The sequence below is a fragment of the Panthera onca genome, chromosome D1, assembly GCF_046562875.1.
Source record: "Panthera onca isolate mPanOnc1 chromosome D1, mPanOnc1 haplotype 2, whole genome shotgun sequence".
Classification (NCBI taxonomy): domain Eukaryota; kingdom Metazoa; phylum Chordata; class Mammalia; order Carnivora; family Felidae; genus Panthera; species Panthera onca.
The window spans coordinates 76,625,310-76,696,981 of record NC_138348.1 but is presented as its reverse complement, the minus strand read 5'-3'; the positions used below and the strand labels follow the sequence as shown (position 1 = coordinate 76,696,981).

At 39.5% G+C, this 71,672-nt stretch overlaps 4 protein-coding genes across 10 annotated transcripts; 1 reads left to right on the top strand and 3 right to left on the bottom strand.

Moving 5' to 3' along the window:
* Positions 1 to 66: 66 nt before the first annotated feature.
* LOC144612850 (lysine-specific demethylase 4D-like) lies at positions 67 to 1,098 on the bottom strand. Its single transcript, XM_078432598.2, has one exon. The coding sequence runs from the start codon at positions 1,021 to 1,023 to the stop codon at positions 262 to 264; it is 762 nt and encodes a 253-aa protein (XP_078288724.2). The 5' UTR covers positions 1,024 to 1,098; the 3' UTR covers positions 67 to 261.
* An 8,560-nt stretch (positions 1,099 to 9,658) lies between these two features.
* LOC132676189 (lysine-specific demethylase 4D-like) lies at positions 9,659 to 12,531 on the bottom strand. Its single transcript, XM_060628337.3, has one exon. The coding sequence runs from the start codon at positions 12,514 to 12,516 to the stop codon at positions 10,600 to 10,602; it is 1,917 nt and encodes a 638-aa protein (XP_060484320.3). The 5' UTR covers positions 12,517 to 12,531; the 3' UTR covers positions 9,659 to 10,599.
* A 13,119-nt stretch (positions 12,532 to 25,650) lies between these two features.
* Positions 25,651 to 60,315, bottom strand: KDM4D (lysine demethylase 4D). Of its 3 annotated transcripts, XM_078432978.2 has the most exons (4): positions 60,235 to 60,315; positions 59,827 to 60,072; positions 58,109 to 58,202; positions 25,651 to 28,146 (listed from the first exon to the last, which is right to left on the bottom strand). In XM_078432978.2, exon 4 carries the CDS (start codon positions 27,800 to 27,802, stop codon positions 26,225 to 26,227), a length of 1,578 nt encoding a protein of 525 aa, XP_078289104.2. In that variant the 5' UTR covers positions 27,803 to 28,146; positions 58,109 to 58,202; positions 59,827 to 60,072; positions 60,235 to 60,315; the 3' UTR covers positions 25,651 to 26,224. The 3 variants fall into 3 exon arrangements, with proteins under 3 accessions (XP_078289104.2, XP_078289105.2, XP_078289103.2); XM_078432979.2 differs by lacking the exon at positions 60,235 to 60,315 and having other exon boundaries at positions 59,788 to 60,228; XM_078432977.2 differs by lacking the exon at positions 60,235 to 60,315 and having other exon boundaries at positions 59,827 to 60,228.
* Positions 60,256 to 70,606, top strand: CWC15 (CWC15 spliceosome associated protein). 5 transcript variants are annotated; one of them, XM_060605315.1, is made up of 7 exons: positions 60,256 to 60,344; positions 61,618 to 61,756; positions 62,241 to 62,353; positions 63,219 to 63,307; positions 64,967 to 65,080; positions 69,100 to 69,218; positions 70,431 to 70,606. In XM_060605315.1, exons 2-7 carry the CDS (start codon positions 61,626 to 61,628, stop codon positions 70,558 to 70,560), a joined length of 696 nt encoding a protein of 231 aa, XP_060461298.1. In that variant the 5' UTR covers positions 60,256 to 60,344; positions 61,618 to 61,625; the 3' UTR covers positions 70,561 to 70,606. The 5 variants fall into 5 exon arrangements, with proteins under 5 accessions (XP_060461298.1, XP_060461297.1, XP_060461296.1 ...); XM_060605314.2 differs by having other exon boundaries at positions 60,304 to 60,405; XM_060605313.1 differs by having other exon boundaries at positions 60,310 to 60,420.
* The last annotated feature ends 1,066 nt before the right edge of the window (positions 70,607 to 71,672 follow it).

Genomic DNA, 71,672 nt, shown 5'->3' with positions numbered 1-71,672 from the left:
GGATTTGAATCTGGTTGATGCCAAACCTAATCTTCTTAACCACAACAAGCTCGAGACGCAAATGAAACCAAGGAACTGATGCTATTTACTGCCGGAGATCCAGAGTTCAGCAGCATTTCGGGAGGGCTCTACCAGAAACATAACAGCGTTTTGCAACCTCCACCTTGGCCCAGAGCTCCAACGATTGTTAACAGTGTCAAGTGGTGGCATATCTGAGGCAACCAGGAAGGACTGGGAGGGACCGGAGGAAGCAAGGTCCGTTCAAGGACTCTGAGCTGCGGAAGCCATAGCACGAAGGCAGGTTGCAGGGGTCTGATAGCCAGCATTGTCCCGGGGCAGGACTAGCCTCGGGTCCGGAGTGTGCAGCGCGTCTTGGCCCAGGCATGGGCAGTCGACTCCTGAGCCTCCTGTTCCTGAGGACGATGATGACAACTCATGTCTGCCAACTGGGTGGAGATTCTGGGCAGACCTCCCCCCCCCCCCACCCCCCCAGGCGCTGAGCTCCCCCTTGTCTGGCGAGGTGGGCTCCGTGTGGTCCACAACAGCCCGGTCCTGCCCGCGCTTCCACAGCTCATAGCGCTCAGGCTGCAGGATGCACACGAAGGCGTCCATGGAGAAGGTGACCCTGGCCTCCCCGCAGCTGCACTGAGACGCCACTTTGCCATAATCGATCCATCGCGGGGTGGCGAAGTTGATGGCTTCTGCGCAGTTGAAGCCGTGGTTGAAGCCAGAGTGGTAGCCATAGGGAAACGTCACCATGAACTCGCCAGCCTCCTGAGTGATCCGATTGAAGGGGATCCCGTTGTCCTTGAGGACCGTGGGCGAGATGAGAGCCACCTTGTGCCGCAGGAAGGCGTCACAGGCGCGGGCACTGCCCGGGAACAGCTCGGTGGCCAGGCGCTCCAGGCGCCGGCCGTGCTCCGGGGGCACCGCGTACCAGGTTTTGGGCTCCCCGAAGTGCAGGTAGTTGATGCTGTAAAGGTCCATGTCCTCCGTGTGCCAGGCGAAGGTGGTCTTCCACATGCCAAAGTACAGGTAGGGCGTGTTGACGCCCTCGATGACCACGCCGCACTCCTGCTCCAGCAGGTCCTGGATGGTCCCCAGGTGTCAGCGTTTTGATCATGTAAAGAAGCATTGATTTCTAATGCCACAATTTGGTCATATGTATAAGGGTGTCTTCAAATATTTTCGCTCCGAATTTTATGCTTGGATCTGACACTTGAACTTTTCCTGCCAGCTGGCGGTACTCCCCCCGCAGCCTGGCCTGTTCATTTGGCAAATTTAGTAAACACGCTCCCCTCCCCGTCGCCCCCTGCTGGAAAGGAGTGGCTATTGCAGCGGTATCCGACACCCTGGTCTTCCATTTCTTTAGCCAGGCCTGTTCTGTGCCTGTCTTTGGATTCCATGGAGGCAACATTATTTCCGTAATGTTAATTTTTTTTTTTTCACTACAGGATGAAATGTCATTATTGTAAAAAACTTAGAGTGGCGCCTGGGTGGCTCAGTTGGTTAATCGTCCGACTTCAGCTCGGGTCATGATCTCACGGTCCATGAGTTCGAGCCCCGTGTCAGGCTCTGTGCTGCCAGCTCGGAGCCTGGAGCCTGCTTCGGATTCTGGGTCTCCCTCTCTCTCTGCCCCTCCCCTCCTCATGCTCTGTCTCTCTCTGTCTCAAAGATCAATAAAAACATTAAAAAAAAATTTTAAAAAAAACCTTAGATTCTATATGCCATGTCCTGAGACACTATGGTTTTAAATTAATAAGCATCGAAGTCCCAAATCCCAAGGTCTGTCTGGATATATATAGCTGAAGGGTCCACACGAAACCACAATCATATAAACATAGGTATTAATTACTACAATGATAAAACCTCTCATATATGTCACACATCACCACCAGTTCTCACTTGAATTTAAGCAACTAAAATTGTAAGAATACCTCCCAGCTTGCCAATTCATTCAGGAATGGAAACCCTACTTTCAGTAGGTTCTTGCACAAAGGAAATGGGATATTTTTTGACCGGCATTTCAATCAAAACCAATTGTTGAAGGTAGACGCAATTGAAAAGATCATTTTTATCCAATCAGCTCCAATATAATTCCATTGTCAGCAGATCAATCGGACTCTAAAATGTTCTTTTCCACTGCTAGTAACCTCAGTTTGTTATCATCCCACTAAAATAAAACCTATTTGGGGTCAAGATATGTGTTTGAAACCTGAACGTGGAAAGATGCAAAAACCCACATGCTTCAATAGTCTGAAGATTTGATAAAATTTTTTAAAATGTTTTTTAAATTGTTTTTTAATGTTTATTTATTCTGAGATAGTGGGAGAGACAGAGCGCAAACAGAGGAAGGGCAGAGAAAGAGAGACACAGAATCCGAAGCAGGCTCCAGGCTCCCAGATCTTAGCACAGAGCCCGACCCAAGGCTCGAACTCATGAAAGGTGAGATCATGATCTGAGCTGAAGTCGGACTCTTAACTGACTGAGCCACCCAGATGCCCCCAAAATGTTTTTAATCGCTAAAATAAAAAGTAAAGGTTTAAGAATTTGAAACTCTATTTCAAATGTAAATAGTTCTTGCCTTAATCTCTTTTACATTTATTTGTTTGTTTCTAAGAACAAGGGTGGGGAAGTAAACAGGCAACTGTCCAATAATATGCAATCCTGATTTCACATGAGCATTTTCTAAGATCCAGAAATATGTTTTCCCCTTGAATGCAACTTCACAATGAAGCAGCATAGATTGATGGCTCTACGTGTGCCATCAAAAATTGAATCCTCTCAGCACTGTTCTTATCTACTCCCTCAGTATCCTCTAAAATCATTCATGTCCAACTCTGGTCTATTCCTTTAGTTTCCCATAAAATGAAGACTTTACCTGATAAAAATCTGTCTTTAAAACTTTGAACATGACAGGGGCGCCTGGGTGGCTCAGTCGGTTAAGCGGCCGACTTCGGTTCAGGTCACAATCTCGCGGTCCGTGAGTTCGAGCCCCGCGTCGGGCTCTGTGCTGACAGCTCAGAGCCTGGAGCCTGTTTCAGATTCTGTGTCTCCCTCTCTCTCTCTGCCCCTCCCCTGTTCATGCTCTGTCTCTCTCTGTCTCAAAAATAAATAAACGTTAAAAAAAAAATTTAAAAACAAAACAAAACAAAAAACTTTGAACATGACAACATAGCAAAGCTAGTTACCACCCATGAGACAATAACTAAATATGTGTGTGTGTGTGTGTGTGTATACATATATATATATATATATATATATATATATATATATATATTTTTTTTTTTTTTTTTTTTTTTTTTTTTTGAGAAAGAGCATGCATGGGGTAGGAGCAGAGAGAGGAGGAGAGAGAGAATCCCAAGCAGCCTGCACGTTCTGCACTGAGCCCATAGTTGGGCTTGATCCCATGACCGCGAGATCATGACCTGAGCCGATATCAAGAGTCAGATACTTAACTGACTGAGCCACCCAGTCGCCCCTATATATATTCATTTTTAATCAAGGAGAGATGGAAACTCTATCAGATTTCCAATGTAAAAATAAAGCTGGTCCCACAACTGAAAAACAGAAGCTTTAAACTTGTAACAGAGAAAGTTCTTCCTTTCTACCAACTTCACACATTTAACAAGAAAAAAAGAACAGAATAATATATAACCTATCTTACACTGATCCGAAATCCTGATTTCAAATGAGACAATCCCAGCCGCATAAAGTGCTTTTTTTTTTTTTTTTTTTTTTAATCTTTTATTTTTGAGACAGGGAGAGACAAAGCATGAACAGGGGAGGGGCAGAGAGAGAGGGAGACCCAGAATCCGAAGGAGGCTCCAGGCTCTGAGCTGTCAGCACAGAGCCCGACGCGGGGCTCGAACTCACAGACCGAGAGATCATGACCTGAGCAGAAGTCGGACGCTTAACCGACTGAGCCACCCAGGCGCCCCATAAAGTGCTTTCTTAATGGACCCATCCTCAAAATGAAAAGGAATGGGCTGATAAGCCAATAACATTTTACTTATTTTATTTTTGTTTTTTAAGTGAGCTCTACACCCAAAGAAGGGCTTGAACTCAAGACCCTGAGATCAAGAGTCACATGCTCTGCTGACTCAGCCAGCCAGGTGCCCTCCAATAATAGCATTTTAATTAATCAGCTATATCCTAATCCAATCCCATGGCTCCTCACTGTAATTCAAGATAGAATTAAAATCGAAAGCCACAAAAAAGGTAGAAACAAGGATGTAGAGAAACTTTTAGTCAGGAAAGAGGGAAAACTAGCTAGATGATTTCACCAAATCCTTGACCCAAATCAACATGAATTGAGTGACTACAATGCTGAAGTTATCGAGATAGGATTAATGGAGAACACAAAAATGAGTCAAGTCTTAGGCCTTCCTGAAAAGACGTTTATTCCCATGGGGAAGGTAAGACAAGTGCAGAATTAGCACTAACTGACAAGCTGGATTTGAATACTGACCCTAATATTTACTAAATGGTGACCTCAAGCATTGTATCCAACTTTTCCATAATTTTATTTCTTCATCTATATGATGAGAATGACAATACGGTGATTTTGTACATTAAATGAACCGCTCACCTTGACGCTTGGTGCGTACAGCTCCTGGCATATTGTCTGTGCTCAATAAAGTGTTACTGAGTGTTACAGGAGTTCAGAGGAGAGAGGTCTGGGATCATTTCGGAACCTTCATCAGGAAGTAGGGATTAAGGTCATCTGCCAAAAATGAGAGGAATGATAAAATGGAAGTTCTGGGAACAGTTGCAAGTTTAAAATACAGTCGACCTTTGAACAATTTGGGTGTTAGAGGTGATAATGCCCCCACACAGCTGAAATCTGTGTGTAACTTTTGACTCCCTCAGAACTCAACTACTAATAGCCTACTGTTGACCAGAAGCCTTACTGATAACATAAACAGCCAATTAGCCCGTATTTTGTGTTGTTTGTTTTATGTACCGAATTCTTACAATAAAGTAAACTAGGGTAAAGAAAATATTATTAAGAGAGTTAAAAGGAAGAGCAAATTCATTTCCAGTACTGTACTGTATTTTTCGGAACGAATCCACGTACTAGTGGACTCTCGAAGGTCAAACCCGTGTTGTTCAGGAGCAATTGTACTGGCTGCGTGTGGGCGACCACTGAAGTAAACAAGAAAAGCATCAAAGGTCGCAAGAGTTTTCTTTTCTTTTCTTCTTAAGTGTATTTATTTTGAAAGAGAGAGAGAAAATCCCAAGCTGACAGCGCAGAGCCTGACTCGAGGCTCGATCTCACAGAACTATGAGATCATGCATGACAGGAGCCAAAATCGAGTTAGACGTTTGGGGCGCCTGGGTGGCTCAGTTGGTTTAGTGTCCGCCCTTGGCTCGGGCAATGATCTCGCAGTTCATGAGTTCAAGTCCCGTGTCTGGCTCTGTGCTGACAGCTCAGAGCCTGGAGCCTGCTTCAGATTCTGTGTCTCCCTCTCTCTATGCTCCTCTCCTGCTCAGTTCAGTCTCTCTCTGTCTCTCAAAAATAAATAAAACAGTAAAAAAATAAAAATAAACATAAAAAAGGGTCAGAAGCTTAACACACTGAGCCACCCAGGTGCCCTGGTCACAAGAGTTTCCTTAACATCATTCAGCAAACTGATCACTCAGTTCCTTCACCTCCTCCCTTTTATTAAATGATCTTTATCCTCACCCCAAGTTAGTCACCCTGAGATCTCACCTTTTCTAAAATCTTGACTTTAAGAATTCTTTTTTTTTTAACTTTTTTTTAACTTTTTTTTTTTTTTTTTTTTTTGAGACAGAGACAGAGCATGAACGGGGGGAGGGGCAGAGAGAGAGGGAGACACAGAATCGGAAGCAGGCTCCAGGCTCTGAGCCATCAGCCCAGAGCCTGACGCGGGGCTCGAACTCACGGACCGCGAGATTGTGACCTGAGCCGAAGTCGGACGCCCAACCGACTGAGCCACCCAGGCACCCCTTGACTTTAAGAATTCTTAACCAATGCTGACTGTCCTTTCAGTTTGCATAATATATACCCAACACAATTTTTTTTACCTAATTGAAAATCCCCAAATGTTGGGCTCTCTAAGTTCTCTCCTTTTTGCTACTCATTGTAGATGAACAACAAAATTTTGATTGACTTCTTCTTGCAAGAATTAAAATCTGGGCTGCACAGAGCCCTGCTAGGGTAGAGTAAGAGGAAAAAAAAAGAAAACTTTAACTAGCTTCCTCCTTGGGTTTTCCAGGTATTTAATCATACCTACTTAAAAAAAAAAAAGTAATTTTATCACTTATTTTCCATCACTTACAGTTCTAATATTTTGCATTGGTTAATACCTCTAACTCTATTTTAATTACTGGTAGAAATGTCTCAAATATTTCTACCTTAAGTAAAATGTTGGCTTTGGGGCTAAAATAGCTAACTAGCTAGAGACAATGTTTTCTTTTTAAGGAATTGTTATTCACTGATTCTTACATGGGGGTGTGCTTAGAACAAGACTGAGGGGCAGCTGGGTGGCTCAGTCGGTTGAACATCTAATTCTTGATTTCAGCTCAGGTCATGATCCCAGGGTTGTGGGATCAAGACCCATGCTGAGCATGGAGCCTGCTTAAGATTCTCTCTCTCTCCCTTTGTCCCATTCTCCCTGCTCACACACATGCGTACTGTCTCTTAAATTAAAAAAAAAAATAAATAAATAAATAAATAAATAAATAAAATAGGACTGAGTGTTGAATTTTGTCAAATGCATATCAACATTTATGAAAATTGTCATTCAACTTTTCTTCTTGGATCTATTAATTAGGTAAGTTATATTACCAGATTTTCTTAGTTTAAACTGTCATTACCTTCCTGCAGTAAATCCCATTTAGTCATTGGGTTATTTTTATAATATAGTTACACTGTCTTAGCTAATTTTTAATTCAAAACTTTTGTGTAAGTGTTCATAAATAACATCTGATTATTATTTTCTCTCATTATGCAAAGTTCGAATTTTCAAACTTTGAATTTTTTCTTCTTTTTGAATGCCTGAAGAGATTTGGAAATACCTGCTTTTTAAATGTTTCATGGTTACAGTGGAAAATTATCTGGTACTGGTGATTTTTGAGGAGGCAGATTTTTTGACATGTTTCTATATTTCCTACCTAGAAATTTATGTCTTAGATTTTCTTTCTTTTCTGAAATCCGTTTCAATTAATTTTTCCTAGAAAATTATCCATATTATCTGATCTTCTTGTTGATTTATTAGTTATATTATTTTATATATTTTTTCTAACTCTTCAGTTAATACCTTTATAAATTCCTTCCTGGTACTTTCTTTGTTTTTTCCCTAACTTTAGGAGACAGAAGCTTAAACCAGTTAATTTATTCTTCCAATTTTATTGATAAAAACTCTTAAGGCTCTAAATTTTCCTTAATATTATTTTAACTGAATGTCATATATTCCCATGTGTATTTAATTCCTTTTTATTTTTTAATTTAATTTTTTTAATGTTTATGTTTGAAGGAGAGAGAGACAGAGCGTGAATGGGGGAGGGGCAGAGAGAGAGGGAGACATGGAATCCGAAGCAGGCTCCAGGCTCTGAGCCATCAGCACAGAGCCTGATGCAGGGCTCAAGCTCATGAACGGTGAGATTGTGACCTGAGCTGAAGTTGGAAGCTTAACCAACTGAGCCACCCAGGTGGCCCTTTAATTCATTTTAAATCTAAAAGCCCTCCAATAATGCTTCTTGGACTCCAGGCATCCACTTAGTACTTTATAAGTATCAAGTCATAGAACCATCATACCAATCATATGAGGTAGGTGCTATGACTCTCCCTATTCTAAAGTTGAGGAAATTGAGTCACCACCATTAGGTAATTTGCCCAGGTCACACAAAGTGGTAAGAGTCAAGCTAGGATTCAAAGTCAGGCAGTCCAGCTCCAGAGGTCATGTAATTACAAATATTTATGTTGTTTCCTTGTTTCCTGGAAATCTGGCTAAAATTTGGCTCAAATCAAGTCATTCAACTGAGAGTTTTTAGTTCTCAGGGAAAAAAGACCTTGATAGTTTCTGTCTTAAAAAATTAATTTCCAGGGGTGCCTGGGTGGCGTCCGGCTTCAGCTCAGGTCATGATCTCACGGTTTGTGAGTTCGAGCCCCACGTCAGGCTCTGGGCTGATGGCTCAGAGCCTGGAGCCTGTTTCCAATTCTGTGTCTCCCTCTCTCTCTGCTCCTACCCCACTCATGCTCTGTCTCTCTCTCTTTCAAAAATAAATAAACATTAAAAAATTTTTTTTAATTAATTTCTAGTTTTATTGCATGATAATTGCTGTTTGATTTTTTCCTTTGTTTAGGGAATTTATTGATTTTTTTTCACACTAATATATGTCAGTTTTTGCGATTGATCCATTGGCACTTCACAAAAGCAAGTATTGTCTATTACCAGGTTCATAAGTCTGCCTTTATTGTTAATGTTAAGTTTTCAACATCATTAAGTTTGTCCATTTTTTCTGTCTTGCACTAAGTAAGGGGTCCTGAACATCCAATTACAATATGTGTTCCAGTTTCTCCACACCACCACCACCACCAATGCTCAGAACACTACCATGTCTGAGAATTCAGCTCATTTCTGAAACTATATACCTGGAGATAGTGTCAGACCCTACAGGTTAAAGGGTCAAGACTGTCACGCTCCCCCACCCCCAACCCCTGCACCCCACCCCGTACTTGCCTATACTTCTGACCAACTGGCTATAAATCAGAGCTGCCTCAACCCCTTTCTTCAGTTTGACTAATTCACTAGAATGGCTAACAGAACTCAGAAAACATTTTACTTACTAGATCTCCATTTTTTATGAAAGGATAGGACTCAGAAAGAGCCGGATGGAAAAGATGCACAGGGCAAGGTAGAGGGAACGTGTGCAGAGTTTCCGGGCCCTCTCCAGGTGCACGGCTCTCCCAGCACCCCAAGGTGTTCACGGACTTAGGAGCTCTCCAAACCCACTCTGCTCAGGCTTTTAGGGAGGCTTCATTACATGAGCCTGAATGGTTAAATCATTGGCCATTGGAGATTGACTCAACCTCCAGTCTCTCTTCCCCTCCCTTGGAGGTCAAGGGGGTGGGAGTGAAAGTTCCAACCATCCATTCACAAGGTTGATTCCTCTGGTCAGTCACATTAAGATGACTTGGGACTTTCCAAAAATTGCATCTTTAACACAACAAAAAACACCTTATCACTCGTATTTCTTAGGAGATTCCAAGGGTTTTAGGAGCTCTACACCAGAGGCAGGGATGAAGACCAAATGTCTATTATTATAAATTATTATTATTATTATAAATTATAAATATGGTGACTTAAATTCTCGTATTTTAATGAGATTCTCTGAACTTTTTTTTAAGCTATGTTTTTAAATTTACCTTTCATCTAGAAAGTAATTTATACTTTGTCAAAGTTGCATGGATATTCATGACTGCTGTATTTTCTGGGTGAAATTTAGCCATAGGCCTCATAAAAAGCCTTTCTGTGTACCTTTTGCCCTTGAGTCTAATCTGTGTGATACAAAGATCCATGACCCCTACTTTCTGTTTGTATTTTACTTGGTATTGTTTTGCTTGTTCTTTCACTATTAACTATTCTAGACACTCTTGTTTCAGACTGTTCAAAGAAAACTGGAGGCATAGTAAAAATTGTAAAAGTTTATTTGAGAAAAAATCAATTCGAATCAGGCAGCATCCGATCTAGCCAATAGAAAGGAGCTCCAAAATGAAAGACTTTTATAGGCAGAAAGGAAGAGGAAGAAGGAAATTATACTAGGCAAAAAAAAATTGAGTTGATTATGGGGGTTACATTCCTTTAGAGGATGGAAGGAGTCTATCAGCAGATAACCTAACTGGTACTGATCAGACGATTCCTGATTAACTGGATTAAACCTCCATTTCTCCATTTAAACACAAATTAAGTCTCTGTTTAGTGACATGGCGTTTAGCATAAGACACTCCATTTAGGACCTGGTCTTGTTTTTAAGAAGGTATCTCATAAATAATCTTGATACTAAAAATATATGTTAAGGATTTTAGACTTTCCTTGTTTTGCAGATGCAACTTTAAGAAAATAAAGTTACAAAGATCCCTGAGGCAGAATTGGCTGACAGACTCAATTAGGTCTAGTTTCAACATGAGCAGTGGCATGTAGCATGTCCAGTGGAAGCCAGCATCATGATTCAGTGGCCCAGATACAATATGGGGATGAAAGGGCTCCAATTCTCAGCATCACCCAATGTTGCCTCAAATTACTGTGGGCGAAATATCCTCAGGGCGATATCACAAACAAGCAGCACCATGACATCTAGGCCAACGCACAGACCAAAGACCTTTCCATGCTCAGGAGTGAGCTGAGATTCCCTGAGAAGTACTACAACGTACTACAACAGCTGTTGGGAGGCCCTGGGCGTCCTGGTTGTCATAGCAGGAGACAGTATCTGGCATCTTTGGGGATGTGTCTTTTCTAGAAAATAAAGCACCTCTGGGACAGGCCCAGCACAGAATTGTTGTGGGCCTGAGAGCTTCTGTGGTTCCTGGGGTTGAGGGTCAGATATAGCCATACTGGGCAAAATCTTCAATAGTCATGAGCTCAAAGGCTGGAGATCTTCCATGGGTGGTGAACACATCCCAGGGCTCAAAGAGGGCAACTGCCTCAGACTTGAACCCAGAGGATCACAGTCAGGGGTGCAGGAAGGTCTGGCAACTGGAGCTGGGGTCAGATTCATAAAGGCATAAGTGTGGTCTATCATTACAACCTCAGAGAGGTTCACAGGGGCCTTGCAATCCCCATCAGAGTCCTTGGGGAATCTTCTCTGAGTCCCAGTGACATTGGGGCAAGTCAGTGGGACATTGTCAGAGAAGTTGATTGTGATGTTGTCCAAGGATAGCAGGCAAGGGCCAGGGTGCATTGCATTCTCAGGATCCAATGGAGGCCCTAAGGGTTGAAGATCAGGGCCACAACAGCACCCAGAAGCTTCAGCATAAAACTGGTGTCCGGGGCTCAGTGGTTCAGGATTGACCATGAAGAGTCCATTCATAGGGAGGGGCAGAGCCTCAGGGTACTGGGCTGTGTGCGTTGTTCCCACCGAGAGACGCCTCTTGGCCCGGGCCTGGATGCTGGGCCCCGGGGCCCCTTGTTCCCGAGGACGACGACCAGGACCACATCTGCCCATTGAGGGATGAACATCTCGGGCAGAGGGAATCGGGGTCGGTGGTCGGGTGGGGCCGGCCTCCTGGGAAGTGCAGGCGGGGACAAGCCCAGACTGGGCATCAGAGGAAGAAGTCTGGGCCGGCGAGGAGCGTGGGGAGGCCAGGCACATCGGGGTGCGACGGCCAGTCCCACCACTAGCGGCCACAGGCCGAGGGGTGCGCGTGGCCCGGCGGGGTGGGAGGTGCCTCAGGCCCAGCAGGGCTCTCCGGGGAGCTTGGGCCTCCCTCCAGGCGCTGAGCTCCCCCTTGTCTGGCGAGGTGGGCTCCGTGTGGTCCACAACAGCCCGGTCCTGCCCGCGCTTCCACAGCTCATAGCGCTCAGGCTGCAGGATGCGCACGAAGGCGTCCATGGAGAAGGTGACCCTGGCCTCCCCGCAGCTGCACTGAGACGCCACTTTGCCATAATCGATCCATCGCGGGGTGGCGAAGTTGATGGCTTCTGCGCAGTTGAAGCCGTGGTTGAAGCCAGAGTGGTAGCCATAGGGAAACGTCACCATGAACTCGCCAGCCTCCTGGGTGATCCGATTGAAGGGGATCCCGTTGTCCTTGAGGACCGTGGGCGAGATGAGAGCCACCTTGTGCCGCAGGAAGGCGTCACAGGCGCGGGCACTGCCCGGGAACAGCTCGGTGGCCAGGCGCTCCAGGCGCCGGCCGTGCTCCGGGGGCACCGCGTACCAGGTTTTGGGCTCCCCGAAGTGCAGGTAGTTGATGCTGTAAAGGTCCATGTCCTCCGTGTGCCAGGCGAAGGTGGTCTTCCACATGCCAAAGTACAGGTAGGGCGTGTTGACGCCCTCGATGACCACGCCGCACTCCTGCTCCAGCAGGTCCTGGATGGTTCCCAGGTGGCCAAGGTTCCACTGTTGAGTGTTTTCCGCAAACAAGGAGCCGCTGATGTCAGCGCCATAAATCGGAGAATCGTACAGGCGGGTTTTCCAATACTTTCGCTCCAAATCCTCAAAATCCGAGTGTGGCGGAGTCCGATACTTTCCGCTGTTTGCCAGTTGGCGATACTCCGCCACTGTCATGGCTTTCTTCTTTTTATGGTATTGAGTAAACACACCTGCCCGCCCGGAGACCACCTGCTGGAGGGGAGTTGCTATTAAGACGTCACTGATATCGTCATAGGCCTGCCTGGCTTTCCATTCCTTGGGGGGAATCACCTTGGCCAGGCCTGCGCGGTGTGCCCCTTTGGATTCCATGTACGCAATATATCTGGGGAAATCTTTAAATTCTTCCGTGGTTGGGTGAAAGGTCATGATTGTATAACTTGGGTTCTTAGGCTGCTTCATGGCTGCAATGTAATAAGTAACTGACTCCTGGGGTCTCAGGTATGTTTTAGATACCCGAGGAAGTAGGGGGGTAATATAATACCTTCTCTAGTCTTTCTTTATTTAAAAAAAAAAAAAAAAAAAAAAGCTGTGTCATGTGAGTGAGGCAGTAGTTGGGACTTGAAATTTTAAACAAATGAAGTGATATCTCTTCCAGGCTTGCCTGTTCACGGGGTGGGGGATGCCACTCTGGGCAGCATCTCGTGCTGGAAGGAAGTAGAGTGTTTCCCAGTGGCGCACGCCCTCTGCACCAAGTCCTGGCTCAGCCTGCGGTTCTGAGGCTTCCTCAGTTGGAGCCGCGCATCTCTGAGGCTTCTCCTGATGCACCTGCCTCAGTGCATGCGTGGCGCCTCACCTCACTGGAGCAGAGAGCCTCTTCGAGAAAGTTTGAAGGCTAAATCTAAAGGAAAGAGCACAAAATATTTGAAAATAAAGGAATGACAAAAGAAATACTAACGTAGCATCAAAATAAACAAAATCGGTCTAGTGACGTTAACTTCAAATTGGAATTTCAGTGCAAAAACTGCACTGTTGGTAGGAATGTAAACTGATGTAGCCATTATGGAAAATAGTATGGAGGATCCTCAAAAAATTCAATAGAGCTACCATATGATATCTAGCAATCCACTTCCTGGTATATACCTGAAGGAACCTGAAAACAGTATCGAAGATATGTCTGTACCCCATGCTTCCCGCAGCGTTATTCACAATAGCAAGACATGGATGCACCCCAGTCCATATCCATTAATGAATGGATAAGGAAGAAGTGGTATATATACAACGGAATATTACTCAGCCGTAAGAAAGAAGGAGATCCTGCCATTTCCAACAATGTGTTTGGACCTAGTGAGTGAACTGTGGTAAAATGAAATAAGTCAAAGACAGATACCATATGATGTCACTCACATGTGGAATTTAAGAAACAAAACACATAAACAAGCAAAGGAAAAAGAGATATACAAAAAACCAGACTCCTAAATACAGAGAACAAACTGGTGGCCTCCAGAAGGGAGGTGAGTAGGGAGATGGGTGAAATAGGTGATGGGGATTAAAGAGCACACTTACCATGATGAGCACTAAGTAATGCATAGAATTGTTGAGTCATTGGCTAAAATAAGCAAATCAGGAGACTCTAGATGCTGATGAGGATGTGGAAAAACAGGAACCCTCTTGCACTCTTGGTGGGAAAGCGAACTGGTGCAGCCACTCTGGAAAACAGTGTGGAGGTTCCTCAAAAAATTAAAAATAGAACTATCCTATGACCCAGCAACAGCACTGCTAGGAATTTACCCGAGGGATACAGGAGTGCTGATGCAGAGGGGCACTTGTACCCCAATGTTTATAGCAGCACTTTCAACAATAGCCAAATTATGGAAAGAGCCTAAATGTCCATCAGCTGACGAATGGATAAAGAAATTGTGGTTTATATACACAATGGAATACTACTTGGCAATGAGAAAGAATAAAATCATGCCATTTGCAGCAATGTGAATGGAACTGGAGGGTATTATGCTAAATTAAATAAGTCAGTCAGAGAAACACAGATATCATATGTTTTCACTCATATGTGGATCTTGAGAAACATAACGTATGGGGGAAGGGTAGGGGGGAAAGAAGTTACAGAGAGGGAAGGAGGCAAACCGTAAGAGATTCTTAAATACAGAGAACAAACTGAGGGTTGATGGGGGGTGGGGGAGAGGGGCAAGTGGTGATGGGCATTGAGGAGGGCACTTGTTGGGATGAGGACTGGGTGCTGTATGTAAGCCAATTTGACAATAAACTTATTTTAAAAAAGGATTGTTCAGTCATTATAATGTACATCTGAAACCAGTATAATACTATATGTTCATTAATCTTTAATAAAAAATAACTCTCTACCTCCCTATTAAAAAAAAGAAGATGTGATGTGATACACACACACACACACAAACACACACACACAAGGGTATACCATTCAGTCCTGAGAAAGATGCAAATCTGGCTTTGGGGACAACATAGACCTCAAGGCATTATGCTAAGTGAAATAAACCAGATAGAGAAAGACAAATACTGCATGGTATCACTTATGTGTGGAATCAACAAATTAAAAAAAAAAAAAAAAGAGTGAAACTTACAGAAACAGAATGTAATAGCGGTTCCCGGGGGGTTGGGGGTGAGAAAAATAGGGGGAGGCTGGTAAAAAGCTACAAAATTTCAGGTATAAGATGACTAAGTTCTGAGGATCTAATGTAAACCATGGTGACTCTAGTTCATAAAACTGTGCTGTAGAATTGAAATTTTATGAGAATAGAACTTAAACGTTCTCACCAAAAAATACATTAAAAAAAAGTAAATATGTGATCTGATTGTTGTATTAATCATCTCGACGGGCAAATCCTCTTACAATGTGTGTACATACATCAAATCACCACAATGTTCACTTTCAGTATTTCACAACTCTTAATGTCAATTATACCTCAGTAAAGTTAAGATTAAAAAAAAAGGAATTGAGGGCAAAGCATGAGACAGAAAAAAGAGAAACATCTAACTGAACCAAGAATAATGGAGCAAGTTTGTAAATAAATGAGTGAAGCCCTGGGTGAATTAACCTCAAAGGTAAATTAAAGAAAGGAAAACAAAGATATGAGCTCAAACAATTTTGAATGAAACATTTTACCCAATAGAAATGATCACCAAGGGCTTGGTGGGTTAGGCATCCTATGCTGTTTCTGCTCAGGTTATGATTCCGTGATTCATGAGACCGAGCTCTGCATTGGGCTCCACACCGACAGCTTGGAGCCTACCTGGGATTCTCTCTGTCTCTCTGCCTCTCAAAATAAACAAATAAACTTAAGTAGAAGTGGTCACCAAAACCAAAACCTGATTCTAATAAAGACAATTAGAAGTGAAAAGACGTGAGCATGAAAAATACAAATAGCCCACATTTTGATAAGAGGACATACAGCAGAACATCTAGTAGAGAATTTTTTAAATTATAATTGAATTTTATAAATAACTTGGCACTACTAACTTTGAAAACTAAAAATGGACAATTTTCTCAAAAGTGCAAATATCCTAGATGGGTGCAAGAAAAAACTAGAATACTTATATATACTAATAAACTTAATAAAAATAAAACAAGTTGTTTAAGTATGACCCATAAAAACCTAATACGCCATCTTACAAGTGGATTCTAACTCTTGCCTCGTACAAATTTTCTAGACTATGATATTCAGTTTGTTTGTGAGGCTACCAGCATAACCTGGGAGCTAAACCTAGAGGGACTGACAATGGATAAGTGCTCTTTAGGGCCAACATTATTGAGGGTAAAAGTTGCAAAAGTCTCCAATAAAATTTTATCCCATTTTTACCAGAAATGGCATTAAAAAAAAAAAACAAAACACTCACATCATGATAAAGTATTGCAAGGATGGTTTAAAAACTCTACCAGCATTACTGAATACCTTCACAAATCAAATGGAACAATTATCATCTGATGGCATGCAGAAAAATATTTGAAATAACTCAACACCTATTTTATTATTTTAATGCATATTTTTTTTTAAAAAGGGAAAGAAGTGCCATGATAGAAGCAAAGATTTATGTAAACAACAAAATACAGAACATAAATGCTCATGTTAAGTTTACACCGGATGTTCTCAACCTTAATGGGTAAACACTTGAAGCAGTCTAATTAAAACCTAATCATGTTGCATTAAAAGACGAATTATTAAAACTGATGGGTTCAACAAAGTTTCCAGACACAGGTTAGCATAGAGAAATATCTATAGCATTCTGCAACTAGTTAATGCAGGGGTAGTAGTCCAATTCTAGAAACCAGTAGCCAGTTCTAGAAGCCGTCTTAATTCTACTGGATACCAGCCTGCTGAATGCAGGGCTTTTTCCTGAAAATCTATGATTTTTACCAAGAAGTTATTAAGAAGAATATTAACTCCACAAGTCTGAAAACACAGTTTAAAAGTAAAACTGTTTTTTTTTTTTTAAGTTTATTTATTCATTTTGAGAGAAAGAGAAAGAAAGAGAATCCCAAGCCATCAGTGCAGAGCCCGACGCAGGTCTGAATCTCATGAACCTTGAGGTTGTGACTTGAGCTGAAACCAAGAGTCAGACGCTTAACCCACTAAGCTACCCAAGAACCCCTAAAAATAAAATTGTTTTTACTGCCTTCTTTTAACCCAAGGAAATGAGGTCCCAGTGTGTATTTCTCAAATGTAAACACATATAAAACTACAGTCAGCAACTTAAACTTGTAACAGAAAAATAACTCTTGCTCACAAGAGCAAATAGCACAAATAAAGCGACCTACCTTCCACCAACAAAATCCTGATTCCAGCTGAAGGTACTCCAGGGCCTGGAGAGACCTCGTACTCTTAGCAGCTCACGTCCAAATGCAGCTCACGTCCTGATGGCTCTGGCTTTATACCCGGCCAGTAGCTGATTTTAATTGTATCAGTGCCCATCTAACGGAATCCTGGGGCTGGGGTCGTAAGTAATCATCCGACTTTGTGTAATCTCTTGTTTGGTTGGTTTTTTTTAAACCAATCTTTAAACAAAGCAAACTAAGAGGCTGAAAATGGAGAGTGGGAAAGTCAAACTATGCAAACATTAAACAAAAGATACCTGTAATTAACATCAAATATATTTATAGGATACAAGAAAGTTTAGAGTTATCAAAGAGAAACACTCACTAGGAAAATGTAACAGTGATGTACTTTATGTGCCTAACCACACAGCACTGGGAAGTAAAGCACACATACAAAGAATAACAATGGAAAATGCTTTTGAATACATATAAAATACTTATAAAAATTTACTGATATAAGGGTTACCTGGGCGGCTTAGTCAGTTAAGCACCCACTCTTGATTTTGGCTCAGGTCATGATCTGACGGTTTTGTGAATGTGAGCCCCACTGGTGGGCTTTGTGTTGACAGCAAGGAGCCTGTTTGGGATTCTCTCTCTCTCTCTCTCTCTCTCTGCCTCTCTCTCTTTGCCTCAAAAATAATGAAACTTTTAAAATATTACTGATATAAGACCACAAAATAAATAGCAATAACATTTCCATGGAACCAACATATTGAGCATAATCTTGACCACAGTGAAAGAAAATTGAAAGTCAGCAATAAAAAACTGAACACAACTATATTTATTTGAAAATTAGAAGCCACATAACGCCTACAATAATATCCATATAAAATGCTATTGATTTGTATGTTCAACTCGGTGAAAAACAAAGCGGTATTATGCAAGAGAAAAGGGGAAAAAAATCAGAATAATGATACCATGATAAATAAACGAAGGTGAAAACGAACACCTGCAAAAATAGAGATGATTAATAAAACAGAAAACTGATACTTTTAAGATGTTTATTTATTTATTTTGAGAAAGAGAAGAGAAAGGAAGTGTGAGTGGAGAGGGGCAGAGAGAGAATTCCAAGCAGGCTCATGTTGTCAGCACAGAGCCTCAAAAGGGGCTGGATTTCGGGAATAATGAGATCACGACCTGAGCCAAAATCAAGGGTAGGACACAGCTCACTGAGCCACCCAGGTGTCCCAGAAAACAGATACTTTTAGGGAAAAATTAAAAAAAAAAAGTGGCAAATCTGATGAAGGAAAAGAAGTTACTAGGACTGGGACAGGAAACGGATGACCTGAGCCTGGAGCTTCTTCAAATCTTGAAATTAAGGACCCATTACACCAATAAAGACATTGAGAGTCACCGCAAAGGGGCACAGGAACCACAGGAAAGAGCTCCTAATGGCCAGAACTCAAACAATCTGGCCAACAAAATAATGAAAGTGCTATTCAATGACAACTCAAAGTATAAGATGAATATCTGTGAGTCCACACTGATATAAATGATTAACAAATTGAGAAGGACCAATAAATCTGTCCTGCAGAAGATTCCAGATACATTGCATATACTCCACTCTAAAGGAGGTGAGGATAACACTCTGCTGCCTGAGTGCAGGCTGTGAATACTGACTGCCTTCAGGAGTACAGAGTGGCAAGTGGGGTGGGGGTAGTCATTTTACAATGGAGATCGTGAAATGAACATGGTTTCAGCCAAGTCAACACCGAGAGTCATAACTTATGTTGATAGTATCTGCCCTTGATATGGTGTGACAAAAATGGCACTGTAACTCTGTAATCTTCCTCCAAGGGTAATCATAAATAAAGACGAATTCCAACAGAGGGGCAACCTGCAATATAACTGACTGCTACTCCCCAAAATTGTCAAGGTTCTATATAAGCATTTTTGTGAAAAACAAGGAAGTTCTAGTAAATAACATTGGTATTCACTCATTCATTGAACTAATGTGTCATCGAAATGAAGCCATTAATACTAGGGGGAAATGGGAGTGGGAGGGGTTGGGAGGAATGGGAACTCTTTGAACTACCTGCTCGAGTTTTCAGAAATCTAAAACTGTTCTAAAAAAGGAAAGTATTACTAAGTATAATAAAATAACATAAACAAGAGAAGACACCAATAAGTGATATTCAAATGAAAAATATTAGAAATATAATCTAGATTTTTCAAACAGTCTACAAAACACAACACAAATCAAATGATTTCATGAATCACTATAGGTCTTAATAGTTTTAGAACAGGAAGCAGGGGGGTTTTCCTTTTAACGTTTTAAAACCATGAACTATGTGCTTACAGAAATGTATAAAGCTTATATGTTCTGTTAACAAATAACTATAGAGCAAGCACCACCCAGGTCAAGAAAATAAAACCTCACCAGACACCCAGGAACGTGACTTGTCCGTCCCCTCTGGTATTACAGCCCCAAGTGCCTTTGACACTAATCCTATCCTGACACTGGGCGTAGCAATTTTGGTAAACAACATAAAATTAAAATTGTGCCCATTTTTGAAAACTTTATTTAACCTTATTCATATCGATACAATCCTACTTTGTGTGCCTTAATGTACCCTTCTGTGTATTTTTTTGATCATTTTGATGTTGTCGCCCATCGCTGGACTCTGTTCTGTTTCAGGGCAGTCATGGGTTCAGCCATATAAACGTTTAAACTGTCGAGGGGCCTCTGGGTCGCCTCCACCCTTGACCTCTTACAGTGTTGCTCTGAAAACTCTCACACACGTTCATTGGAGCACACACGTGCATTCATACCTAAAACTCACTTTCTTGGTCACAGAACGTAAATTCAAACTTTGTCCTGCCAAACTGTTTTTGGAGAGTTTTTACCAATTTACACACTCACTAGCTGCATATGAGGGTGCTTGTGGTTCCTCACTTTTGCAAACCTTCGATGATTTATCAGCCTTCTTATTTTAGCTAATCAGATGGCCGTGCAGGAGTATCCCATTATGATTTGCGTTTCCCAGGGGATCACTAAAGAGGGTGAGAGATTTTTTCTTTAGTATATTGTCCAATTGGATATGCTCTTTGGTTAAGTGCCTAATCAAGCATTTTCTCCATTTTTCTGCTGGGTTGTCAGTCTTTCTTTGAAGTAGTTCTTTATATATTCTGGATATTCTCTCTGCATTGGATATGAGTAATATAGTATCTGTTTCCTCTCCCTGATTTGCCTTTTCATGCTCTCTTTCATATCTCTTGATGAAGAGAAGTCCCTCTTTACAACTAATAGGACATATATTATTAAAAAGTAGCTAGCTAATGCATAGGGAGAGTACCAATACCAGACATGTTCAAAATAGTCTGCATAGAATAATTCATTTTTTTAACATTTATTTATTTTTGAAATACAGAGAGAGACAGAGCACGAGTAGGGGAGGAGGAGACACAGAATCTGAAGCAGGTTCCAGGCTCTGAGCTGTCAGCACAGAGCCTGACGCGGGGCTCAAACCCACAAACCGTGAGATCATGACATAAGCCAGTCAGAAGCTTAACTGACTGAGCCACCCAGGCGCTCCTAGAATTATTGGTTTAATTTTCATAACGACCCTTCCAGGGAAGTCCTCCTCCTTATCCTCATGTTGGCCGGGTGAGGAAACTGAGTCAAGGAGACATTAGGCAAACTTCTTAAGGTTACAGATCTAGCAAGTGGTAGAGTCAGATATTCAAAGAATCTCCGAGATTATTCCTTGAAAGGAGGACAAAGAAGGCTGACTTCTCCACTATGAGGCTGTGATAGTTGAGTTGCAACGAACAAACACATCTGTAGACGAGATAGATGAGGCCAGACACACATACTGTGTAACTGGGAATCTCTATATAATGGGGACGGAACACCAAACTGGGGGTGGGGGAGAATGGACTATTTTTTTTTTAAATTTTTTTTTAATGTTTATTTATTTTTGAGACAGAGAGAGACAGAGCATGAACGGGGGAGGGGCAGAGAGAGAGGGAGACACAGAATTGGAAGTAGGCTCCAGGCTCTGAGCCATCAGCCCAGAGCCCGACGCGGGGCTCGAACTCACGGACCGCGAGATCGTGACCTGAGCCGAAGTCAGACACTCAACCAACTGAGCCACCCAGGCGCCCCTGGACTATTTTTGAGAGAAAAAAAAAAAAAATAGTAGAGCTCTACCTCACACCACTTACATAAATTTGAGGTGGATTGCAGGCTGAAGATTCAAAACAGAGCTTGACGACTAACAGAAAACATACTGAAGAATTTGTCTTTTTGAACTCAGGGTGGAAAAAAAGGCCTTAAAGAACCAAAAGCACCATGGTGGCAATGTCTGATATACTTAACTCATTCCAATGTAATGACTCTGATGGTTAGTTTTATGCATGGACTTGATTGGGCTCAGAGCTGCCCACAGTAGCTGCTAAAGAAATTATTCCTGGGTGTGTCTGCGTGGGTGTCTCAGGAAGAGATTAGCATTTGCATCAGTAAACCGAGTAAAGATCACTTTCAGCCATACAGGTGAGCTGATCCAAGTCATCAAGTGCTGGAACGGAATGAAAGAAGAAGAAAGGTCAATGCAGACTCTCGGTTTGAGCTGACACAGCGTCTTTGCCTGCCCTGTGACATCAGACGTAGGGCCTCTGGTTCCCAGGTGTTCGGCCTGTGAAAATTGGTAGTGGAGAACCTCACCAAAGTGGAGCCGGGAGCTTTTGGCAGGGGGAGCTCTCATGTCAATTTCGGACCCAACAGGAAGAGGCAGACTCAACCTTACGTGGACTTGATCTTGCAGGTGGCTACTACTGGATAATAGCTGGAGGAAGAGGTGCTTTCCTCATCCCGGGCAACAGCTCAGCCAATGAAAAACCAGCACATTTGAAACTCCCACTTCACTGCAGTGGACATTTAATTTAAAAGAGCCTTCCTAACTTACCCCTGGTCTCCTTAAAAAAGCATATCTGTCCTTTGTTCCCCGGAGTCACGTACAGTTTTGTCCCAGCTTTTTTGTCTCACCCTGTGATTCTCCTTTTCCAGAATAAACCCATCTTTTGCTGGTAAATTTTTTTTAATTTTTTAACATTTTTTAATTTGTTTTGAGATAAGAGTGAGCATGAACAGAGGGAACAGAGAGAGAGAGAGAGAGAAAGAGAGAATTCCCAGCAGGCTCCATGCTGTCGGCGAAGAGCCAAACATAGGGCTCCTTCTCAGCACAGCGAGATCACGACCTGAGCAGAAGTCAGGAGTTAGATGCTTAACCAAATGAGCCACCCAGAGGCCCTTACTGGTTTTTTTTTTAACTTTTAAGTGTGATGGGACCCAGACTCAGACTTCTACCATTGGCTCCCAGATTCTCAGGCCATTGGACTCATGCTGAGTTACATCACCATATTTCTGGTTGTCAGGCTTGCAGAACATTAATCTAGAAAATCACTGGATTTCTTGGCCTCTGCAACCATGTGAACCAATTCCTATAATAAGAGCTCCTCTTATATGTATCTCTATATATTCTATTGGTTCAGTTTACCTTTAGAACCCTAATTCAATGATATAAAAATAATTAAAAATTACACTCTAGGAGATTTTCATCATGCCAAAACAAACAAACAAACAAACAAACAAACAAACAAACCACCAAACCCACAATGAATTAGTATCCTGAATATCACAAAACCTCTACAAAGGCAAAAAACAAACAAACAAAAAACTACAAAAAACAAAACAAAACAATCCCCTAGCCCCCAAAAGAGGGCAAAACTTCAGATTAGGCAATATTAACAAATTATATCCAAATGGCTAATATGAAAATATGTGCAGATTTCCTAGCAATCAGGCAAACACAATGAGATTCTAGTTTTTACTCATTTATATTAGGAGGCATAAAAGCATGTGATTTTTAAGAATGGGCCAAAATATAGAGAAGCTAGAACTCCCTCACTGCTAGTGGAGATATAAATTGGAAGCCAATCTGACTGTTCTAGGAAAGTTGAAAATGATCATTAAATACAACATAGTGTTTCTATTTCTTTATACAAAGCTGTTCAGGAAAGCGTTTGAATTCACAAAGATTTGGAAATAATCCTGTTGTCCATCAGAAGGGGAGTGAATAAGATAAAAATTGACAACAGATCTCATTTAATTTGTTGGACTAAGACCTATATAAAGCAATGTCTTCAGAGCTTGTAAATGTAATATTGAATTTTTAAAACCTAACGGGGGGTGCCTGGGTGGCTCAGTGGGTTAAACATCTGACTTCAGCTCAGGTCATGATCTTGCAGTCTGTGGGTTTGAGCCCCACATCGGGCTCTGTGCTGACAGCTCAGAGCCTGGAGCCTGCTTTGAATTCCATGTCTCCCTCTCTCTCTGCCCCTCGCCCGCTCGTGCTCTGCCTCTGTCTCTCAAAAATGAATAAACATTAAAAAAAATAAAATGTAATGGGATAAGTTGATAAGACCACGCACACCATATTACCTGTGGCTGCATATACTTTTGTCTATAAACTTGAATATACACTGAATTCACCATTGTTCTCTCTCACAGGTTAAAAATGTCTAGAAGAGATCATGGCAGTGAGAACAAAAGTGGCAATTTATATAATTGTTATGATAAATGCCCCTTGCTTTACCAAGATTGAGCATAGGAAAACCTTAGTGGACATGACAGACAGCTGGAGATGGGTGTCTTTTACTGAGAAGAGTAGTCAACACTGAGTGTCTACACTGAGGGTGTCACCACGAATGAAATAGGATTGTGAATAAAACTGCTTGCAGAAGCCCCTTCAATACCACCCTCGCTCCCAGTCCTTTCAAGAAGACTAGTTTAGGGGCACTTGGGTGGTTCGGTCAGTTGAGCGTCAGTCTGTTTATTTTGGCTCAGGTCATGATCTCATGGTTCATAAGATCGAGTCCTGTGTCCGCTCTGCACCAACAGCTTTGACCCTGTTTGAGATTCTCTCTCTCACTCTCTGCCCCTTCTCTTCTCTTGCTCTGTCTCTCAAACAAACAAACAAACAAACATTAAAAAGCTTAGAAAAGTTTGAGTACGCTGAACAACATTCTTAATATTTCTTGTCCTTATTGAGCAAGGCAAATTAAAACAAATATGTGAAAATAACTGGCTGAAAACAGAGGAATGCCAATGGGAACGATATTTTCTGGAAATCAGCTTTGTTTCTTCCCCTTTAAGACCCAACCCTTTTTTGAGCTTATGCTAAGCTGCCTGGGACATCTATCTGCCAGAGAAGAGTTTGTAAGATTCCTGAAACATAATGAGAATCTCAATTCCTAACATTTAAAATAGGAACATGAGCCAGGGATTGCCCTTGAAATTTTCAGAATTCTTGCATTCCCCTACACTGCTGTATCCACAACTGATCTCAATTGAAGGACCAAAAAAAACCCCTCAAGCTCTCAGTAACGCGTTACACCGAAGTGTCTTCGTTGCTTATGTAAGATATGCTGTGGGTCCAGTTGCTCTCTAGGGCTGCTCTCTTCCAGATGCTTCCAGTCCACTTCCATCCGGGGCTTCCACCGCCACCCCCCTGTCACCCGCTGTACCAGGTGTCCCTGAGCTCAGCTTCCCAAGCCCAGCATTCCAGAGTCTACTTCCATCTCCTGTCACATTAGGAAAGACCAAGGTGCCCAGCTGCATGGTGTAGAATGAGACACACATTCCTGCATCAGAATTCCCACCCAACACTATGTTTTCATTACTCTTGCCTTCGGGGATACGTGGGGCTTCCAATGCCAGAGCTTTCGTGATGTTCTTAGGGGAGAGCTGGAGGGAGTGGAGAGGCGCTTTGCTTCTCTGAAATGTTTCCTTCTGTACCCAACCCTCACTTGCAATTTCCAAGACTGATTCTGAGTTTTTCCACTTGTGTGTATTTTCAATTCTGACATCGAAATAACCATTGACTCTCAACACTATTGTTTGGACTTTCTAACTACTCCTGCCCCCACATCGTCACACCACAACTCAGTTCGCTGCTTAAATCCATAAATCCCAGCATGTCAAGGGCTGTGTCAAACTTCCAATGCCTTCTCCTGTCAAGGTGAAAAAAACCCTGATACTTTACATGAGCTACAAGGGCCTCATATCCTACACCTTGCCTCTCTCTTTCTTCCTCTCTATGCCCAGACACAAATGAGCTTCCTCTCTATTCCTGAGAAAACAGGAGTTCCATGTTGGGTCTATTCCACTTACTGTTTCCTCTAAGTGGAAATCAGCTCTGGATGCAGCTTCCTTTTTGTTAGTTGGGTCTTGGCAGAGGTCTCCTGCTCAATGAAACTCTCCGTGATTCCTCCAACCTAGGCCAGCCCTGCCCAGTGTGTTCCAGCATCCCACCCCTTTCCTGTCTTCACAGCACATGTTAACAAGTAGAATTCCCTTGTCCATTTCTTCGTGCACATGTCTCCTGGGATGAGTCAATGAATGGGCCATGCAAAGTATTGAAAACTCAGTGCAGACTTGGGGAGAAGGTCTTGGGATGGGGCACTTTGGTCCCCTGCATGCTCACCTCCCAGCAGCTGGGGTCCTACTGCCCAGAAAAGTACCAGGTGACTTCCACCAAGTCACCCTTAAGATAGGGCTGCAAGCCCAATCCCCTCACCCACCCGGTCAGCTCATACCCAATAACCATCTGCCAAATTGCTTCCTCATCAACATCACGCAATGCAGCCAGCCAACAAAAATCAGCCTTGCTTGAAATGTTCTGATATAATTATCAAGAAAAGTGCAGAAAAGAATAACCTCAACCCCTCAATTATTTGAATGCACAATATTTATTAGAAACGAATTTTAGATTTTAACATTGTGGTTACCTTTAATACATTTGTGAACAAATACTGGCCATAACACATTTTGAATACATCCAAGACTCAGAAAGATCATAAATTATGTTCTGAGTCTCTACTGACCCATTTGGTCAAAACGGCCTTGTTTTGCAAGAAAGGGGGGAAGGGGTAGGGTTGGAGAAAAGTCAGGGAGATTGGAGGAGAATCAAAACCCAGAAGCATTGGCCCAGAGGAGTCTGGGGAAGATTATGCTCTCATGACCTCAGCAGGACCTAGCTTACAGAGACACAAGAGTGTCTAGTGGATGAAACCTCAGTTGGCAACACAGGAATTAGCAGTGTCCAAAGACACTCCAGAGTCTGGCAGGAAGAACAAACTATGGCGAACATGATAAAGAACATGGACTCAACGCATCAGTGGCAACATCACTGGCCTCTGAAGACCAGTAACCTGCAGGCTGGCCCAAAGCTCTGATGTAAATGTGGTGGGTCTCAAGGAGCCTCCACACACAAGAGCAGTAGGTTACAACATTATCCCCTGGGCTTAGGGGAAAAGGGCACAACTGTACCCAGAAGCCTCCGCAGGTTGCTGGAGTCCAGGGCTCAGTGGTACAGGGTTGTCCACTGAGGGTTCATCCACAGGACCGGGCAGAGCCTCAGGGTACTGGGCTGTGTGCGTTGTTCCCACCGAGAGACGCCTCTTGGCCCGGGCCTGGATGCTGGGCCCCGGGGCCCCTTGTTCCCGAGGACGACGACCAGGACCACATCTGCCCATTGAGGGATGAACATCTCGGGCAGAGGGAATCGGGGTCGGTGGTCGGGTGGCGCTGGCCTCCTGGGAAGTGCAGGCGGGGACAAGCCCAGACTGGGCATCAGAGGAAGAACTCTGGGCCGGCGAGGAGCGTGGGGAGGCCAGGCACATCGGGGTGCGACGGCCAGTCCCACCACTAGCGGCCACAGGCCGAGGGGTGCGCGTGGCCCGGCGGGGTGGGAGGTGCCTCAGGCCCAGCAGGGCTCTCCGGGGAGCTTGGGCCTCCCTCCAGGCGCTGAGCTCCCCCTTGTCTGGCGAGGTGGGCTCCGTGTGGTCCACAACAGCCCGGTCCTGCCCGCGCTTCCACAGCTCATAGCGCTCAGGCTGCAGGATGCGCACGAAGGCGTCCATGGAGAAGGTGACCCTGGCCTCCCCGCAGCTGCACTGAGACGCCACTTTGCCATAATCGATCCATCGCGGGGTGGCGAAGTTGATGGCTTCTGCGCAGTTGAAGCCGTGGTTGAAGCCAGAGTGGTAGCCATAGGGAAACGTCACCATGAACTCGCCAGCCTCCTGAGTGATCCGATTGAAGGGGATCCCGTTGTCCTTGAGGACCGTGGGCGAGATGAGAGCCACCTTGTGCCGCAGGAAGGCGTCACAGGCGCGGGCACTGCCCGGGAACAGCTCGGTGGCCAGGCGCTCCAGGCGCCGGCCGTGCTCCGGGGGCACCGCGTACCAGGTTTTGGGCTCCCCGAAGTGCAGGTAGTTGATGCTGTAAAGGTCCATGTCCTCCGTGTGCCAGGCGAAGGTGGTCTTCCACATGCCAAAGTACAGGTAGGGCGTGTTGACGCCCTCGATGACCACGCCGCACTCCTGCTCCAGCAGGTCCTGGATGGTTCCCAGGTGGCCAAGGTTCCACTGTTGAGTGTTTTCCGCAAACAAGGAGCCGCTGATGTCAGCGCCATAAATCGGAGAATCGTACAGGCGGGTTTTCCAATACTTTCGCTCCAAATCCTCAAAATCCGAGTGTGGCGGAGTCCGATACTTTCCGCTGTTTGCCAGTTGGCGATACTCCGCCACTGTCATGGCTTTCTTCTTTTTATGGTATTGAGTAAACACACCTGCCCGCCCAGAGACCACCTGCTGGAGGGGAGTTGCTATTAAGATGTCACTGATATCGTCATAGGTCTGCCTGGCTTGCCATTCCTTGGGGGGAATCACCTTGGCCAGGCCTGCGCGGTGTGCACCTTCGGATTCCATGTATGCAATGTATTTATCAAAGTCATTAAATTCTTCTTTGGTTGGATGAAATATCATTATGGTACAATTTGGGTTCTGAGCAAAGTTGGCCTTAGACTTCATGGTTTTCATTAATAAGCACCAAAGCCCAAACTTTTTAGATATCTTCTGGATATTTGAGGATGCTGGAAAATGCTACTTTTTCAAAAATGAATTTGAGTGTCTGTGTCAGCTGGAAACACCAGTGGACTACTATTACTATGCAAATTAAAGGATAATGTTTGTTAGGCTTGCTGATTCATCAGGGAACAGCACTCGTGGTAGAATATTCGCCCAGAAATGAGGGTGGCTGTGCCTGCAATTCTGTGATGCTCCTCTGTTGGCACGTGGTTCGGTCCTCTTGAGGTTTGTTGAATCACTCAGTCTTCAGTGGGTATCCTAAAGGTAGTGTCTTCAGGGCAGTGTTTAGACAAAGCCTAAAAGAAAAAAATACAAAAATTTTGAAAGTTAATGTAGGAAAAGTATTAGAGAGTTACAGATAAAATACCACCATGGAACATTATTGAACGCTCAAAAAATGGCTAAAAATTTTTTTAAGTTTATTTATTTATTTTGACGGGGGGAGTGGGAGGGGCAAAGAGAGAGGGAGAGAGAGAGAATCCCAAGCAGGCTCCACTCTGTCCGAGCAGAGCCAGACACGGGGCTTGATCCCATGAACTGACTGTGAGATCATGACCTGAGCTGAAATCAAGAGTCAGATGCTTAACCAACTGAGCCACCCAGGCACCCAAAGGGCTAAAATTTTATTTTATTTTTATTTATTTATTTATATTTTTTTATATAACTTATTGTCAAGTTAGCTGACATACAGTGCATATGGTGTGCTCTTGGGAGTAGATTCCCATGATTCATCACTTACATAAAACACCCAGTGCTCATCCCAATGAGTGCTCTCCTCAATGCCCATCACCCATTTTTCCCATACCCCCACCCCCACCCCCTTTCACCCTGTTTATTTTCTGTATTTAAAAGTCTCTTATGGTTTTCCTCCCTCTTCATAACTATATATATTTTTTCTTTCCCTTCCCCCAGTCTTCTGTTAAGTTTCTCAACTTCCACATATGAGTGAAAACATATATCTGTCTTTCTCTGACCGACTTATTTCACTTAGCATAATGCACTCCAGTTCCATCCATGTTGTTGCAAATGGCAAGATTTCATTCTTTTTTGTTGCTGAGTAGTATTCCATTTTACATATATACCACATAAAAGGCTAAAATTTTATAAGATGATAAAACAAGAGGTCGTGTGGATGTGGAACAATGGGAATTTCATACTCTAATAAAGATAATGGAAATCATTACACTCACCTTGGAAAACTATTTGGATAGTATGTACTAATAAAACTGAGCATGTGCATGTGTAAAATTGAACGCATACATGTGCATACATGAGGAAACATGCCTAGGTAACATGCATGACTCTGCACTAAAAGGTACCTCTGAGAATGTTCATAACAAAATTACTTCTAGTAGCCAAATACTGGAAACAACCTAAATACCCATCAACTATTGAATGGATGAACATTATGGTATATTCATACAATCGAATATAATATAGAATGACGATAAACAAAACCACATAGAAACATAAAAAATAATTTTATAAACATCATACTGAGCAACATAATCCATGATTCCATTTTTATAAAGATAAAAATGCGGGGCACCTGAGTGGCTCAGCCGGTTAACCATCCAACTCTTGGTTTCAGCTCAGGTCATGATCTCACAGTTCATGAGTTTGAGCCCCACATCAGACTCTGTGCTGTCAGTGTGGAGCCTGCTTGCGATTCTCTTTCTCCCTCTCTCTCTGGCCCTCCCCCACTTGCTCTCTCTCTTTCTTTCTCAAAACAAATAAAAAAACTTAAAGAAAAGATAAAAATGAGGCAAAGTTAGCTATATTAGATGTCAGAGTAGTAGTTACCTTTGAGAAAAAGAGAGATTGTGAGTGGGGCATAAGGAAGCCTCTGAAGAAATATTAATACTCTTGTTCTTAACCTAGGGCTGGTTACACAGCTATCAAAAGAGCTAATTGTGATAATTCATCAAGCTATGATGATTTTCACAAATTTCCATATGTTTATCAAAAAATAGACTTTAAGTGCAGCTCAGCCATAATGGGGGGTGCATGCAGCCCACATAGTATACATCTCTGAAGTGCTTGGTTCTGGTGAACAGGGGGCATTGTGCTGTAAGGCACCTAAGGACCTCTTCTTTATAGAGCCTCAACTTTCCAAGATCAGGAGACATAGCTGACTTTCCTAATACATAGAAACAGACACTGAGAGCTTGACAAAATGAGAAGACAGAGGGAGAGTGTGATGCTAAGTGAAATAAGCCATACAGAGAAAGACAGATACCATATGGTTTCACTCTTATGTGGATCCTGAGAAACATAACAGAAACCCATGGGGGAGGGGAAGGAAAAAAAAAAAAAAAAAAAAAAAGAGGTTAGAGTGGGAGAGAGCCAAAGCATTAGAGACTGTTAAAAACTGAGAACAAACTGAGGGTTGATGGGGGGTGGGAGGGAGGGCAGGGTGGGAGGGAGGGCAGGGTGGGTGATGGGTATTGAGGAGGGCACCTTTTGGGATGAGCACTGGGTGTTGTATGGAAACCAATTTGACAGTAAATTTCATATATTAAAAAAAAAAAAAAAATACTTGGTAAAAAAAAAAAAAAAAAAAAAAAGAGAACAGGACAAAACCATAGCAAGAGAACTAAATGAAACTGAGATAAGCAATATGCCTGATAAAAATTCAAAGTAATGGTCATAAACATACTTATGGACTCAGTAAAACCTTAAACAAAGAGAGAAAATATAAAAAAGAACCAATCTGAGATAAAGAACTCAATAACTGAAATAAAAAATACACTGGAAGAAATCGATAGCAGATTAGAGGAGGTGGAAGAACAGACTAGCACTTGGAAGACAGGGTAATGGTAAGCAATCAAGTTGAATAGAAAAAAGAAAACAAGCATAATAAAACATGAGAATCAGTTAAGGAAACTTGGTGACATCCTCAAAGGTAATAACATTTGCATTATGGGGATCTCAGAAAAAGAGAGAGAGAGAATGGGGCAGAAAATTAATTTGAATAAATGAAAACATCCCTAATCTGGGGAAGGGAACAGACATGTAGATCCAGGAAGCACGGAGAGTCCCCAACAAAATTAACCCAAAGAGGTCCACACCAAGACACATAATAATTAAAATGGCAAAATGTAGTGATAAAGAGAGAATTTTAAAAGCAGCCAGAGAAAAGAGTTACATACAAGGAAAACCCCGTAAGGCTATCAGCTAATTTTTCAGCAGAAACTTTGCAGGCCAGAAGAGAGTGGCAAGATATATTCAAAGTACTGAAAGAAAGAAACCTGCAACTAAGAATACTCTACTCAGCTTTATTATCATTCAGAATAAAAGGAGAGACAAAGAGTTTCCCAGACAAACAAAAGTTAGAGGGCTCATCACCACTAAAGCAGCCTTATGAGAAACATTAAAGGGAATTCTTTGAGTGGAAAGAAAATGCCATAATCAGGAATAAGAAAATTATGAAAGGAAAAATTTTCATAGGCAAATGCAAACATATAATAAAGTAGTAGATTAATCATTTATAAAACCATAATGGAGGCTAAACCACAAAAGCAGTAAAATCAACAAAATCCATAAAAATCAGTCAAGGGATTCACAAAATAAAAGGATATAAAGTATGACATCTTATACATAAAACATGGGGTGGGGGAATAAAAATTTTATAATGAGTTCAAACATAAATGACCTGATATAGACTGCTATATGCATAAGATGTTACATCTGAACCTAATGGTAACCAAAAATCAAAACCTGTAATAGATACATAAAAAATAAAGAGAAAGGAAACCAATCACATCAAGCCATCAAACCACAAGGGAACAGAACAAGGAAAGAAGGAACAGAGAAGAACTACAAAAACAAACGTAAAATAAGTAGCAAAATGGCAATAAGTACATAACTATCATAATTACTTTAAATGTAAATGAACTGAATGCTCTAATTAAAAAACATAGGGTAACTAAATGGATAAAAAAGCAAGACCCATCTATATGCTGCTACAAGAGACTCACTTCAGATCTAGACACATGCAGATTGAAAGTGAAGGGATGGAAAAACATTTACCATGGAAATGGAAGTGGAAAGAAAGCTGTGGTAGCAATATTTACATTGGACAAAATATACTTTAAAACAAAGTCTATAATAAGAGACAAAGAAGGATACTACATAATGACAAAAGGAACAATCCAACAAGAAGCTATAACGACTGTAAATATACACCCAATATGGGAGCAACTAAGTACATAAAACAACTATTGATTGACATAAAGGAAGAAATTGACACTAATACAATAATAGTAGAGGACTTTAATGCCCACTTATATCAATGGATGGATCATCCACACAGAAAATCAACAAGGAAAGAGTGGCTTTGAATGACACATTGGGCCAGATACATCTAACAGATATATTCAGAGCATTCTATCCTGAAACAGTGGAATACACATTCTTTTCAAGTGCATATGGAAATTCTCCAGAAGAGATCACATTAGGCCACAAAACAAGTCTCAATAAATTTAAAAAAGTTGTAATCATATCATGCATCTTTTCTGACCACAACAGTATGAAACTAGAAATCAAGAAAATCTGGAAAGAATTAAAATACATGAAGGTTAAATAACATACTATTAAACAATAAATGGGTCAACCAAGAAATCAAAGAGGATATCAAAAAATACATGGAGACAGGGGATCCTGAGTGGCTCAGTTGGTTAAGTGTCTGACTTCAGTTCAGGTCATGATCTCACAGTTTGTGAGTTCAAGCCCCGCATCGGGCTCTGTACTGACAGCTCGGAGCCTGGAGCCTGCTTTGTATTCTGTCTCTGTCTCTCTCTGCCCCTCACTTGCTCTCTCACTCTCTCTTTCTCTCAAAAATAAACATTAAAAAAGTAAAAAATAAAAAATGAAAAACTACATGGAGACAAATAATGAAAACACAATGACCCCAAATTTTTAGGATTCAGCAAAAGCTGTCCTAAGAGGGAAGTTTATAGCAATACAGGCCTACCTAAAGAAACAAGAAAAATCTCAAACAAACAACCTAACCTTAGACCTAAAGAAGCTAGAAAAAGAAAAACAAACAAAGCCCAAAGCCAATGGAAAAAAGGAAATAGTAAAGATTAGAGCAGAAATAAATGAAACAGAGACTAAAAAAATAAACTGAATAGCACAATGAAACCAGGATAAGATAAACAAAATTGATAAACCTTTAGCCAGACTCATCAAGAAAAAAGAGAGAGGACTCCAATAATTAAAATCAGAAATAAAGGAGGTGAAATAACAACTGACACCCCAGAAGTGAAAAGTATTTTAAGACAATAGTATGAAAAACTATATGCCAACAAACTGGACAACCTAGAAGAAAATGGATAAATTCTTAGAAATATATAATCTTCCAAAACTGAATCAGAAAGAAATAGAAAATTGGAACACACCAATTAATAGCAATGAAATTAAATCAGTAATCAAAAAACTTCCAAAAGACAAAAGTCCAGAACCAGATGGCTTTATAGGTAGATTCTACCAAGCATTTATTTTTTTTTAATATATGAAATTTATTGTCAAATTGGTTTCCATACAACACCCAGTGCTCATCCCAAAAGATGCCCTCTTCAATGCCCATCACCTACTCTTCCCTCCCTCCCCCCCCCCATCAACCCTCATTTTGTTCTCAGTTTTTTTGTTTTTTTTTTTTTAAATTTTTTTCAACGTTTATTTATTTTTGAGACAGAGAGAGACAGAGCATGAACGGGGGAGGGTCAGAGAGAGAGGGAGACACAGAATCCAAAGCAGGCTCCAGGCCCTGAGCTGTCAACACAGAGCCCGACGCGGGGCTCGAACCCACATACCGCGAGATCGTGACCTGAGCTGAAGTCGGACGCTTAACCGACTGAGCCACCCCGGCGCCCCTGTTCTCAGTTTTTAACACCTCTTATGCTTTGGCTTTCTCCCACTCTAACCTCATTTTTCTTTCCTTCCCCTCCCCCATGGGCTTCTGTTAAGTTTCTCAGGATCCACATAAGAGTGAAACCATATGGCATCTGTCTTTCTCTGTATGGCTTATTTCACTTAGCATCACACTCTCCAGTTCCATCCACGTTGCTACAAAGGGCCATATTTCATTCTTTCTCATTGCCACGTAGTACTCCATTGTGTATATAAACCACAATTTCTTTATCCATTCATCAGTTGATGGACATTTAGGTTTTTTTCCAAAATTTGGCTATTGTTGAGAGTGCTGCTATAAACATTGGGGTACAAGTGCCCCTATGCATCAGTACTCCTGTATCCCTTGGGTAAATTCCTAGCAGTGCTACTGCTGGATCATAGGGTAAGTCTATTTTTAATTTTTTAAGGAACCCCCACTGTTTTCCAGAGTGGCTGCACCAATTTGCATTCCCACCAACAGTGCAAGAGGGTTCCCGTTTCTCCACATCCTCTCCAGCATCTATAGTCTCCTGATTTGTTCATTTTCTACAAAGCATTTAAAGAAGAGCTGGGGCACCTGGGTAGCTCAGTCAGTTAAGCATGCAACTCTCAATTTCGGCTCAAGTTGTGATCTAAGGGTTTGTGGGACTGAGTCTTACACTGGGATCCATGCTGGCAGCACGATACCCACTTGGGATTCTCTCTCTCCCCCTCTCTCTGCCCCTCCCCTGATCATGCTCACTCTCTCTCTCTTTCTCTCTCAAAAATAAATAAATAAGTTTAAAATAAAAAAAACAAATTGAAGTCACAAATGAAAGGATATTCCATGCTCATGGATTGAAAGAACCAATGTTGTTAAAATGTGCACATCACCCAAAGCAATCTACAGATTTAATACAATCCTCATCAAAATACCAACAACATTCTTCACAGAACTAAAACAAATAATCCTCAAATTTGTATGGAACCACAAGAGACTGAATATCTAAAGCCATATTGAGAAAGAAAAACAAAGCTGGAGGTATCACAATCCCAGATTTCAAGATATACTACCAAAGCTATAGTAATCAAAATAGCATGTTATGAGCACAAAAGTAGACACATAGATCAATGGAACAGAAAAGAGATCACATAAATAAACCCATGTTTCTATGGTCAATTAATCTATAACAAAATAGGCAAGAATATGCAATGGGAAAAAGTCTCTTCAACAAAAGGTGTTGGGAAAACTGGATAGCTATAAAAAAAAGAATGAAACTGAACTACTCTTTTATACCATACACAAAATAAACTCAGAATGAATTAAGGACCTAAATGGGGAGACCTGAAACCATAAATTCTTAGAAGAAAGCATAGACAGTAGTTTCTTTGACATCAGTCATATAAACATTTTTCTATATCTGTCTCCACAGGCAAGGGACACAAAAGCAAAAATAAACTATTGGGACTACATCAAAATAAAAAGCTTTTACACAGTCAAGGAAACCACTGACAAAATAAAAAGGCAGCCTATAAATGGTAGAAAATATTTGTAAATGATACATGCAATAAGGGGGTAATATCCAAAATACATAGAGAACTTATAAAACCCAACTCCCAAAACAAAAACAAAAACTGAAAAAAAACAATCTGATTAAAAAATGGACAAAGACCTGAATAGACATTTTTCCAAAGACAACATACAGATGGCCAACGACATATGAAAATATTCTCAATATCACTAATCATCAGGGAAATGAAAATCAAAACCACAATGAGATAACTCTTTACTTATGTCAGAATGGCTACAATCAAAAAGCATGGGCAAGGATGTGGAGAAAAAGGAACCCTTTGCGCATTGTTGGTAAGCATGCAAATTGGTGCAACCACTGTAGGAAACAGTGTGAAGATTCCTCTAAGATTAAAAATAGAACTACCATATTATCCAGTCATTCCACTGCTGGGTACTTACCCAAAGAATATGAAAAAACTTACTTGCAAAGACATATGCACCCCAATGTTTATTGAAGTATTATTTATAATATCTAAGATATGGAAGTAACCCGTGTCCATCAATAAATGAAATGGATAAAGAAGACATAGAATATTACTTAGCCATAAAAAGAATGAGATCTTGCCATTTGTAACAATGTGGATGGACCTAGAGGATATAAAGTGAAATGAGTCAGAGAAAGACAAACACCATGATTTCACTCAAATGTGAAATTGAAGAAACAAAACAAATGAACAAACAAAAGAGACAAAGCACTCTTTACATTTTTTTTTAATTTTTAAAATTTATTTTAATTCTAGTATAGTTAACATACAGTGTTGTATTAGTTTCACATGTACAATATAGTGATTCAACAATTTCTACACATTAGCATGATGAGCACTGGGTAATATATAGAATTGCCAAATTATATTGTATACCTGAATCTAATATAACATTGTATGTTAATTATACCTCAATGAAAAAATTAAAATAAAATAAAGATTGAGTTTAGGCATTAAGCTAGCATTAAAGACTATGAGACATATTTCATTACATTAACAGAAATAAATGAACTAAACACTGAATTAATTAAAGGGGCTAGAAAATAGAGACAAAAGGAAGAGGATTAAAGAAATGGCAAGGAATAAAGATGAAATTAATGAAAGATAATACATACACAACCGGTATGAAGACCAAAAATGTTCTTTGAAGAGATTAATAAAAGCAACAAACCATGAGTATAATTGATCATAAGAAAAGAGAGAAGACAACAAGCAGTAATAGGAATTAACAGAACACAAATCTAATAATACAGTAGAAAAAATTTAAGAGAATCGTATCAGCATCTTGCTAGCAAAATTTTCAAAAGAGATCAATTTTCTACAGAGAAAAAATATCCAAAATGGACCCAAGAAAAATTAGGAAGCATGAACACAGAAGCATAAGAATCTGGTTCCAAGTATGACCCCTAAAAGCCCAAGAGATACATCATAATATAGGTGAATCTAGCAAATTTTTAAGAAAGTTAGCTCTTATTAATGCAAATTCTTTCAGAGAAAAAGTTAGAAAGCCACTCAGATGAGGCTACAATGTCTGATAGCAAAATAAGAAAACAACAGAAAATTAAAACAACAGAAAATTATGCTATATGCCATCTTTAAGTTATAAACATAGATGAAAGCTTAAACAGAATGTTATCCAACCAAATCAAGAAACATATTAAAAGAATAATATCTCATGACCAAATAGAATGTATTCCAGGAATATAAGGATGATTCAGTATCTGAAAATCTAATGAAGTAATTCAGAATACTAACAAAGAAAATGAAAACTATCATCATCTTGTAGGTACCAAAAAACTATTTGATGAAATTCAACACTTATTCATGATTTTTAAATTCTTTACTTGTAAACCATTAAAAAATATTTCTATAGTAAGATGAAGGGTTTCAATGTAAAAAATGAACAGCAAGTATCATTCTTAGCAGTGAAATAAAAGAAACATTCTTAAGGAGAAAAAGATGCTAACTACTTCATTGACATTATCTCAAGAGGTCCCTTAATACTGTTTGCTAATCCTTTTATACTCTCCTAATTTCTGTTTATCTGCTCTCCAAATATTCTATTTTATCTTCCCTGTCTTCAAATTTGGGCATGCCTACTCCATTCACTTAGAATCCTTCAAATGTCCTAAGAGTCCCTACATGATCTGGTACCCCACTACCTCTTGATGCTCAGTATCACTGCTTTCTACTCTACCTACCTCTTGCTCTCTCACTTCCAACCACATCCCGGGCTGTGTCTCAGAAAAGCCTGGAGTACGCCTACCTGATGGTCTTTGCAGACAAGCAATTCTCTTACCTCCCTTGAGTTTCAGTTCAAATATCACCTTCTCCGATTGCCTTGTTTTGGATAAAATTAGAGATGGTTTTCTCTCAAGAAAACAGTCTCTCAAGAAAACAACTCCCAACGAAACATGAACTTATATGTCTTTTCAAAATTCTAATCACATTGGCCCCACCCCAAGTCCATCATCCCTAGTCCAATCACCACTGAATCCAATTAGCTATCCAACCACCTCTTCCAACTGAACTCACAATGTTCTTTGTTTTAGTAAACACCCTCATTTTCAATGTTACCAGCTACAAAGCATGCGTGTTTTGCCTGAATTTTTTTCTTGGAGACTTCTTACAAGAAAATAAAGACGGGAAATGACGGCCAACCCTCAACAAATCTGAAATTGTGTTTAAAAATAAAAATAAAAACAATTTGTAAGCTCAAACAGCTTTCTCCACAGCCAGAGCTACTGTGACTGTTGAAACTGCCAAGGACTGAGTAAGGAGGAATGGCTGGAAGATTATATAGAGCAGTTAATGCTGGGCTTTCCAGGTAAACTACCTAGATGTACCTATGGGGGGGACAAGTAAGCCTACTCCTATCTTTTTTTTTTTTTTTTTACTGTTTATTTATTTATTTCTATTGAGAGAGAGAGAGAGAGAGAGAGAGAGAGAGAGAGAGAGAAAACGTGAGCACAAGCATTGGCGCATGAGTTGGGGAGGGGCAGAGAGAGAGGGAGAGAGAGAATCCCAGGCAAGATCCACACTCAGTGTGGAGCCCCATGCGGGGCTCAACTTCACGAGTGTCAGATCATGACCTAAGCTGAAATCGAGTCAGGCGCTTAACCAACTGAGCCACCCAGGTGCCCCTAGCTTACTGCTATCTTAAGTTGGTGTTTGAAATCAGAGCGGACCTCCTGGAGATTCTGATTCCACTTGGAGTCACCTTAGAAAATTATTGGAAATTTCTGACTTTTTCTGGACAAATTGCCTGGAAGTTTGCCAGAAACCAAGAGCACAAGCACATTTTGTGGGATCTGAAGGTTACATAAAATTGTAGAACCCTCCTAGGAACAGAAAGATTTCCTTGGGAACACTGACAGGACGGGAAGAAAATAGTATAGGAAAGATAGCACAGTTGTTAGGGAACAAAACATATTAGCATTTGGGTCTGCCCAAAAACTATAGGGAAGAAAAGACAACCTTGCCAAAGAAGTGTGGTGAGGAGGAGCTCCTGGGGAAGAGTCAACCACATTATGGTTAGAGATTGAGGCATTTTATCTCACCCTACAGTCTCCCCAATAAGACTACACCAGATCACCTCAAAATAATAGAAACTCCTCACATCTCCTGTGGTTCCCAAGAATCTTGGCACCCTAGGTTCTTCCACCTTATTCGAGGTCCATCCAGACAAGAGGAAGCTAGGACGCATGCCCAATCCAATGCCATCCCATTCCCCAACAAGGTCACCATAATTTGGCTTCTTTATTAAACATAAACTCTTTTTCCTTTGGGTCTGGGATCTGAAGCCAAAATAGCCAAGGAAGGGTTTGCTTTCTGTGACCTGGTGGCTACTGTAAAAGTACCCAAACAAACAGATGCTGCAGACTCAAATGCCAATGGCAGAGGCACTTTGAGTAAGCGGTGGTAGCTCTTGGCACCTCTGCTTTAGATGGACCCTAAGGCACTAAAGAATCTGCAGAGGTGGGATAAGGAGGATCAGTACACTCCTCTCCTTTTCCAACTTTAGTGTCCAAGGACGAAAGGAAGGTTATAGCTGGTAAAATAACCTCTCGGTCTTTACAGAACTTATTGCTAATAAATGTGGATGAGGGGACCAGATAACAATCTGGCTCGTCCTTAAGGGAACATGACAAATACAATTAATTTAGACTCTAAATTCTGGGTGGATGTCAAATAACATCTCTCTCTTCTTATTCCAGATATAACTGAGAGCACTCAAGAGTCTTGGGGATAGATGGTTATGAAGCAGTGTCCAAAAATGACCCTAGATGTTTACCCTAGAATGCCTCAACAATAGGGTAGTCCAAACTCCTTCCCCTAGCTGATGGGAAGTGGTTATGTACAGCTTCCCACGGGAATAATGGCTTGCTTCCCGTGGCTAGAGAACTGTACCATCTAAATGGACCCAAGGTCCCCAGCTGCCTCCTAAAGGGCAGGCCCCAAATAGCTGGTATGACATCTAGACTGATTCCCCCAGCAGTCTGTATGTACTGTTCCTGATAAAGTTGCTGCCATTGGAGCCCTATAAGAAGGAAGAACAGGGGAAGGAGCCCCTCCACAAGAACAAAACGAAAGTCATATCCAGCCTGCCTCCTGAACATGAGATGTCTCTCTGTGGAAATGCTAAAGAAAAAGGGGGACTGTGTGCACCTTGGACTTGATGTGTTTCCTTAACTCATACTGTGTAACTTTGAAGTATTTATCCCCGGGCCTTGAAAAACTGGTGGCAGCCCCCACAAGGACTATCCAGCGGGACAAAAAATTTCCCCATGAACAAGGGGCATTCAAAAGATGGGAAGAAAGCAAATAGTAAGGTTCCATCAGGGTTAGGTTTTTCCAGGCAAGTATGTCTCATGCAAAGTGGGACACTGATGGATTAGATTAGGTAGATGGAGTGATTATAATCATCGGCCATTAAATCTATCCTGGCTAAAAAAAGAAATGAGAACATGAGTGTGGTGATGGAGAATGAAATAGTATTTGACTTGTGGACTCAGTTTCTCCAGTGGGTCAAACAATCTTGTTAGAACACTAGGAAATGTAAGCTGGAAAGAGAATGGGGATGCTTGAAATGGACTTTTTTTTTTTAACTTAGGTATTTTTTAACCGAGTGTCATTTTATTGATGTCTTGAAATCCTTTTTACTTTATGCTATGAAATTTCAAACTGTCTGCCTCTACCCACATTATCTCACCCAAATTTCCCTTCCTTCCTTCTCAGTCCTTAAATTCCACCCCTTCTCAAGTACATGAAGTTGACCCCTTTTCTTCCTTTATGCCCACCCCCCCAAAAAAACACCATCTCTTCTCTCATCTCCTATTGTTCTCTCTTAGCACTTATTCTTCATACTTGATATACTATGAACAGCAAGAGTTACCTTTATTTAGTATGTCATTTTGCCAGGCCTTTTATTAAACACTTCCTAAATAGAGTCTCATTCAAACCTCACAACTGGTCATGTATGAAGTTGGTGCCATCACTGTCCCCAATTTATGGAGGAGAAAAATTCATATTTAACCCAAGAACTTGTGGTCTCAATCTCCAGAGCTATTTTTGTACTTGTCTTCCATATAAAAGTATTTTGAAAGCATGGTCTGTGTCCTGTTCTTTATTATAGTTTCCAAGGGATCTTGTAATTTCTATATTGTGCACTCCAAAAATTTATTCAAGAAATAATTAAGTGAGGCTATTTGGTATACACCTGCAGCCTCTCTCCTCTTGGTCACATGCTTTCTTCCTGCTCTTCTTTCTCAAGAGGACATACTCCTCTCTGGCTAATCTCTCCCTTTAAACCCCTTCAATCAATACCTCCCACTGTTCCAGGATGGTCAATTACATAATCACTATCACCTTTGCCTTTGTTAAATCTCAGTCACCTGTCTCTTAATTTAAGTTATTGTCCTTTCTCTCACTTTCCTTTCAGTACCTAACATGTCAAAAGCACAAACAGAAACAGTCTTTGTTCACAAACCCACTTCCTCCTCTCTCTCATCTTCTGGTTCTGCCCCCACTTCTCCACTGTAATTGATCTCCGTAAATCATCGAATTGCTTCCTCCCAAATGCTATTCCAGGGGTTATACTTTATCTCTCCACATCACTGATTCACGGAGCACCCCCTTCTTCGTCCTAAAACCCTGACCTCTAGGCACTGCTAATTCCTCTTAACTCTGGTTCTTCTTCTTTATCTCCCTGTTTCCACTTCCTCTTCCTACCACACGCAAGCAAACTAACCTCGAAGCTCCACTCTCTTAAGTGTCTTTCTTTCTTTCTTTAAATTCCCCATTTATGTTCATGGCTTTCTTTAGCATTGCACTCTCACTCTTCAAAGATATTATTTATTGTCATAATTTTCTATCATACCGACTTGCTCCTAACATTTTTCTTCATCTTGGACAGCCCACTGAGCCCCTGAAAATCAACTTTTTTAGTACAAATTGATCATCTTTCTCCTAAAATTAATTTCCTCCTTTAGATGTCTTTATTTCTACAAATGATAATACAGCTACCCTAGTCACTGTCCGCCTCAGACATTAGCCACTGTTTCTGCTGGAAGTATCTAAATTCTGTGTTTAATAAAAGATTCCCTCCTGAATTACAAATTCTACTTACCACTCATTGAAAATAATTTACAACCATGGATTTGATGGTTGAATAAATTCTGTTTATGATACAAGTGACTGAACTTTGTACTATTGGACAGTTATTACTTATAAATATGTATCCTAATTTCAGTACCTTGAACAGTATGCACAGTAAAATATTGGTGAAATTAACAAAGTTCCTTAGATATGTGGCAATGGAATGATTGCACTGTAGGATTTAAATATCTTAAGGTCCTTAACCTGTTATTTCCAAAACTCTTCAGAAAGAATGTTTCACATCCTCACCATTAAGTAACTTTACTTTGGGGGGTGAGGGGAAAGGAAAAACAAACTACTTGTTTGGTAAGCAAAAAAGTGGAGCTCAAGTTTTAATTTACATTTCTTGGAGTACCAATAAGGCTTTTTTTTTTTTTTTTTTTCCTTTCATGAATATGAGCTATTTGCATTTCATCATATGTATTGGTTCATAACTTTGCCCATTTTCCTAGGACCATTTTAGGGTCCTAGTGCTTTTTCTCATGTACTTATATGAACATTTTACATATTGCCCATATGAAAATTTTACGTATTAAGCCCTTTATTAGATATGTTCATAGGTTTTTCCCAGTTTCCCGCTTCTTTATAGTTCCTTGATTTTATTTAATCTAAAATGTTGACACATATTTCAGTGTTTTAAGGTGAGTCTTTTGCTTTGTAATGTCTTTCACATCTGTTTAAAAAGTTTACTTCCCCTTCAGAGGCAGGTTAAGTAGTATCTTACTTTTTTCCCTTTTATATGTTAATTGTACCTTTAATTCTATTTTTTTTTTTTTAACTTGTTTTATTGTTTTGTGGGGATGATGTGAGGAAAAAGAAAGATGTAAATCTAATGCCTGGTCCTTTAAATATGTCCTGTTTGTTGTGTGTTTTCTCTCTTCCTCTCAAGTTTATAGATTTTCTTTATCCCAGTGTTCTTAAATTTTTTTTTCAGTCTCAAAATTCAGGTTCTTTAGTTTAAGGAAAAACTTTTTACTTCTTTGATGACTTCCTCTACTTTTTTCCTCTGTTTATTAACTCCTGTTATTTGGATATCAGGCCTCATGGATTGGGCCTTTAACTTTTGTAACTTTTCTTCTCCCAGTTTTCTATCCTTTTATCACTATGCTCTTCTAGAAAAACGTCCTCATCTTTACCTTCCCAAACTCCTTCAGTTGTCTTTTCCATCTTTCTCAAAATTTTAATTTCCAAGGCATTTTTGATCCCTTAGCTTTTTTGTGTGTATGTAGCTTCCTTGTCCCCCACCCCGTGTCTTATTGTCCTGTTCTTGTTTCATGGGTACATTTCTTCTATCTCTCTGAAAATATTAACATGTCAATGGCTTTTGAAGGTTCTTTTCCACCTGTATGGTCTGTTTCTTTGAAATTTCCTTTTATTAATTTTTTGTTTCAGTTTCTATCTTTCAGCTTTAAGGCTTTCCTCAAATGTCTGGTGATCCTTAGTAGTTGGTTCATATAGGACTATAACACAAAAAACTGTTTAGAAGCTCAGGGTGTATGGTGATTATGTTTCCCTAAATGATGATCTGTCTGGGCTGTTTCTTGGGTGAGCCTCTGATGTATCTCTGGGGCTGGTCATATTCAATAGTGACGGATCTTCTAGTATTCCTCCTGGAGGGGACAGGCCTGACTTCCCTAATATATGGAAAAGGGGCCCTGAAATTTCTAATATCCAACTTGTAAAGTTCACTAAGCCAGTTTGTTTTCCCTATGACAGCCACTCTCTCAAGAGGTGCTGGAAATTCCCAGTCCAGAGGCCATCTTTTTCACCTACTCTAGAAAATGAAGCTTAGTCTTCCATCAGGGCAAAAGAGGAGTTTAGAAAGGGAGGGGATCTGAGGCTCTAACTGATTCTTAGATTTAGTCTTCCATCAGGGCAACAGAGAAGTTTAGGAAGGGAGGGGATCTTAGGCTCTGACTGCTTCTTAGATTTTCAAGAAATCCTCCTTAGCCTCCTTTTAACTGCCACGTTCAGAGGTATCTAGTGCCATGAAAGCCTAAGTCTTTGGGTTCTGTAGAGACAATTGCATTGCTTCTTGGCTTTCCTCATTGCCAATTTAGGATTCAACTTTACAGGGTTTGGTAAATCAGTTTCTACTTGTCTACCTGTTTTTTTGTAAGCCAAAAATCCTATTATTGTTACTTGAGTGGAGTTTTGGAGGAAACAAAGTAAGCGATTGTACTTAAACCACCATCTTTATATCTTGTTTCCTCAAATATATCTCTCAATAGTACCTAACCCAAACCTTGGGCTCCAAATTCTTTGTCATTGTCCCTGACTCTATAATCTTCCTCTCTCACTTCTCTAAGTTATAACCCCTACCTTCCAGACCAACCTCCTCGAGACTCTTCCCCACCAACCCTAGGCCTCCCTGCCAACTATTTGTCTGGGCCACGTATTTGGTACTTAGCAGAAACTGTTGAAGTGGGAGCTATCCAGAATGTTTTACTTGACAGTTAGCTTTCACCTCTGATGGGTACTTGTCTAAAGCTATAAATCCCTTCCATGAGATGTGCTTGCTTCTCTCCCCAAGATTATCTGCATGTTTCTGCCCCACAAATTTCAACATACTCTTCTTTATTAGCTGCGTGGAAAAGAGAAGATAAAAAAGTGATTTTTTTCTTGTACACTTTGTGCCTCAAATGCCAATGTTTGGTGTCAGTTTCTTTTTTAGGAACATCCAAGAGTTTGGTGGTTAGTGTCGGGCATGAACAGCATAGATTAAATTGTAACAAAGATTGGGACTTGGCCTTCATTTGGTTTTACTTTGTTTTGCAGGGAGGACTTGGCCTTTAAATCAGCAATTCAAATGTCACATTATGATTTTGTTGTGACATATAATAAACTGAGCATGGGAATATTAACCTCATTAGAGTTTTCTCTATTTACTTTCCTTTGTTACATGGATACTGTGGCAGTCACGGTGGTATCTAGCAGCAGAGAGAGGCAAGAGCCAGAAGTCTTTTTTGAACTCCATTATCTACAAGACACAGCCACTCTATTGAATTGAGGCAACTTCTAACATGTGCTTCTTTGAATTGCCAATACAGTTCTTGAGTAGCATGTAAGTCTGGTACTTGGACTTTTCCAGAGATTCTAAACTACTTAATGCTAAAAACAAACAAACAAACAAACAAACAAAACACAAAACTCCTTTGCCTTAGACTACAGTGAATTCTAGAGTAAATTCTATAATATGCAGCTAAAAAACCCTGGCCAATAACTAATACACTTCCTCTCCCTCATTTCCACTCCTCAAAAATAATCACTCTTAGGTATTTTAGCTGTTTCTTGTGTTCGCTTTTTCCAACATTTCTAGACTTTTCAGTTTTAGATATTGTGGACAGTCATATTATAAAAGATACAGATTTAGTTCTCTTATGCTTCATCCCAACACAGACTTCCCCTACTCCATCCTCTCCTATAGCTGTATCAAATTTTTTGGTTAAACCAAGTCTATATTTTTACCATGCAAAACTCGTTACAGCTGAGTCATGTAGTACACCATGACTGCATTTCCACATACAAAATTTTATTTATCAGGTAGTTAATAATTGTCTCATTGTTTCATTTGCTTGGTTTTATACATACTAATTCATTCCCAAATTCATTTCCAGTAGTGTAAATATCTTGTAGATACATAAAACACATCAGGTACCAAATCAGATTTCTCTCTTCAGAAATATCCTTCCTGGAGCCCTCCATATGCTTTCTTGAATCTGGACTGGTTAGTCTTTAGGGTGCTGCATAGCCTGCAGGCTAGAGTTTCTACTTATCATAATCCTAGAGATTCCCTTTCTCTATTATGTTAGATCCCTGATTCCTCCCACCTCAGTCTTCTTTCCTGGTTTACTCCCTTGTGTTGATGGAGCATGTCCACCAGGCGCATCCTTGGAGGTTACATTATAGATTATTAAGTAGTTTACAGAATCTTTGGAAGGACCAGAGAATAGGTTTTTAGACTGTGCATCTAGGAACAACACCCAAATTATCGAACAATCTATATTAAAGTATTCCTATACCTTCTTTTGTCCAAGGTACTAAAGACCATGGGCAACAGACATTACCAACTAGAGTCTATGCCACTGCTGCCTCTGAAAGCTCACTGTCCTTCACCACCTCCTCCAGGAACAAATCCTGTACAAAACCAACTTCCTCACATTTCTTCAAATTGAGGTGTTCCAATCAAGTGTCTGATGGGAAGAGCCTAAGTCATATGTCTATGTCTTTGCTAAAACAGATGCTGGATGATTGAATTCTGGCTTCAACCTTGGCAAGGCAGGAGACCTAATATGGGAATTTTCCTAAATATTAAAAAGGAAATTCAAAGTTGGTCATAAGTATATTAACTACCAAAGTTTGCATGTTTGAAAATGTCTTTGTTCTACCTTTACGTTTTTCTTTCAGGACCGTGAAGACATTATTCCATTGAATTCTAGCTTCCAGAAATCCAAAACCAATGTGTTTTGTGATCCTTTTTGTGCATCCTGTTTTTACTCCCTTGACACTTTTAGGATATTCCTTTGGTCCTGATTTTCACAGATTTCATTAGGACATGATCCGTAAGTCTTTTTTGTCAACTATTGAGCTAGACCTTCTGATATAGAAACTCATGTTCTTCGTTGCTGTGAGGCTGATATCATTTCTTTAATATATTCCTTCCCACTATATTTTCAGTTCTCTCTTTCTAGAAATACAATTAGTTGGTTATGAAACCTCTTGGACTTACCCTCTAATTTTCTTATCTTTGCTCTCCTATTTTCCATCTTTTTGTTCTTTTGTTACACTTTATTTTCCAAATCTTTTAGCAATTATTTTTAATTTCCATAAATTCTTTTTTGCTTTCTGAATATTCCTTTCATTATGGATTTCTGATATTTTCCATGGCTTCAGATTTTTTTCTCTCTCTAGAAGTATTAATTCTGGGGATTTTTTTAAGTTTCCATTTGCTTTCTACATTGTGTCTGTTTCCCCTGAATTCACTCTTCCAGGACGCTTTGGTTTCTGTCCTTCATGTTAAGTGCTTTCCTCATATATCTATTATTCTTGGCTTATGTTTAAGAGCCAGGCACTGAAGAGTTTTGTTTGCTATGTATGACTGGTAAGTTTCATTGAGAGTGCTCTGACAAGTATCCAGTCATTTCCTTTGGGGCTGAGGGCAACTGTCAGTACCTGCGGGTGAGAGTATAATGAAAAGACTTTAGGGGTGCCTGGGTGGTTCAGTTGGTTAAGTGTCTGACTTTGGCTCAGGTCATGATCTCACAGTTCATGGGTTCGAGCCCCATGTCAGGCTCTATGCTGACAGCTCTGAGCCTGGAGCCTGCTTCCAATTCTGTGTGTCTCCCTCTCTCTCTGTCCCTCCCCCGCTCATGCTCTGTCTCTTTCTCTCTCTCAAAAATAATAAGTAAACATTGAAAAAAAAAAAAAGAAAAGGCTTTAGATTTGTGTATCTATTTCATTTGAAATTGGGGCTCAGGAATTTATGGTGTCTTAATTTTCTGTTTTTTAGAAACATTAAATAATAGAGAAAATTGCATATATAACAAAAACCTGCATTCCAAACAGCCAGACTTGACATTCTTAGCATTTTTTCATATTTGCTTCAAGTGTTTTTTTTAAAAAAACAGCTTTATTGAGATATAATTTACATAACAAAAATTTCACCCATTTTAAATGTACAATTCAATAATTTTTGGTATATTTACAAAGCTGTGCAACCATCACCATAATCTAGTTTTAGAACATTTCCATCACTCCAAAAAGAAACTTCATGCCCATTTTCAGTCACAACCCATTTCCACCCTCAGCTCCAAGAAACCACTAATCTATTGCCTAGTCTGGAAATTTCATATAAATAGGATCATATAATGAGTTTTTTGTGTGTCTGGCTTGTTTCACTCAGCATGTTTTTGGGGTTCGTCCCTGTTGTAGTATCAGTATTTTGCTTCCTTTTATGGTCAAATAATATTCCATTGTTATGAATATACCACATTTTAGTTGTCCATTCATCCATTGATAACATTTAGGTTGTCTTCATCCTTTGGCTATTATGAATATTCATGTACAAGTCTATGTGGGGACATGTGTTTTTATTTTTGTGTAGATACCTAGGAGTGGAATTGCTGGATCATATGGTAACTCTTATGTTTAATGTTCAGAGAAACTGCTACACTGATTTTCTGAAGTGCCTGCAAAATTTTAAATTTCCACCAGCAATATAGGAGCATCCTTATGTTTCAACATTCTCACCAATACTTATTATTGCCTTTTTTTAAAATAGTATTTCTACTAGTTGGTGTGAATTATCTTGCAGTTTTGGTTTGTCTTTCCTTAATGACTAATTTGATGTTGAGCATTTTTTTTTCCTATGCTCATTGCCCATATCTTTTCTGAAGAAATTTCTATTCAAATTCTTTATTCATTTTTTGAGTTATTTGTCTTCTCATTATGGAGTTGCAAGAGGTCTTTATATGTCCTGGTGATAAGTCCCTTGTTGAGTATATCATTTGCAAATATTTTCTGCCAGTCTGTGCATTACCATTTCACTTTCTTAATTATGTCTTTGGAAGTGTACAAATTTTCAATTTTAATTAAGTGCAACTGATCAATTCTTTTATTGCTTGTGCTTTTGCTGTTGTAGTTAAGAAATTATTGCCTAGCCCAAGGTCATGCAGATATATTCCTGTTTTCTTCTAAGACATTTACAGTATTTGCTTACATTTAGGTCCATGGTCAATTTTGACTTAATTTTTGTATATGGTGTGAGGTAGGGATCCAAATTCATTCTTTTGTTTGTGGATATCCACTGTTCCAGCAGCATGTTAAAAAAAAAAAAAAAAAAACTATTCTTTAACTGTTGAATTTTCTTGAAACTTTTGTTGAAATCAACTGGCTAAGGGTTTATTTCAGGCTCTCAATTATATTCCAGTTAATTATATAGCTATCCTGATACCAGTGTCTTAATTATTACAGCTTTGCTGTAAGTTTTAAAATCAGGAAGTGTGAGTCCTCCAAATTTTTTGTTCTTTAAGATTGTTTTGGTATTCCAGGTCCTTTGTATTTATATATCAACTTCAGCATAAAGTTTTATTTTCTGGGGGGGGGGGGGGGGGGGGGGGAGGGGGTGTTGAGCCGGAAGTAATTAAATAGAATTGCACTGAATCCATAGATCAATTTGGGGTGTATGGCCATCTTAACAAAATTAAGTCTTCTGATCCATGAATATGGAATGCTTTTGCATTTATTTAGCTCTTCTTTAACAACATTTTGTAGTTTCCAATGTAGTTTCCACTTCTTTTGTTAAGTTTATTCTTAAACAGTTTATTCTTTTTGATGCTATTGAGAATGGAACTGATTTCTTAACTTCATTTTTAATTCACATTGCTCATTGCTAGTGTACAGAAATCAACTGATTTTTGTATACTGGTCTTATATTCTAAAATCTTGCCAAACTTACCTAGTTCTAGTAGTCCTTTAGTGGTTCCTTAAGATTTTCTCTACATAAAATCATGCCCTCTGTCGGTCAATAAAGACAGTTTTAGTCCCTCCTTTCCAATTTGGATGCTGTTTTTTTTTTTTTTTTTTTCCTTGCCTAACTACCCTGATTAGAATCTTCGGTGTAATATTGAGTAGAAGTAGTGAGAACAGACATCCTGAAGGATCTTGTTCCCGTTTCAGGTACTTTTAAATAGAAGAAATAAATATTTCAGATGAAGTGGAAGTCCCTTTTAGATGTAAACTGCAAATCCTAATCTCCTTTTCTTTCCCAGCCTCATAAACAATTATTATGAATTTGGTGCATTTTTTGATTGGTGGATGTCTTTTCATTTGTATGTGTGTTATGTGTTGTGTATCCACTAAAAATATGGACTATTGTTTTGTGTATCTACTACTTTTATTTTATATAAATGATTTCATAATATGCTAATTTTTGTCAGTTTTTGAATTCAACACTGTCTCAACTCATAATACACAAAAATATACATATATAGTCTCTTATAAGAATATACTTTATTCAATGCATTTCTCTATTAGTGGGTATTTAGATTACTTAAGTGTTTTTTGTTTTGTTTTGTTTTTTATGAACGATGCTACACTAAAAACTTTTATGTGTGTTCTGGTAATTATATGTGAGAATTTACCTAGGGTAGATATTTTTAGGTGATACAGAAACTGTATTTTGCATTTTATTATGCAAGGTCAAGTTGCTTTACCTAGTGATTTTCCTAATTAACACATGCACTGAATAGAAGTTTCTTTCTCCATACCCCTAGATGCACTTGAGAATGTCAAATTTTTAGTTAACTATTTGATTGGCAAAATTATTTATTTCCTTTTATATGATTGTGTGGCTTGTTTCCTGATGAGGTGCAGGTTTTTTCATTGATTATTGCCTTTATGTGGGTTTCAATTTATGAATTACCAGTTATACCCTTTGCTTTTTCAATTAGTTTTTCTTTTTCTACTGATTTGTAAGAGTTCTTTAAATGTCTGTGATGCTAATTCTATGTCTGTCACAGTGTGTAAATAGCTCACTTCACCCCATCACCTCCATTTAAATTTGTTCATGGTGTCTTTTTTAGCTATTTTGAAAATTAAATGTAATCAAACTTATCTTTTCCATTATGATCTGTTCCCTTATGTCCTGTTTAAGTAACATACTGTTCCTTTAAGTCACAAAGATTTTATTTTCTTTTGTTTTCTTTGTTTCATCCATTTAGAATGCTGTTGGGAAGTAGGGATCTATATTGTCGTTTTGGTGGTTGTTGCTGTTGTTTGTAGAAATCTGTCTATCCCCATTTTCCCACTGAGTTGGAATCTTCCAGTCTCACATGCCAAGTTCCAATATAAACATGGATCTCTTTCTAAACTCTACATTCAAGTCCATTGATTTGTCCATTTCTGTGCTGAATCTATACTATTTAATTATAATAGCTTTATGCTTAGTATTGGTAATTGGTAAGTCAAGTCCCTATGTGCTTATTCATCTTTTTCAGAATTAATTTGGGTAGATTAGTAGAGTTAAACTTCAGTATTAATTTTAGGATAAATTTTTCAAGTTCCACAAAAATATTATTGATTTGAACTGAAATTGCATGAGTTAAAGAAAAACTTGAAGTGGACATACCTCCCATACTGGGCATTCCCATTCACTAACTGGTATTCCTCCATTTATTCAGATCTTATATGTATTTCAATAAAGCTTCAAAATTTTATCCATAAAGATAATGTATATGTTGCCTTAGATATATTCTTAGGAACTTCTTAATTTTTTGAGTGTATTATGATAGACATTTTTCTATTAATTTTCATTATTTATTGATCTACATCTCTTTTCAAACTTTACACCTCTTTTTCCTATTAGTTAAACCAGCCTGACCATTGATTCTAGACTTTTCCATATAGATATTTTCTGAAAAAAATACAAAACTCATATCTCTTCTTTTCCAGTAGTCATTGCTTCTTTTTTTTTCTTTTCTTTTCTTTTCTTTTTTTTTTTTTTTTTTTTTTTTGGAAGCTGGGCAGGAATGGAAGTCTTATATAATTAGATATGATCTCCAGTAAAATACTGAATGTTGACTGATTAGTAGAAATTCTACATTCATTTCAGAATTTAATAAGAGTGGTTCTAAACTTTAAGTTACATCATATCATTTAACACCAATCTGACACACTTTTGAGAGTGACAGGGAATCAAGAAAAATAGGACCAGGACTCTACTAATTGATCAAGTATTTGTAAAGAAATATAGAATACTTGAGCAATGAAATCTAAAAATTGACCTAATGGTCATATACTGAACTTTGTACTCCCAAAAATACAGAATAGAATTTTTTTTCAAGTCCTATGGAAACCTTACAAAATTGACCATAAACCTGTGGCCAGAAAACAAGTTTTAACAAATGTTAAAGGGCTAAAAGCAGGCAGGCCATAATTATAAACAACAAAGTTAGAAATCAATATTAAAAAGACACCCAAATCCCAAATCCCAAATTTTATAAAATTAAAAATAAATTTCTAAACAAACTTTTAATCAGAAAGAAAAATGGAAATTAGGAAATACTTTAAATTAGAGGGGGGTATTCTACATTTCAAATCTTGTGGGATGTAATAAAAGGTATTAAAAAGAAGATTTATATATTTAAATAAATATCTAAGAAAGGAAAAGAAAGAAGTCTGAAAAATTAAATGAGCTAAGCATCCATTTCAGAAATTTAGGAAAAAAGCAAGGAAAGTAGAAAAAATAAAATAATAAAAATACAACCAGAAATGGATGAAATAGAAAACCAATATAAAATAGAGAGGATGAACAAAATCAAAGGTTGTTTTTTTGAAAAGTCAAATAAAATCGAAAGCCTCTGATGAAAATAGCAAAGACCAAAAATAGAAGGCACAAGTGACCAATATCAGGAAAGATTAAAAGATCATCACTGTAACTGCTTCAGATATTTAAAAAATAAGTAAAGACAGAATAAATAACTTTAAGCCAATATATTTTAAAATTCAGATGAAACAAATTCTTAGAAAAACATAATAGCAAAATTGACACATGAAGAAATAGAGCACTGAGTATATCTATAAACATCAAGACAACCGAAACAGTAGTTCAAAACTCTCTTCACAAATAAAATTCTAAGTCCAGATGGTCTAACCATCAAATTTTACCAAACATTCAAAGAAGAAACAATGTCAACCTTAGACAAATTTTCAGAGAACAGAAAAAAGAATATTTTCCAACACATTTTATTACACAAATCTCTAATGAGGACACTATGAGAAAGGAACATAACAAGCTAATTTCACTTATGAACATAGATGCAAAAGTCCTAAATAGAATTTGAGTAAATTGATTCCTGCAATATATTCATCAGGATCAAGGTGGGTTTATTCTAAGAATGAAAGGTTGATAGTTAAATAAATACATACAGGAACACACTAACAAACTAAAAGAGAACCCCACTAGATGTAGAAGTGTTTGATAAAATCCACCACCCATTTAGCAAACTAAAAATTTTAAGGAAATTTTATTGAGTAAAGTGCATCTACCTAAAACCTTCACTTTACTAGTAAAAGTTGAATGCTTTCCCTTTCTGATCAGGAAAAAGATAAGGATGCCTGTGATTTCTTTATTAAACACTGCCCAGGATGTCCTATCCAACATAAGGTAGCAAGGAAAAAGAGAGAGGAGAGGGGAAAGATTGGAAAGGAAGAAACAAAGCCGTCATTATTCACAGATATCACTGCACATATGAAAAATCCAAAAGATTTATAAATAAGCTACTTTAATTAATAAGAAGGTTTAGCAAGGTCTCTGAATTTAAAATAGCAATATATAAAAAAATTTATATATATCAGCAACAACTAGGAAATCAAAATTTAAGAAAGATGCCATTTACAATAGTATTAAAAATTAAGTGGCACATAAGGCCAAAGATAACAAAATCTTGCAAGTTTTCTAAAAAGAAAATAATATAAATTTACTTAGAGGCAATTGAAGTAGACCTAAATAAATGGAAAGACATAACTGTTCATAGATTTAAAGATTCAATAGTGTAGAATTGTCAATTCTTCTTATATTGATCTATAGATTCAATGTTATTCTAATCAAAATCCCAAAAGTATTTTTGTAGAATATAACATTTCACATTTTATATTGAAGCACAAAGGGCCAAGAATAGTACAGCACTCATAAAAGAGGGTCAAGATAAGATGGCTTGCTTTACCAGATTTCAAGACCTCTCTATCACAGGATGCACAAAAATGAATTCCTAGCGGAACTGTGAAAGCTGTAACTATAAAACTTTTGGGTAATATCCAGGAATTTCTTATAACTTCAAGTAGGGAAGAATTTCTCAATCAATAAATACCATGCACAAAGCAGAAAGGAAAAGACTGATCAGCTGAACTACCCAAATACTAAGACTTTTTGTATGTCAAAATATACCAAAAGGAGGAGTCAAGAAATGGAAAATACACATGTAGCATAAATAAGCAACAGAGCTGGTACCTAAGTACTAAAAACTCAGAGGAATCAATAGAAAAAAAGACCTCAATTCCTCACAAAAGAAGTCCAAATGGACATTAAACATATGTATGTTGTTTAGTAATCAAAAGAATGCAAATTCAGACCTCAATAAGATACTACTATCATCTATCAGGTGAGTTAAAATTGAAAAGTTGGACAATATCAAGTGTGGTGAAAGTATGGAACTAAAACCCTCACCCTGCTGACAGGATATATATAAATAAAATGTACACACATACATCTCTGCACATTTATAAGAGTGTTCATAGTGGCATTATTTGTAACACCCACATCAGAAAGCATAGTTATTAGAATAACACATATTGCGTATTTTTACACGATGGAATTCCACATAGTATACTACAGCTACACAAAATATACATTAAGTCGAAGGAAAAAAGCAAAACACAATGAACACATATGATTCATTTATATAACATTTTTAACATTATATAAAGCTCAAAAATTGGCAAGACTAAATATTATCATTTAGATATACATAAGCATTTATTGAAATTTGAGGGCTTTATATTTGATTAAAATTTGTAAATGTTCAATGTTTATTAAAAATGATGTGTATTCTCGTTTTCAAGGATTTTATACACATATAAACATAATATATAAATACACATGCATATATAAATGCAATGAGCATATGTATCTATGTACTCAATGCTTCAATGTTGTTAATTTGTCTGCTTGATCTATTAATCTGAGAAAACTTACGTTAAAAAAAATTCCCATTGTAATTATGGATGTCAGTTTTTCCTTTTAATTCTTTATTTTTGCTTTATATTTTTCCCGACTACGTAGTTAGTTGCATATTCATGATTGGAAATATTTTCCTAGAGTATTTTTCTTTATGATATGATAGGATGGCCCTATTCATGTCCTTCTTAATGCTATTCTATTTAAAGAATACTTTTTTTAATTAAATATTTATTTTTTGAGGAGGGAGGGAAGGAGAGAGAGAGAGAACACACGTGAGGGAGGGGTAGAGAGAGAGGGAGAGAGAGAGAATCCCAAGTAGTCTCCAGCTGTCAGCACTGAGCCTGATGCACAGCTTGATCTCGTGAACTGCAAGATCATGATTTCAGCCAAAATCAAGAGTCAGATGCCTAACCAGCTGAGCCACCCAAGTACCCCCAAAATACTTTTGATAATGTTGCTACAGTTCTTTTGTTGGCATTGCTTAGAATTTGCCCAGTATGTCTGTCTCTTTATTTGCCCCACATCAGTTGTTTAGTTTTAACTGTTTTTTTTTAATATGTTTGTTTTTAATTGTCTTGGTAATTATGGGCTGGCCAGCTGATGAGGTAGCCATGTGCTCATATTAAGTAAAAGGTGTTAAAATTACACTATTATCCAGTAATCTAGCCTGAACCATCACAAATTTCATTCTGAAGTTGTCTCCAGAAAATCATCTCTCTGGGCTTCAGGGCATCTAGTCTTGTCAAAACAAAGGACCAGTTTGTTTTTTTTATCTTAGAAAATTGGGCATTTTCAAGTTAAACAGTTTAAACAGATGCCATTGTTTATGTTTGTTTGTTTTAACGTGATTTCTGACTTGTGACCACTGGGGGTTTTTCTTCATTTTCTTATTCAAAGCTTCAAAGAAACATTTTCAAGCAAAATTTTCACATTTTGTAACTTTGTAAAAATGAGAGGGTTTACTAGAATTGGAGGAATTGAAAGAAGGTTGGATTAAATTAGAGCTGTGACTGGATGGGGGTGGGGCTGACTGAATTAGAATTTTGATGGTGTCTATAGAGCCTGAGAGTCACAGGATTTTTCATTTAGTGATTCTTTCCTGAAAAGAAATCTTTTTGGGTCTTGGTGTATCTTCATTTCAAATCTATTTCCAGACTAGCAGAATGTTAAATTACTTTTCTCTCCTTTAAAATATAAAAGAGATTAAGGCAATAGCTTTTTATACCAAAATGTGATTTCTTTCCCTGTGAACTCACTCACTCAATCACTCATTCATTCATCCATCCATCCATTCATTCATTAATTCATTTGTAAAAAAATTGTGGGCATCTCTTGGTGCCAGGCACTGTTCTAGGTGCTTGGCTTACATCATTGGGATGAACAAAGATTCTGCCCTTGTAGAATTTATATACTGCATGGAATAAGTAGAGAAAGAAATAAAAAACATAACTAAATTATATAGGATCATGGAGGAGGACATATGCTATGTAAGAAAGAAAAGGACAGCAGGATAAGGGAGATAAGGAGAACAGAACGCTGGGGGACCAACGGGGAGGAGGGTTGCAACTTTCAATAGGACTGTCATGTTTGGGTGACCTCATTTAAACCTACACCTGAATAAGACAAGTGAGAGTGTTCTTGGCCAAGGAAATAGCTACTGCAAGGACCCTAAGGCAGGAGATATGATCACATAACACCAGGAAGGGATGTAGCCTAGAGAGACATGAGCAAGAGAGGAAATCAGTCATGTAGGGGAGAGTCTTGTAGGTCACTGTGAGCACCTTTTATTTTCACTGTGAGAGAAATCAGGAGCCAATGCCTATTGTCTAGCTGGATCCCCTTTTCTCCCAATCCCATCCAACTGTCTTGTTAATTTGTCAAAATTATTGCCAATCTGATACTATAATGTGGTAATTATTAGTTTCCTTTCATCTTCCTAATAGGGAGGTTGTGTGTCTTTTATGTTTATTGTTTCTTTGGAATTGCTATCTCTGAATGGCCTGTTTATATTCTTTGCCCATTTTTTTAATTGGGTTGTTTGTATCTTGTTATGTATAGTAGTAGTAACCTTTTACGTTATAGGTATTACAAAATTCACCTGTTAATCTAGCATTTATCTTTGACTTTGTTTTAAGCACCTTCTTTAATAAAATAAAAATTTTATATAGATAAAGTTTTACATTTACTCTTTGCACAGCTCCTAGGTGTTCTGCCTTGCTCAAAAGGTCTTTACAAACCCTAGGTTGTGGAAATAGTCTCTTAAGGTTTCTTCTTAGATATTTATGGTTTCTTTTTTCCTTTTGGATATTCAATTCAATAGGATATACTATTTGTGTAAATTCTGAAGCTAGAACTCCACATTACATCCTGCCACAAGAGTAGGTTTTACAGTCATAGTTATTATGTAAAATATCCCTTACACATTGAATTAAAATACTGCCTTTGTCATATTAAATGAAGGAGCATTGTTAAAGGTTAAGATCTACTACATGTATCCAAAACCTGATAAGAATGATCTACAAGGAATGGATTGATTCATAGATTATGAGAGATAAGAAATACAGCAGGATGTCAGTTACAAAGAAGGTTGGAGGGATTAGGATCCAGACCACAAAGGAGGGGGCTTAGGTCATCTCATGTCTAGTAACCCATAGAGAGCTGAGGGTAATGGGCACAGTCATGGGCAGTTTGGTAGATCTGCTGGAGGGCACGTGAGAAATCCTTGTTTAAGAGCTTTTGTTTTCGCAAGTAGTCAGAAGATCATCCACTCCTGGGAAAGAGGATGAGAAGGGAAAAGAGGGTGGAAAGGGTGTGTAGATTTGAAGAAAGAGGGGACTGTAGGAAATCATATCATTGCAGAGTGGAAAAATAAGCAATTAGAGGAGCATAAGAGGTTTGGCAGGCAGAATTCGAGGCACAACTGGATTTCTGTGGTCATGGGCTTAAAATGAGAACTCCTGGGAGGTTATATATGACTTTTGCCAGCAAAGGTAACTGATAAGGTATATTTTAAGTTTTTAGTAAACTTGCTTTTAGGTTTTTTTTTCTAATACTTTCAAACCACTTAAGTCAAAAGCTTTTGGTTTCATTTATCAGTACTTTAAAATCACTTAAGCAAACACTTTTTTAGTGTTTTCTAATTACTACTTTCAGACCATTTAGGTCAAAGCTTTTAACTTCATGGACTGATGATATTGTACGTGGGTGTTAATGGAATTACAGGGGTGGTTATTTAATCATGGTGATCCAAAGATTAGCCCATGGTGGTGGGCTAAGAGCAAAAGGAATCAGGGTGATTGACTCAGGGCTGATAAGGGCAGCTGGGATATAGAAACCAGGGGTATTATCTATAATTGTGTCACCACCCTGTCATTGTTACTTCTTTCCTCCACTTCATAGTGCATCAATCATTCATTCATTCAACAAATACTTACTCAGCACCTATTATGTGCCAGGCACTGTTCTACATGCAGAGGATACACCAGTGAACAAGAGAGACAAGGTTCCTGCTTTCCTGGAACTTACGTTCTAATATAGGAAGATAGACAATAATAATAAAAATAATATTAATAATAATAATAGCTAACATTAATTTAGCAAGTACTGTTTGCTGAGACTGTTTTAAGCACTTTACAAGTATTACTTCATTTAATCCTTATCATAACAATAGGAGGTCAAGACTAGAATTATCCCCATTTTATATAATGGAAACTGAGGGCACAAAAAGGGAAAATAACTTTCCCTTTAGGGCAAGGCTAAACAGCTAGTCAAAGGCACACCTGGAATTTAGCACCAAGACAGGCTATAGATCCCTTATCTCTTAACGACTCTGCTATACTGCCTCTCAGACAAAAAACAAAGCAAAAAAACAATGGCAGAATAAATTTGGCAGCATTTGGTACTACAAAAAAAATAAAGTAGGGCGATGTGATGGTATTTGCATGTTTGGGGCTTGGGGGTGACAAAGAAGATGTCAGGGAAAAGCCTCACTGACACAGTAACATTTGAGCAGAGACTTGAAGGATGTTAACAGTCGTCTTGGGGCACAGGCAACAGAGAAAACCTAGTACAAAGGAACCTTACCCTCGTTTCTGAAACAGAAACGCCCTGTTGGCTGTGGCTAAAGTTTAATATGTAAGAAGTGTCTGATTATAAGTGAAGTCAAGGAGCTAGGCAGGAACCAGACTCCACGAGGTCTCAAGTCGCATTAAGGAATTTGACTTTTACTCTAAGTGCAGTGGATTTTTCTGCAGGAGAGTAACTTAACTACCTGCTTTGTAATTTTCAAAGGTCACTCTCACTGCTACATGCAAAATTAACTGTACGTTGGACAAAAGTGGAAGCAAGAAGACGCATTAGGGAGCAATTGCAAATGCCGGTGAAAAATAGTGTCTTAGACTTAGGGTAGTGGCAGTGGAATGAAATGTGGGGTATCATTTTGGAAGTAAAATTGGCAAGTCTTGCAAATAAACTAAATGTGAAGGGTTTAGAAAAAGGAATTCAATTAGGATCCTCAAGATTTGGGTTTAATAACTCATACATGGTAGCATCCTTTACGGAGATGTGCAAAACTAGGGGAGAAACACCTCCATTAAGAACTAAGATCTTCATCTTGAACTTTATAAGGGGCTTTTTTTTTTTTTTTTTTACTTTTTTTCATTTATAAGTTTCAAAGAAAGAGTTCCGAAAATAAAGCTTTTTAATGTTCAATTTAATGAGCTCTTTACATTTGAAACCAAGTTGGAGGAGCTGAATTTTCATTTGTTTAATAAATATTGAGTATCTGCTGTGGCCAAAAACTATGTGAGGAGATACCAATATGGGCTAAGCAAACGAGAGCCCTGCTCCCAGAGTGCTTCTTGGGAAAGGGAGGAAAGACGACTGCTGAGGTCCCCCCCCACCCCCCCGCCTCGTTCGTTGTCTCATTAAAAGTTCACCTAACGCTTGAGTAGCCATCTTATAACTGCATCTCGTGCTTCTGGCAGTTGGGCCCACCGTTCTAAACGCTCGTAATCGGGTTCATAAATGAATCTCGAATAGTGACATCTCCCCTCCCACTAGAACTTAGACTTTTCTAAAAAATAGAAATTTTAACAAACAATACGAATACAACCTTTGCTTTTGCAGACTAATATTTTTGCAGGAATGGTACCTTTATAAAGATCGTGGTTGCCCCCGTACATATTTGTTCTTTCTTCATATCCAATTAAATGAAAACACTAGTTTTTCCGTAGCCCAACTCTCTAGGCTTGTTGGGTCTAGCTCAGGAGAGAGGAAGCTGGAGCCGTTGGATTTAAACAGTTTGGTGTAATCCTTCTCTACGCTCTCTCTCGCTAGCCGGGGACGTGGTGTCGGCTACCCGGGGCTTTCCGTCCACGCAGCACCGGAATGAAGGAGTCTGGGAGGGGGTCGGGGAAGGGAAAGACGGAAGAGACATTAAGTAATTGGTTCTCGAAGGTATAAAATGATGTTTAGGGTCTACCCTAAAGCACGGATTTCAAACGCCCGCCCCCTGGGCCGTTTCGGCCCCGCCCCTTTCTGTCGTCACGCCGACTTCCACCTTGCCTGCTGCGGATTGGTCTCTGCCTCCGCCTCTAAACTGCGACTAAAGAGCTTAGGGTTTGCTTCCGGGTCTTGGCCCCTGGCTTTGGGCGCAGAGGCTCCTGGGAGGTACGAGTCGTAATGGTGCATGTATGATTTCCGGAGGCTGCAGCATTAGACCCCGGCCGACGTGAGCGGCAGGAGGGTAGCAGGTCGTCTCTGTTGTCCGAGAGGGGCGGGAAAGGGTGGTTGCGGCCGGAGTCGGCAGTAGAGAACCGGGCGCGGGCGGAGGAGGCCGCGGAGCAGCGGGCGGTGGTAGAGCCCGGCGAATCCCAGGCCGGCCGCGGAGCGCGCAGCGTGAAGGCAGCTTTGCAGACGGCGTTAAATAGGGTCCACGCTCCTCCAACCCCCCCAACCCCCTGCAAATCGGGCCTTGGGTGGAGAGTCAGCGAGTTTCTGGTAACAGCCTGAAGGCGAACCCCCGGGAGGTGGGAGCGACGATGATCCGGGGGTGTGTGGGAGGCGGCGGTGCCCCCAGCGGCAGACAACCCAGTTTCTCCCTTTGCATACACCCCTTTTCCCTTTTTGAAAATCTGGAACAGTATACCGGTTCCCCCAGCGTCCCCACACTCATGCTTTTCGGACCCTTAACGGGGTTTTAGGAGCCACATCTGCCAGGCACCACTCTTGGCAGCTCAAAACCAAAAGTAACGCAAGGAATGGGTCCCGGAGTTTTGCTTATCAGAATCCTTTGGGGGGGAGTGTCCTGTCTTGAGCTTTGTAACCTACAAAAGATCTGACTTATAACGGTGGCTGTAGGAGAAAATTGGATCAACAAAGGGTTGTCGGAGAATTTTGCCCACGTAACCGTCATTAAACTTTAGCACACGTTTCTCCAGGACACTCACTAACTTTGTCAGTGATTTTAAAGTAATTTTTGTTCTTGTCACTAGCCTATTTTCTGTTGTACGAGGTTTAGTTAGGGTGTCTGGTGGAGTAATGTTGAGTTGAGAATTTTTAAAAGTTAATCGTGGCAGTGCTAAATTTTACAAGACTTTGACATTTCAATTCTCATATAATAATCCTTTGAGGGATATCTAGCCCATTTCACAGAAACTTAAGCCCGGTGACTTGCCCAAGGTCACAGAGACAGGAGAACAGGAACACAAACTCAGATCTTCATGAGAGACTTTTTTGCACTAAGAGCCGCCTAAGAAGCCGTATTCCTTATACACCCTGAGCTTCATAATTTGTTTTCTTCAAAACTTTTGTTTGAGATTCTTTAGGTAAATTTTGGAGAATGAGTTTTGGAAATTATTTCACAAGGATGGATATTTATGAATACTTTATGCAATGAGAGTTTATCATATTGGAATTAACTGGATACTGTTTTTCTTTAAAGCATAAAAGATGACAACAGCAGCTAGACCAACTTTTGAACCTGCGAGAGGGGGGAGAGGAAAAGGAGAAGGTGATTTGAGCCAACTCTCAAAGCAGTATTCAAGTAGAGACCTACCTTCTCATACAAAGATAAAATATAGGTAACGAAGACTTTTCATTTTCTTGTTCAGAAAACAAGACTAAAAATGTTAAATGGCATGGTCATGAGACTGTAACATGTTTGAGGATTGATCGCTTAAGTCATCTATTTTCATAGGCGTAGAATGCAATAGAGTATTTGACATTAAAATTATGCTCTGATTATAATGCACTACTGTATATTACTGATGCAGAAATTGCTGTTAACTGGGAATTTCCATATGTAGGTGGCACAGTAATAGTTACCTCAGAGGGCCTGTGCACGGTCTGCACCAATCATTATGAGATTAAAAGTGTCACAGTAATGAGCCCTGAGATGACATGGCTAACAAAAAGTAAAGACATTTTAATTCATCTGCAGCCTTATGGGAAAATAATGTGTGTGACTCACTTTGTGCTTTTTGAAATATTGGAAACATCACAAGGATGTAACTTGTATCCATGTTGCCTAAGTAACATTTTTGCCCTCATTTGTTTCTCCTTTAGACAAACCACTCAGGATGCCCCTGAAGAGGTTCGCAACCGTGACTTCAGGAGAGAGCTGGAGGAGAGAGAGCGAGCTGCCGCCAGAGAAAAAAATAGAGATCGTCCAACGCGAGGTACTAACACTACCCCCAGACATTTGTTTCCTGAAATTAGGTCAATAACGGTTTTTATTTCATGTTCTAATTGGAACTGATCAGTATTTTGTTTGCCTTTAAAATATTGGTGTGAACAGTTTAAAATATTGTTTGCTTTAAGACATCAGTAACACTTTCTTAAGCGATTAGATTAGCACTGATGAGGTTGGGTTCTAATTCCATCTGTGCTTCTGTGGTAGAAGGAACAGGATGACCTGGAGATATCTAGTAGCTGTTGTTTCAGTTCACATAAAGGTGTTTTGTTTTGGTTTTTTAATCTTTTTTTTAAATGTTTATTTATTTTTTGAGAGAGAGACAGAGCTCGAGAGGGGAAGGGCCAGGGAGAGAGGGAGACACAGAATCTGAAGCAGGCTCCAGTCTACGAGCTGTCAGCACAGAGCCCGATGCAGGGCTCGAACTCAGAAACTGCGAGATCGTGACCTGAGCCGAAGTCAGACGCTTAACTGACTGAGCCACCCAGGCGCCCCTCACATAAAGGTTTTTACTGTTGAGAATAGCCACACTCATTGAGCCCCATAAGTTTCTGTCTATGAGGGTCTCTTAGTTTTATCGCTAGTTTTTGGCAGGCATTTACAGGCATCAGTTACAGTAGCTTTTTTATATTTTCAGTATATGTAAACTATTTCCTCAATTTCCCGAGAGAGGCTATATAGTTCTCCTATTCAGATCAATACTTTCATTAATTCATTCAACAAATACTTAACCAAGGGCACATTCCAGGCACTGTGGTTCCTGTAAGCTCTTTGTGCCCACACATCCCTAAAATGTTACAAGAAATGCAGTGTTTATTTTAGTAAGCTAAATGATGTTTGTTTTCCCCCAGAACATACAACCTCCTCATCAGTGTCAAAGAAACCTCGGTTAGACCAGATTCCTGCTGCCAACCTTGATGCAGATGATCCTCTAACAGATGTATGTTTTATTTCCTCCATTGATCTCCATGTGATAATTTTTTTATTGTGTTTTCTGAAATGCTTTTTTTGTTTTTTGACTTTGAGAAGTGACCTGTATTTATTTACTTCCTGTTATTCACATGTAGCCCTGACATCAGTGTTAAGCTTTATGGTTGATTTTTAAGTTTATTTATTTATTTTGAGAGAGTGAGAGCGTGAGCAGGGGAGAGGCAGAAAGAGAGAGGGAGAATCCCAAGCAGGCTCCGCGCAGAGCTGGACACGGGGCTTGGTCTCACGAACCGTGAGATCATGACCTGAGCCAAAATCAGGAGTTGGACACTTAACCGATTGATCCACCCAGGCGCCCCATGGTTGATTCTTAAACAAAAAGTATTAATCACAAGAGTAATCAAACTTCGGGGCGCCTGGGTGGCTTGGTCGGTTAAGCGTACGACTTCGGCTCAGGTCATGATCTCACGGTCCGTGAGTTCGAGCCCCGCGTCAGGCTCTGTGCTGACAGCTCGGAGCCTGGAGCCTGTTTCAGATTCTGTGTCTCCCTCTCTCTCTGCCCCTCCCCTATTCATGCTCTGTCTCTCTCTGTCTCAAAGATGAATAAACGTTAAAAAAAAAAAAAAAAAATTATATAAAAAAAAAAAAGAAAAAAAAAAAATAGAAAAAAAAAAAAAGAGTAATCAAACTTCAAGGGCAAGTTTGATCTCCAGAGAACCACATAAGGAAGTGCTCTATTAAAGAATAAGCTTCCCTAAAAAAGAATTCTCTGTACTAAATCCTGGAGGTTGACCATGTTTTCTGTACCCCCAGAGGGCATTCCTCATCCTAGGGTGTCTGTCAGCACCCCCAAGAGTTGAACCCAGGGACCTTTCCACATTAGATACCAAAGGTGCCCTCTCTAGATGTGCACTTCAACTTAATGGCTTCCTCTGCTTAGGAAGGGAAGCGATCTAAGTGGAAGGTTTTCAGAATTAGTGCTTCAGTTAACATTAAAATTCATTGGGGCCCTATAGTCTGTAATTAACTTGCAATTTTCTACATACAGTGGGAAAACATGAGTGGCCTTTCGTGGGGAGCATCAAACTAAATGTATATGTCAACAATTAATTCCAGACCTGACAGACTGAATTCAGTAGTGAACTCAGTAATTAAATAAAGGGAACCCAATTTTAAATGGGATTTAATAACTGTTTGTTTGAAATTATTCTGAGAATGTAGCGCCCTTTTTTGTACTTTTGATTATCCTTACTTCCTAGCTTAAAAGTTGTTTTGAGCTAGTAAAATTATTTGACTCTCAGGGTGATACACCGTGTACATATGTACTGCGTATATCAGTGTAGTATTTCTTCTCTGATTTTAGAACTATTTTCATATGTAAAATCTCTTTTGACCCTGTAAATTTGAAAGATATCTTGTTACCCTATTTGAAGTTACAATCTCAAACATATGAGGGACATTTTAGTAAGTATTCTGTAAGCTTGTTTGTGGGGTTTTATTTTATTTTTTGGTTGCTTGTTGATTTTAATTATATTTAAGTACATTTATCTTCCCCAACAGGAAACTGACCGCTGCCCCAGAGATTTGATAAGTGTGATTTTTATGGAAAAATAAATGAATAATGTGCATTTTCTTTCCAATATCCTGGGCCGTTGTCATTCTTTTTCAGGAGGAAGATGAAGATGAAGATTTTGAAGAGGAGAGTGATGATGATGATACTGCAGCTCTTCTTGCAGAGCTAGAAAAAATTAAAAAAGAAAGAGCTGAAGAGCAGGCCAGGAAGGTAAAATGGAAATACTAAGTATTTACATCTTTCTCCATCTTCTGTACTAAACTAGAAATATTTTTTGATGTAAGTAATATCATCTTGTATTAGAAATCATGCCATGTCTAGATATTACAGCACTTGTAGGTCTACAAGTCCTATTATTTTTGTGACATCCTAACTTCCTTGGTTGTGTTAAAAATTCTTTCCAGGGGCGCCTGGGTGGCTCATTCGGTTGAGCATCTGACTTCGGCTCAGGTCATGATCTCACAGTCTATGAGTTTGAGCCCCGCATCGGGCTCTGTGCTGATGGCTCAGAGCCTGGAGCCTGCTTCCGATTCTGTGTCTCCCCCTCTCTCTGCCCCTTCCCTGCTCATTCTCTTTCTCTGTCTCAAAAATAAAATAATAAAAAAAAAAAAAAAAAAAAAAAATTCTTTCCAAATAGCTCAGACATGCCTAATAATACTACCAGTCTGCTCTTCGTTCACATACTTGTTCATATGTTCAGCAGACATTGAGTCATTGTCCAGTAAGTGTCAGAGGAATCAAAGTTGAATACGATATATAATCATGGCCTACCGAGAACCCATGGATATAATGAGGCTATCTTTGTCTCCTCTTTGCAGCCTTCTTTCCAGGCATATGTTGATATAGTCTGTCAATAGTTTTTATATAACTTAGGGCAATTTACCTAACTTCTGGGTCCCCATATTCTCTCCATTTATACAGTGAAAGAAAAGAATGTCTCAGTGAGAGTTACAAGGATTACATAGGATCCATAGTACATACTTTTTTTTTTTAATTTTTTTTTTACATTTTATTTATTTTTGAGAGAGAGAGAGAGAGAGACAGAGCACGAGCGGGGGGAGGGGCAGAGAGAGAGGGAGACACAGAATCCGAAGCAGGCTCCAGACTCCAAGCTGTCAGCACAGAGCCTGATGTGGGGCTCGAACCTACGAACCGTGAGATCATGACCTGAGCCGAAGTCTGTTGCTTAACGGACTGAGCCACCCAGGCGCCCCCATAGTACATACTTGTAAACTTTGGATGAATTGGCCATAGTAATAAAAATAAGACAAGAAACAGGTGAGCTCGAACAGGTCACAGCTTTAGTGGTTCACAAGCCAGCGCTAGAGGAGTTTGGACTCGGGTTTTGAAGGCCATGAGGAGCTAGTTGATTTCAGCAGGAGATTGATAAGGTTGGATATGCATTTTATTTTTTTGTTTATTTTATTATGAAATATTTCAGTAACACCGGGAAACATGAATAATAAAATTATTGGATACGCAGTTTGGAAAGATTACTCTGGCAGAGGTATGGAGGTTGTATTGAGAGAACTGATTGAGGAGGCTGTTCCAGTAATCCTCACATGCAATTATGATAATTTTGCAAATAGGAATTGGAATTGAGAGATGCAAGTAGATGCTGATAGAGCTGTCGAGGAAGTAAAATTGACCAGATAAAGTGGCTGATTAGATGTGGCAGCCACGATGACCCCCCAGTTTCTGGGGAGATGTTGCTGCCAGTCACTAATACAGGGGATGGCAGAAGGATGAGCATGTTTAGACGGAGAGAAAAGAGATGATGAACTCTGGAACAGGTTGAATTTGATTCATTATGAGACATTCAGATGAAGATATCTGCCTCCACTTTCAAACAAAACAACTCAGCTTTTTTTAATGAGCCTCTCTCTGTGCAAGCTTGAACCAAGAATTTGTTCTGTTGAAAGGGGGGAAAAAGACTGACATGGGTTCATGTGAGGAGTCTAGGGAAGTAGAACATTGCTGGATTTCAAATTGGAAGAAGAATATTTTAAGGATAGTTCTCATCAAAGTTTGGCATAATTCCCATAATAGCCTATAATTGTATCTAATTTTTAAAAATCAAAGAATTATAACAACTTTCCTGATATCACTTGCACACCACTAGAGGGCAGTTGTTCTATTCCGGAATCTTTCAGCTTGCCTAACAGCTCTAGATATGTAAAGAGACAGAGTTGGTTGACCGTTAGGAAAGATAATTGTATTTCATTTCATTTATTTTTTTAACGTTTGTTTATTTTGAGAGAGAGACAGAAACAGAATGCGAGCTAGGGGAGGGGCAGAGAGGGAGGGAGACACAGAATCCGAAGCAGGCTCCAGGCTCCGAGCTGTCAGCACAGAGCCCCACACAGGGCTCGAACTCACGAGCTGTGAGATCATGACCTGAGCTGAAGTCGGACGCTTAACCAACTGAACCACCCAGGCGCCCCAAGAATAAACATTTTAGACAAAGATCTTGGAATTTTGTGGGGCTCATCTACTGTCTTTGTACAAAAATGTATTGATGTTTCTTGGGATTGAATGACAGTTATTTCTTTTTTTCCTGTTTGCCTGTCTGGTTTTCTAGTGGCTGGTTTTTGAGGTGTCCCAAAATAACATTTTCAAACCAGTCACCCTATGTCAGGGGCTAGGAAGCTTTCTGTAAAGGGCCCGATGGTAAATATTTCAGGACATTTCAGGCTTGCAGACCATGCAGTCTCTAGTGCTCTCTGTAGCACAGAAGCCACTGCAAACAATACCAAAATGAATGAGGTTGACTATCCATGTTCCAATAACATTTTATTTATAAAAACGGAGCAGTTTGGATTCGATATGCAGGCTGTTACTCATTATTAGCCTATGTTTGGGAACCATAATGTGCCTGGTACTTGAGTATGGAAAGGGTGGGCACCTTTGTTCCAGTGCTGTGTTTGGCAATCAGCCAGGACTCTGAAAGAAAAAATAATGCAGATATAAAATGGCCAGAACTTTATCATATCACATACATTATTACTATAAGTTGGATACATTGTATATTTGAGCTCTTTTTTTTATAGCATCTCAGAGAAATATCTTTTCACTTTCAGCATCAATATAATTTGTTAAAAATACATAGTTTTTAGAAAGCTGTCTGCTCTTAATCTATGATGGATGCTCTTAATTTTGTTTGCTTAAGGTCTGAAAGTGACCTAAAGTAATTTCCCTGTTTATTTCCCTGAAAGTTGCATCTTGTCACTTCCCAGTTATTTGGCCTCTTAAAAATGAAATCTGTTGTTCACACTTGGATATTAAAATGAAATAATCATTAGCCTGTATGAAAAATTAGGTTATTTTTTAAAGTGATATAAAACACTATTGGGTTCACTTTAAATTGAAAGTCTCTTTTTCCTTGATTAATTTTTGTCATCCCCAAAATCCAATAAAGTAGGATTTATCTTTGGTTTAAAATAGCCTGAACAGATAGATCAGCAGTTACTATGGCTAAGAATTCTAGGCATTTTATATTTTTAAGAATGAAACAGGGTGATTTGGGTTTAAAGAGGTTAATGCTAAATTAAAAGTGAAGAAGGACGAGCTTGTAGCTGATGAAGAATGAGAGGTGTAAGAGAGTTAGTAACAATAAATGATAAGAACAAAATGGAAAAACCTGCGGTGAATTAGTAGAAATGCATGTTAACTGAATATAAGATTTTACATGATTGTTTTATTTTAGGAGCTACTTCTTGGTTAATAATAACTTGTCACTAATCCTGGAGCTGCAAGTTTACATTGTTAATAGTTCAAAATAAAATTATTTTTTAATTGTGGTTATATATAGCCCATCTTTAAAAATAAGGGTAATAGTTTTGCTAAATGTGTCTTTTTGATGTTTAATATATTCTGAAATTATTAGAATATATTTATTGATGTATTCTCTTAGAATGAGCGATGAATTTTGTATGTACTTCAAGAAAGAAAATAGGTTTAAATATGCATTCTAGAATTTCAGAGTCGGACTAATGAATGTATGATGACAATCATGAAATACTTATAGTAAAAAAGCCAAATTGTTTGGATTAAGTGAGACTTTTCTGGTATATCTTACATCTTTAAAAAAAAAAAAAAAAAAAAGGCTACCTTGATTCTTACTCCAGCTCCCTCATAAAAATCCTAACAGTCTTTTAAAATAGGAGTTATGCAAGAAGATTGATCCCAGAATTAATGTAAGTAAATGAGCCCTCCTCTGTCATTGACAGGAACAAGAACAAAAAGCTGAAGAAGAAAGAATACGTATGGAAAACATATTGAGTGGAAACCCTCTCCTTAATCTCACTGGCCCATCCCAGCCTCAGGCCAACTTCAAAGTTAAAAGAAGGTACTTTACACTAACGAGTTGGATATATATTGCAGATTGGGAGTTTTATACCAAGCTATATTATGTGAAGCCTCTAAAAACCCCTTTTTCACTGGTCATCTTCTCCGTCAGATATTAGAATGATAGAAGGAGAAGGAATGAACATGTACTTACTTTCAGTAGATATTTCTGATAACTAGCTGTGCACCAAATACTGTTGTTTTTTAATTTTTTTAGTGCTTGTTTATTTTTGAGAGAGAGAGTGCAAGCTGGGGAGGGGCAGAGAGAAAGGGAGACACAGAATTCAAAGCAGGCTCTAGGCTCTGAGGTGTCAGCACCGAGCCCGCTGCAGGACTTGAACTCACGAGCCGTGAGATCATGACCTGAGCTGAAGTCGGCTGCTTAACCGACTGAGCCACCCAGGTGCCCCCAGGTACTGTTCCAAGCGCTAGGGATGGAGCAGTGCATTGAGCCATTGGCCCTACAGAAGTTACATTTTAGATCTGTGTGGGAAGAGTCCCAAGCTCACCCTTCACATTCAGAGACTCGCCAGAAGGACACAGAGGACTCTGCATATAGTTGTCCTCATGACTAACAGAGCCACAGCCAGGTCATAAGGGGGAAAGCTACAGGAGGAATCCATGTGCACACTTCCCCATGCTCTGTCCCTCTTCTGAGGGTCACCCAGAATATTCTTTACTCTAGCAGTGACAGGTGGACATGGGCCAGCACATGAGCCTTACTGGTTATACCCCAGTAGTTTCTTCTTTTGTTGCCATAAAATGCACATACTATAGTGGATGATTACTAAGTGGTAACTGATCAAAGAGCATAAAATCTGGTAATCCGAACTATAGTAAATTGACCAGTTATTATCATCTAGAACAGTAACCAGGGGTAACCAGGGGTAATACCAGTGCTGCCTCTTTGTTTCAGACCTGAAAACATTAAATATTTATGCAATTAAGCCGGTGTATTTCTGCTTTTTAACTCAGAGTTTCTCATACAGGAGAAGTCATAAGAATGTATGCTCTAAATAGGAATTGCCTTTCCTGCTGTAATAAAGCAAAATTACAACCTATTAAGAATTACTTTATTCTTTTGGGTGTAATTGCTGCATCAGATGATGTATATGTTGAGCATATTTCTGGGTAATGACTAAGCTTTGCAACTCACTTTTTTCATGTCTCCTGATACAGACATGTAAGTGTTCTGTTTGCTTTTTTCCTTTAGGTGGGATGATGATGTTGTTTTCAAGAACTGTGCAAAAGGTGTAGATGATCAGAAGAAAGACAAAAGATTTGTAAATGATACACTGCGATCTGAATTTCACAAAAAGTTCATGGAGAAATATATTAAATAGTACAGTTTTATGTGCTTAATTAAAGACTGTAAAATGTAAACGATCATTCTGACTTTGTTCTGTTTTCTCTTTCCCCATCTACATTAAGCATAGGCTTCCCTAATTTTAAGTTCCAAAATATACTCTCCTTTATGGATCCATTATTTGATAAGGACTTGGGAATTGGTTTAACCTAGTTTCCATTCTTGGAATATTTCCAGTCATATGTTTTCCTTTTAATATGGGAAAGGGAGCCTTCTTATAATAAATATTTTGAAAAATCTATATAACCAAATCTGTGTCCCCATCTTTTTTGTTGAAATGTATGCAGCTTTTAAAACATTGCATATTTTGTTTTGTGAATTGTATTCTTTGTGCATTAATTTTTTCTCCTCATTTCTTTGACATTGATTTAAGGTCAGTTAATGTGTAATGTCTTCTCTGCTTTTTTAAAAGCGTGATGGAAGATGAAAAGAATTCTGTTTTGGCCCACATGTTGGTATAGAAGAGTGTCCTCAACCTCTAAGCTCCCTGAGTGTGTGTCTGAGGGTGCATGGGGTATCTTTCGCTTCTGCAAGCACTCCTTTCTTTTTCTCTTGGCCCAAAACCGCTCCTTAAGCATGCCCAGTAAGCATGTGGCACTCACCTGTGTTTTCCTGGATACTCAACGGCCATGTCTCTTTTGAATGAGATAGAGTTTGCACACTGATCGACTTTAGGATGCAGAGCATAGGAAAGTTCTAAACAGCAAACAGTACATGAAATAAAACCTGTGGAAATAGGATTTTGTTTGTTTGTTTGTTACCTTCGAGGATATGTACGTGGGAAGTGGGAACGTCTCTACACAGCTGGGAAGTTAAGTTTCCCTAAGCCTGGGCTCTGATTTAAGGGTGTCACTTTGGTGGAAAAATTGGGATCAGAAATGGAGCCATTTACAGAGACTCCGTCCTAAGATTCTTCAGTTGTAACTGATAGCTCGATAAGGTTAAAGATAAAACTTAGGAAGCAAAAATAACATGCTTTTATCACTGACTATTCCAACCCTTTGAGAGCATATTCACTACTCCAGCATTTCCCCAGTGGAAGCTTGGACACGGGTTGTATGTAGCCTGAGCCAGGAGTAAAGCTGGAAA

What these genes read in the sequence shown, in the direction of transcription:
- LOC144612850 (XM_078432598.2), bottom strand. Translation starts at nt 1,023, where the DNA reads ATGTGGAAGACCACCTTCGCCTGGCACACGGAGGACATGGACCTTTAC.
- LOC132676189 (XM_060628337.3), bottom strand. Translation starts at nt 12,516, where the DNA reads ATGAAGCAGCCTAAGAACCCAAGTTATACAATCATGACCTTTCACCCA.
- KDM4D (XM_078432978.2), bottom strand. Translation starts at nt 27,802, where the DNA reads ATGAAAACCATGAAGTCTAAGGCCAACTTTGCTCAGAACCCAAATTGT.
- CWC15 (XM_060605315.1), top strand. Translation starts at nt 61,626, where the DNA reads ATGACAACAGCAGCTAGACCAACTTTTGAACCTGCGAGAGGGGGGAGA. An exon ending in TAGAGATCGTCCAACGCGAG is followed by an intron (nt 62,354 to 63,218) that starts GTACTAACACTA and finishes GTTTTCCCCCAG; the next exon opens with AACATACAACCTCCTCATCA. An exon ending in CAGATGATCCTCTAACAGAT is followed by an intron (nt 63,308 to 64,966) that starts GTATGTTTTATT and finishes ATTCTTTTTCAG; the next exon opens with GAGGAAGATGAAGATGAAGA.